The 57469-nt window shown below is 33.3% G+C and overlaps 5 protein-coding genes, 1 long non-coding RNA gene and 1 pseudogene across 7 annotated transcripts; 4 read left to right on the top strand and 3 right to left on the bottom strand.

Moving 5' to 3' along the window:
• Nucleotides 1-3658: 3658 nt before the first annotated feature.
• On the top strand, nucleotides 3659-5242 carry LOC142523184 (uncharacterized). The gene is made up of 3 exons (XR_012814595.1): nucleotides 3659-3785; nucleotides 3923-3973; nucleotides 4552-5242. It is a non-coding gene; the product is annotated as an uncharacterized LOC142523184 (long non-coding RNA).
• Nucleotides 5243-8291: 3049 nt separating this feature from the next.
• Nucleotides 8292-10084, bottom strand: LOC142522700 (putative WRKY transcription factor 65). Its single transcript, XM_075626238.1, has 3 exons — nucleotides 9744-10084; nucleotides 9124-9279; nucleotides 8292-9044 (listed from the first exon to the last, which is right to left on the bottom strand). The coding sequence occupies exons 1-3, from the start codon at nucleotides 9908-9910 to the stop codon at nucleotides 8459-8461; spliced, it is 909 nt and encodes a 302-aa protein (XP_075482353.1). The 5' UTR covers nucleotides 9911-10084; the 3' UTR covers nucleotides 8292-8458.
• Nucleotides 10085-21239: 11155 nt separating this feature from the next.
• Nucleotides 21240-24482, top strand: LOC142522878 (uncharacterized). Its single transcript, XM_075626452.1, has 10 exons — nucleotides 21240-21560; nucleotides 21692-21753; nucleotides 22080-22136; nucleotides 22464-22523; nucleotides 22626-22682; nucleotides 22943-22985; nucleotides 23304-23381; nucleotides 23483-23801; nucleotides 23884-24037; nucleotides 24136-24482. The coding sequence occupies exons 1-10, from the start codon at nucleotides 21548-21550 to the stop codon at nucleotides 24241-24243; spliced, it is 951 nt and encodes a 316-aa protein (XP_075482567.1). The 5' UTR covers nucleotides 21240-21547; the 3' UTR covers nucleotides 24244-24482.
• A 3253-nt stretch (nucleotides 24483-27735) lies between these two features.
• LOC142523094 (uncharacterized) lies at nucleotides 27736-29813 on the top strand. The gene is made up of 3 exons (XM_075626742.1): nucleotides 27736-27958; nucleotides 28522-28836; nucleotides 29317-29813. Exons 1-3 carry the CDS (start codon nucleotides 27859-27861, stop codon nucleotides 29688-29690), a joined length of 789 nt encoding a protein of 262 aa, XP_075482857.1. The 5' UTR covers nucleotides 27736-27858; the 3' UTR covers nucleotides 29691-29813.
• Nucleotides 29814-30669: 856 nt separating this feature from the next.
• On the bottom strand, nucleotides 30670-36211 carry LOC142523093 (shaggy-related protein kinase eta). 2 transcript variants are annotated; one of them, XM_075626741.1, is made up of 12 exons: nucleotides 35927-36211; nucleotides 35245-35342; nucleotides 34879-34938; nucleotides 34507-34779; nucleotides 34359-34433; nucleotides 34222-34278; nucleotides 33918-34058; nucleotides 33753-33803; nucleotides 33589-33684; nucleotides 32135-32218; nucleotides 31873-31974; nucleotides 30670-31219 (listed from the first exon to the last, which is right to left on the bottom strand). In XM_075626741.1, exons 2-12 carry the CDS (start codon nucleotides 35332-35334, stop codon nucleotides 31136-31138), a joined length of 1113 nt encoding a protein of 370 aa, XP_075482856.1. In that variant the 5' UTR covers nucleotides 35335-35342; nucleotides 35927-36211; the 3' UTR covers nucleotides 30670-31135. The 2 variants fall into 2 exon arrangements, with proteins under 2 accessions (XP_075482856.1, XP_075482855.1); XM_075626740.1 differs by having other exon boundaries at nucleotides 35245-35337; nucleotides 35927-36210.
• Nucleotides 36212-44257: 8046 nt separating this feature from the next.
• On the top strand, nucleotides 44258-47397 carry LOC142522059 (O-fucosyltransferase 8-like; annotated as a pseudogene).
• Nucleotides 47398-48570: 1173 nt separating this feature from the next.
• LOC142522733 (calmodulin-binding receptor kinase CaMRLK-like) lies at nucleotides 48571-51691 on the bottom strand. The gene is made up of 2 exons (XM_075626265.1): nucleotides 50103-51691; nucleotides 48571-49522 (listed from the first exon to the last, which is right to left on the bottom strand). The coding sequence occupies exons 1-2, from the start codon at nucleotides 51514-51516 to the stop codon at nucleotides 48897-48899; spliced, it is 2040 nt and encodes a 679-aa protein (XP_075482380.1). The 5' UTR covers nucleotides 51517-51691; the 3' UTR covers nucleotides 48571-48896.
• Between the last annotated feature and the right edge of the window lie 5778 nt (nucleotides 51692-57469).

The raw sequence follows: 57469 nt of genomic DNA, 5'->3' as shown, positions 1-57469 counted from the left end.
CCTCAGTGGAAAATCCAAAACGGGAAAAAGCCCATTGAAAGAGTCCAAGATCGAGATAGTCCATGATCATTACAATAAAACCTTGGAATTCATTAATGCCAACAACTTGGCTCTGGACCAGAAGCATTAACTACCCATCACGCAAGGCTAACCGAAGAGATGGATAAAAAAATATTCGTTTTCATTGACTTAAATTCTTCAATTTCATTTATATTGTAGGATTAAACCATTGTTTTATAATTAATTGTTGTTCCGTCAAAAGTTATAATTGAAGATAGTTGGTGTTGATGATATCAACTCCAATATTTTAAACCTTAAGACATGTTAAACATTATGTGTCGATAAGCTCTTGCATCCCAACACACACGCACACACATATATAATTTTGATATTTTTTCTACCAATCGTATCGACCAATGCGGTGACACTCATTTATTGAATATGTATCAAAATTATATTTTCAATAAGTATATATATATATATATATATATATATATATATATATAAGAAGTTCAAACCTTCACCCTGGATATTCCCTTAATTTTAACTTGACAAAAATGTGTTAACCAGCTTCACATATCAATTTCAGAGGGCCACTCAATAGAGCAGCACGCACAATCAACGCCTAAATCAAGTAGTGATATACGTGAATTGTCGGCAAGAAAGGGTGTTGGAGAGGTGATGGATGCCGGGGAAATCAACAACAGCTTGGTCCATGACTATTCATTTTGTTCACAAAAAAGGTGTCTGCCGAGGGACAAACTGTCTTTTGGGGACGTGCCAAAAGTGTTTTGTGTTCTATATTATGATGGTTACATCTTAACTACGTATATATCATCACATTTTGCGTACGTGTGTGGGAACGAGGTTCGGTGTTTTAACTAAGATTAATCCGATCAAGAAATTTATTTAGGGGGGTGTTTGTAACATCCGGACAAAAAAAGTTATTACGAATTTTCTTTCACAAGTTTTAGTGAAACAAAATCTATTTTCGAAGTTCTATACTGTAATGCGTGAAGTAAATATCACAAGTAGTTGATTTAGTAATATAAGATTACTGAATAATTAACGATTTTTAAATAGAGAAATATGACATATTTTGATCATATGAAGTATAAATGATTTGAAATTTGGATATAACATAGAAAACTGAAAGATATAGAAGTTCCATGTTTTGAGTTTTGGAAAATTTGATTGTTTGATTGGTCCAAAAGGATATACCGGTGTTAAAATATTAAATATTATATTATATTATTTTAATTTATTTTATTTTATTAATATAATATAATATAATATTAAAAAAAGATAAAGATGAAATCACGTGAGAAAGAATGAATCTTTCATTCGTACAGTAAGTTTACGAGAGGTGAGAGAAAAGAGTTGATACGATTTTTGATTTTTTTTTCGATCGTGCGACTTATCGGTTTATCCAATCGACGAATCGATTTTTAGTTCTGAGATCGTTGACACGAGGTCTTCGATTTGAGGTATAAATTTTATAGTTTTGGTGATGTTTGAAATTCGTCGATTTTTTGAATAAATCCGATAAATTGTTAAATCATACTGAAATTGAAGATTGTTGAGTAGTGTATGATTTTAACGAAGTGGAGAAGATTATAGTGGTGTTATTTGAATTATTCCTAATTTGTTTTAATTAGGGATTTTTAATCATTGGATTGAGATTAGAGAGTTGTTTGTCAGTTGTTATTAATTATAATTATATATTCGGAGTCTACGAAGTATATGCTACACGTTGATATAAAGTTTTCACAATTTGACGGATGTTGTAAAATAGCCTATTATTTGATGTTATATTAGTTTGGGTGTATTTGATGGTAGTATTGTGAATTAAATACACCAGAATATTAAATTGTTGAACAATACGAATTTATAATCGAGTTTTATATTTTGTTGAATTAATTGTTGTTGGGCTATTTGATGTTATATATTGAGGCTGTTATAACGGTGTTGATACGGTGACAATGATCTGATAATTATTGTTGAATTATTTAGATACATCACAAGGACTCAGGATCAAAGAAATAGTCAGATTGTATATATACTCGATTATCAGGTACGTGTTGACGTACGAGCATATGTTGTTATTGTTTAGTATTGATGAATACTATTGCATTGAACGATGATAAATCACCGGAATTGGGTGATTTGGTATTATATTTGTTGTTGTTTATTATTGTTGACTATCGTTGTTGGGAGACGTCTCGTTGATGTTGTCACATTGATGTTGTTCGTTCAACGATATTGCTGTCGCCGGAGTTGGGGTGCGACGTATCGTTGATGTTATTCGTTCGACGATATTGCTGTCGCCGGTGTTGGGGTGCGACGTATCGTCGATGTGTTGTTCGTTCGACGATATTGCTGTCGCCGGAGTTGGGGTGCGACGTATCGTCGATGTTATTGTTGCAGTGTGATGTTGTTGAGGTTGTTGATGGTTGATTGTCCAGAAACGGCAAATTGGGTATTTCTGTTATCATTTCAGTTATATCTTATGTTGTTGTTAATATAACTGTTATGTATTGCGATGATGATTGTTGTATATGCTCACCCTTTGAGGGCTGTTTCTATTGGGCAGGTTACAGGACTATGCGTGAGACAGGATAGTGGTGAAGGACTAGGTGTGTCTAGTCAAACAGTCTTGTAGTTGATAGTAGATAGAGACAGTATAGCTTATTGTCTTATTTGAGTTGTATGTGTGTATTTATTGAACTGTTTCTGCTACACTGACGTAGATAGTGTGGTGATGGCATTATTTTGTCGTATATACATTATATTATTACGTCGTCGAAAAGAAAATTTTTATGCATATGACGTCACATGTTGTATGATTACGTGGCGAGGTTTGGGGCGCCACATATACGAACCTCCATGGTGTTGATTTTTCCAAATGAGTTTATTTATCTAATTAGTAAGATGTGTAATTACAATTTATAAGTTTATACAATAATCCACCACTTGTTGATTTGGGCTGTATTTAGCCCAATTTATTGATTTGGGCTAAGTTTCCCTGTAAACAGGTCATTGTCATAACTGGGCCGACAAGACTATGCACCATTAGAGAATGGTGTAGATTGAGTGTAATTTATTGATAGTTGATGTATGACGTCATAACCTGAGGTAAGCCATGAAACTTGTTTCGATACAAGGTTTATGCGTTTTGCCTTAATACATGTTTCAAGACTTAACTATGATCAATCATACAACTATTTCTTGAAATAATGTAAGCGATGAGAATTAGTACAATTGGGTTGTACTAGTTCATTTTCTTGTTCTTTTCATATCTGGAAGCCCATCTATTCAATGCTGCAGGGTGTTTGGTATGTCGGAATAAAGTTGCCTGGGACATCTTAATTTCGATTGGTGTTTCCTTCTCCACTTCCAAATCCTTTTCTTCAACGTAAATTTCAATCTTTTGTTTTCCAACAAAAAGCACCATTACATTCCTTAAGAAGAACCTACAGAGGCTTCATTCGCTCAGAAGCTAGAAAGCAAGACTTGGACCTCCCCTCTCCTGCAAAGGTTCACCTTACTAAAAACTTTATTATTTTTCTTGTCTGACGTTATTAAATATGTAGTCTGTCACGATTAATTTGTAATTGAAGTTCTTCGAATTTCTGATTGACAAACTCTCTAGTCCTTCACCTAGAGAAGAAGTAAAAGCCAATGTACACTTCTGGAATCATACTGGTGACTGGAGATATACTGGTGGTGTCGGCAAAAGGGTGGTAAATCTCTTGCAGAGAAAAGGGTTACGAGTTCGAGCATTGGTAAGTTCTATTACTCGTGAATATCTACTTTCTGCTGTTATTTAAATTTGTTTGCTGGTAGAACACTTTTTATGCACGAAGAATTCTAATTTTTCGAATTGGTATATTTCATTACAATCTCATCGACAAGGTTTCAGGTCAGGAATGAAGAGAAAGCTAGGCGACTGCTGGGTCCGGATGTTGGCTTGGTGAGTTTGTTGCCTTTCTACCAAGTCTAAGAAGAAAATAGTTCTGACCATAATTTTAGTTACGAATTCTTGTTTCTTGATGGACGTATCTATACAATGGCTTTGGTGAGACATTTATGACATTTCCGATCTCATCTTTGATCAGGGAGACAGTATAATGGTATGGTTATGAAATGAAGTATACGAAAGTTCACTATGATCACGGATACCATTTATGACTTCATTTTGCTTAATACGATGTTTTGTATCTTTGCATGGGCAAGGTGAAATTTCAAGACAAGAGATTGCACGAATATGTATTGCTTCTCTAGAAAGCCCATACACATGTGATGACATTTGAGGTTATAGTTGAATTTGCTTTAGAGGACTTGTTTATATCTACCACTTTTTCCCCTTTAAGTTTTGCCGATTAAGCTTTGAACGTGAAAATGGAATTACATCTCTCCATGAGGAATAAAATCTGAACTCTCGAGACATCAAGATGGGTACTTAACAAGATTTAGGATGTCTATTTTACGTCTGTTCTTTCCTTCTTCAACAGAGTTTAATGCAGTTTATTTATTCTCTTTCTTTTACAGGTTAAGAGTGTTGTTCCATTCAGTGAACCATATATTGTGGATCCTGAAAATCCTCCAGCAGAAAAAGACTACGACGTGTACCTCCTGAATCTGAAATATGGTATTACGGGAAAAGAAAGCCTAGAACAAACTCCTGTTCCCGTCTAAAACCGTGCATGGTGGGTTGATTTAAGCAGTTTATCATCCGTTGGTGATTTGTCATATGTTGCAACCACCATTTATATAGAATATAAACAGATGAACCAGATGAATATAATATGGAATTATACTGAAATGAACCAAGAGATAAACTCTGTGCAAGAGGAAGGCTCCTCTCCCCTAGCCTAAGCTAGTAAATAAACCCTGTGCAAGAGGAAGGCCCCCCTCCCCTAGGTAGTAAATGTGAAAATATTGCTTCATTGTAGTCTATAAACCTTATTTGTTATCATTCGGAAAATAAACTAACATGAGCAATATGGCAGCAGTTTAAATTTATCGAGTATTCGGGGATGTCTGTATAAAATATGAAGTAGAAAGGTGTTATGTCCTTGAGCTCAATAAAATTTTAAATGGCCCCAAGATATGATTCCAAATGTCAATCCATTGATGAATCTAGAATCGTATGCCTAACCCTTTATATGCAAGGCATGATCGAGGGGTAAAATGAGATGCAGAAATTGGTAAGTTCTCTCTGTTTTCCTTCACAAATTATGGAGTTTGGCCTATTTGGCAAACTTGAATTTTCCGACTACCAATCTAATTCTTCACTACACTAAAATTTATTCCTTTAGTAAAATCTTAATCTCTGATATTACTGTATGCCGCAAAAATTGATTTAGATCATGTTTGGATGAAATGATTTTCGTGGAATAATTTACTTAAAATTCATGCTTCCAAATGACTCAATCTAATAAACAAACTATATATTCCAAATCAAATAATTTTAATCCATGATTCAAAATCTATTGTATGAGTTCTGGTACCTTTAAATTTGAAGGATTTCATATATATCCTTTCCTTTACATTTTAAGTTGTCATGATTCATACCAAATCCTCACAAATTAGAGAATTTGAAATCCAAACTTCAAATCATCTCCACACATACAAGTCGTTCGATTCAAACACAATATTAGTTTTTTTATTAATTTGGGTAGAGTCGTAATTTAAGTGGTATTGATATTTGTGTGCAATAATGCAAAATCACATGGCATATCAAAGAAGTGAGTTGGACAATCTTAGGATATCTTTAAATTTATCAATCGCATGTGTTTGTTCTTGCATCAAATAGTACTTGACTCCGAAAAAATAAGGATATCTTAAATCTTGAAAAGCCTGGAGAAATTAAGTAGCTGGCTGAACAAAACGGCTGTCCCTTTGTTTTTGCTTCTGTGCAGGAGGGGAGGACCCATTGAAATTTTTTTTTTTCGATTTTGTGTGCAAATTTTTTCCAATGCAAGTTTTCTCAGTCAACAAAATCCTGAATATGAAAAAAAGTTCACATGGACCTTGAACGAGCAATTTTTGCTCAAGTACTTGCGATTAAATCAACCACATGAACTTGAGTACAGAAGAGAAACAAGCTAACTTACATGTTTGCAACTTCTGTACAAGAACTGAGTATTAACTGTATCTCCATTGAATGTCAATTAGCTAGCCCACTGAAGTCATCCCTTCATTCTTCTAGTTTCTTTTTGGGGAGCACAAGCATGCCTGCAAGAACAAATATTTAGCATTAAACGTAATATAAAACTGCATGGCATGAACCCCCGACTTCTCTGTTTGAAATAAATAAATCTTGAGACCAAGAGAAGAGTTCGAACATCGTATGTTCTTGAAATTGATACATTTTCTCCTGCCTTTGGTCGTATGCTTAATTATTCACTCACATTGAAAGAAAACCTGTCTCTTCTTCTGCTATGTCTTTCCAGAGCGCTTCTGAGCTGCGAAGCCATGTCATGTTCCGTGAGAATACGTCCCGGAGAACTCAAGAACACGCTTCTTGGGATCGGAGGAGACCACAGCCCACTCTGCGAATAATCGAAGTTAAGTTCCGAGACATCAGAGAACTTGGTAAGTAATCTTTTTGATACAGATTTGGAAACCAATTGAATTCTCTGTGAGGAGGAAGTGAGAGGGACTAGCTGGGGTGAGGATGAGGTTTCTGAGATAGACATATGATAGAATTAACCTCGAAAATGGATGATCCGAAAGCGCTGGTAGTGTAAACACGACTAAAGGTTTTTTGAAAAAGAGACGACTGGTATGGCTGTATGCAATCATTGAGTGGACGTGGGATGCATCATTAAAACCAAACATTTGGTGATCTTAACTCTGTGCGCATGTCATATTTTCAGCTAAAATATGGTTGGGGTTTAAATTTTTTTTTTTGAAAAAAATAAATGGGATTTAAATTTTAGTACTATAAATTTCCACCATCATTTCAAGATTTCTTATTAAATTTTTTTGAACTTTGGAACTTGCTATGCTCCGAATAAATTCAAAGGGTCAACATAGTAGCTTGTAAACCACGTTGATCATGTAAGTTACATTGAACAAACTCTGTATGACAGATTCAAACTGAGAAGACGGAGAGGATTTCAAGATTCATTATTAATGTGTAATAGAGTAGATATTATATAGAACCCAAAACTTGGTGATCATTTTTTTACGAAGATTGAATTGTTACTTTTGAAGTGCATTGAGTAAATTTTCGGACTAATACAGATTAGTATTGATTAAATATTCATTTATTCAACCAATTCGGACAAAGAGACACTTTGTAGTCGATCGTAGGTGGTATATCAAATGGAAATACATGAAGATTAGTTACCCAACGTATTTCTTGATTTATGTCAATATATTTATATACACGTATGTGTGTTGTAAGGCACACAAGTCAAAGGTCGAGAAAAGTCGAATCATGTGATACCGATTTGAGCTTGGATAAATAAGCAGGCATCTTATTCATGTACCGACATGTTTTGGTTGACCATTCTTTAAATCCACTGATAATAATATGGACAAAATAAGAATATGTAATTTATTGGACTTAAACTTGGACTTGGTTGGTCCAAAAGTATGTTCATGGGCCTAATTGGGTTAGCACAAAAGCAAGTTATTTAAGCCTTAAAAACCCAACCCACGAACTAAAATGGCCCATTTAAGTGATTTTTTCGTTTCGTAAGTTTTTTTGGTTGTATTTGGATAATTAAATTTAAAGTCAAGGATTTCATATTTTCAAATCCACAATAACAATATCATTTATATTTTTGGGTAAAATTCATAATCAACTAGTTATTTTTAAAATTATTGAAACTCGATATGGAGTTATTTTACATTACCACGTACTAAAATTGAAATAAAAACACAAAACTGGTAAACTAAGACTATATAATAATCAAGAAAATGACAAAAAAATTAATTTCTCCTTCAAGCAATAAATCAATAGTTTAATATTATCACGAGTAAATGCATGGAAAGTATTTTTTTGTACACAAAATAAATAAAAAATTAATGCGTTACTGCATGTGTGTGCTTTTATTGCTAAAACTTGAGAAAAGGAAGCCTTATACCTATGTTGCCCTAATTACAAGAACACAAAACCTTGTCACATGATGTCACGAGTTAATTTTTTGACAAAAATTTTTATTACGTTCATTCATAAAAAAATATTGTATGCTATTGTAAATATGAATATTATTACCTCATTTTGCGGATATTTTCGTATTACAAGATGCCTACTGTTACAAGAAAAATTGTCATCCAACCCCCAATTAATTAACACATTTATTAATTATATTTCCTTGGCGCTAGCTCAAATCATAGGTGCAATTAATTAATGATTAACGTAATCTTCAATGAGATTATAATTATTAATATCCGATCACGACCGCCGACAAACGTGGGGGCAGGCCCCCACGTTGTCGTCTCATCCGTGCAGAACCGCCGTTTCTCCACCCCTCCCCCGGCCGAACACCATAGAACACTCCGGCAACTCACCAAGATCAGCGAAAAGCGACTCGTCTTCTTCTCGAACTTTAAAAATCGTCGACATTTCATTGTCGGTGGCGGCAATCCTCGATTCCTCTGCTAAAACTGGGCTATCTAGAATTGTACAAGATGACGTGGACTCGAAGTCAGTCAACCAACCGAATTCGCCGCCATTGCTCAAGGGCTCCTCGTACACGTTGCTAAATCTTTCCCCTAAAATGATTTCATGAGATTCAGTGGAAAGATTAATTACAGGTTTCTTGATCTCCTCTTCTTGGGGTGCAGGTTCTTCTTCTTGTTGTTCTTCCTCTCTTTCTGATGTAGAAGTCGTGACGTTTGCGGCGGCGCGGGATCTGTCGGTCGTACGGCGGTTGTTGGTGGTGTGATGACTACTTCGACAAGCCGGCGTAGGGTGGTTGTGTTCACGAGAATACGCCACCACCATCATTTTAGGATCCATTCTACACCTTTCAACTTGCTTTCTGGCCGGACAGCCCTTTGAGCTACTGCACTTGTAATAACCTCTACAGCATCGAAAAAGGAATGAATTTGATTGAATTAATATAATCAGTTGCTATTACAAAATAAGATTTGATTAACTACCTGGGGTAGGGGGAACCTTTGATGGGCTTTTGGCCGTACTTTCTCCATGTACAAGAATCCGACGGTGGAGCACTCACCTGATCAACTTTCTGCTTCAACCCTGCCGCTTCTCCGAGTGGAACCGAAATAATTCTCTTCTGTATGGCTCTTCTTCCACTATAAATTAGATCAAATTTTCTTGAAAATAATTTCTTCAACTAACCCTCATGCATGCGTATCATGTAATCTTCCAGAGAAAAATACTCTTCGGTTATATTAATCGATGGAAAATGAGACGATGCAAGAATATTGAATCTCAACCTTTATATCAAACAATGTCTAGTTCTTCCACATTACATTTATTATCCTAAACGTAGCTAACTAGCAAGCGATCGAGTGACATACAACCCCTTGTCTTCCTTTAGATCCAACCCGAAAGAACCATAACTCGCCAAAAATTTTCCATTTTTGGGTTATAAACTTTTTCAAAAAAATAATTTCAAATAAAAAAGTATATGTTACGTTTAAAGTAGTTCCATATGCACTAAATTTATGATTCTGCCCGCGAACAAATTACGTACAAATATAATGTGTATGTAAGCGAACATCAAACTAAACAAATAATCCAATTAATTAATAACCTTCTCCTATTGGAGGCGGAGGCGATCTTGAACTCATTGGACACAGCGGAGCCCCGCGTATCTCTGCTGTTCTCCGGCGAGTTCTCAGAATCTCGTATCCCACTAGCGAATCGGGTACTGTTGAATCCATCATCCATAGCCACCGCTCTCTCGACAGAAATAAGCATAAGGCGAGCTGAACAATTGACGAAAACAAGATATTAAATGATCGAAGGATGATAGATAGCTAGATGGTTGGTTTAGTTATTTAGAATTAGTGTCAATATAATCATGGGTTTGAATATAGATAATTAATTATGTGTGTGCATACAACTATGAAGGACGTGCAAGCAAATGTGGTCTTAATTATAGTTTATGTATTGTGAAAGGAACCCTTGCGTTGATTTCTGTGTTTATATGTGTATATATATGTGTGTGTATATATATATATATATGACATATTATTTCTCGAATTAATGTATATTACTACAGTCTGATTGAAGAACTTTTTATCAATTAACAATTACATATTCTATATATATTATGGGGAAAACTGCAATTTTGATTTTAAATATTTGTTATTTGGTCATCTATATATTGTCTAATTTTAGTTTTAGTGTTGTATTTTTCAAATTTTGTCATTTTTTTATCGGAAGTGCTGATGTGACATTGACAAGTCAAAGCCATGTAGGTGCCAAATGCGTGCCACGTTAACGTCACGTTGAAAAAAAACTAAATTTGCGAAAATAACAAATATGTTATACCAAAATTGAAATTTGATTACACAGAAGACTGAAGTCGCAAAAAGACGTACATATAAGACTAATATTGCAGTTTTCCTTATATTTTGCAAGCATAATTGATGATCTCTTTGGTATGCGTGAAATATATACGCAATAAAAGTCATGAACTTTGTAATTTCGTAAATATTTTGAATATTTGAAAGACAGTTTTGGATAATCTGTTGATTCAAGAATAAATAAGGCTTTCTGATTTGTTTTTTTTTTTAAATAAATTTATCGATTCATATAATTTTTTATTGAGATTATTTTTGGGCTAAACGATGTGAGTAAGTGCGACTCTTGTGAGTTCTGTTCTTTTTAGCCTTGAAATATTACCATTCAAATTCATAACAGGGAAAACATATTACATATATATACTTTAAAAAATTTAATTTTAACTGATAATTTATAGTTTATCTTATACCAATGTCTCTAGTTTGATGATCTTTTTCGTATGGTACGTTCAATAAGTTCATATGATTAATATTAATCATTAACTAATAATTCTTCTATCAGATTCCAATGTACAAATTATGATATTGTAGTTAATTATTATTCACGGAAGACCGATAATTAAGTTCATTGAACACGTAGATCAATTTTGTGACATAAAACTCATATCTGATCTGAACCATGAAAAATTATTACTTTTTACTCCAAATATAAAAGTAGGTTGACCCGTCTCGCGGATATAGATATATGAAAACCTACTCAAATATTAATGTTGTAAGACGACGCACTCGATCCAACTATTATTATAACCACAGAAGTCAAATTGGATAGAGATGATTAATATAAAGATTAATTTAATACAAATTTATTGCAATTACTCGGTAACTTCTCACTGATTATTATTAATCTTATCTCATTATTATCATAATGTCACCATTAGTTTAAGCAAGTAGGTATTTGGTCCATGGACTAAATTTGTGGACTCGAAAATTAATGTGAGATTTCTCTCATTATTTTATTTCCCAACTGTCGTGCAAATAACAAAGTACTGACATATTTATTAAAAATTATAAAAATTGTGTAAATGTATTTATATATAAGAATATTCCTCAGCAATAATTCACTATGCAATAAAATACATACAGTTTGCAATAAAATTGTTGATTAAGTTGGACTGCAACATATAAAATTAAATAATTCACACATAATAAAATACACATAGTTGGCAAGATATACCAACATATTATTTAACGATTGTTTGTAATCTTCCACAGTTTTTTTCTCCAATTTACGCTTCCGTACGCAAAGAAACAGGATATTTTATTTTAAGTTATTATTACAGTTCATATATCAATGATCGAGATAATTTATATTTTTTAATTTTTTGGTCAAAATTCGAAAGTCGTTTTTAATGGCAAGTATCATTATTAAATTGATCGGAAGAAACTTCGTGGGATCTTCCTTTTAATGGATGTTTTGATTTTTTATTTAATCAGCATTGGATAATATCAATTTATTTTATTGGGAATTACTCTAAAGCTTTTATTTATTTTTTTGCACTCGTTATATTTACAATGCCATATTGAAAGTTTTTGGTCCTCGATCGAACTTCAAAATTGAGCTATCAATTTTTCTGATGAATAATTTTTTGCTATTATTACATACAAAATTCAAAAGAAAATATAAAAATCAGATAAAATATATTGTAATGTAATATAAATAAATAAAAAATTACTAGCGATCAATTAAAGTGCTAACTAGGAAAAAATCGGGAGTTGAAAAATGCATACTGTCGAGAAATTTTGAGTAAATTTCTTTTTTTTTTTTTTACAAGAAATCTTGCAATTTTATTACTTCAGATTATCCATTACAAGCCTAGTACTCAACCAAGACGGAAACTGTCGAGAAATTTTGAGTATTGAAATTTGAAAGACAGCTGAAATATTGGAATAAGAGATGATTTTAGGTACAACAATATGGTTTCAAATGAAGTGGATGTGTGAACTAGGTAATTAATTTGGTGTTACTTTTCTTCTTTTTCGGTACTAAACATGAAAAGTTGTTCTTTCTTACAATGCAATTCGAACTAGAAAATGAGTTCCGGAGATATTCTTTTAGCCTTGAATATAAAGCCGCGTCGCTTTCTCTAAACTATTCAAACTTCAAAACGAAAGCGACATCAACACCAGCTAGCTAGGTGATTGAATATATAACAAATGATCATCTCCAGTCACTTAATAATTTGAAGTAACAGCCTTGAGCACAGCTTCATTCACCACTGTTTCATCTGTATCAGCAGAAGAAGCTTCAACAATGGCTTCCATCCCAAAAAAGTGTTTGCAGGTCACTCTTGCTTGAACAACGTTCATTTTCATCCCTTCCAAGGCTTCAAGAATGGATCCCAGTATTTCTTCACTTTTCTTGCATGTCACTCTCACACTGAAAAACCCCTGATCCAAATTTCTCTACTTTCACATCCTGTTCGTTCAACATATATAATCGGAAATTAATGAAATACTTAGAACGAGTAGTATTATTTATTTATTTATCTGGGTTTTTTTTTTAAAGAAAAATATATACTTGGATGTGATTGACTAGGTACTGATACTCTCTTTTGATAGCTTCCACTCGGAGCTGCAACTTGTGGATGTAGAGGAAAGCATCCATGATAATGCCGCTCTTCTTCACCTGAAATTAATCAGTACAAAAATAATATCTTTTCATATTGAATAAATACTTGTCAAATTGAGATAAATTAACTTACAGATTTGGAATTGGTGAGAGTTCTCAAAATGTGAAGCTTTCTCCGCAAAGCCATTCTCCTTTGCATTTTAGAATTGCCCATTTCTAATTTTAGCTGGTGTGTTATTTGATATATTGAGTTGTGAAGGAATATTACACAACCGCATATATATATATACATATATTGTGAAGGAATATTACACAACCGCATATATATATATATATATATATATATATATATATATATTGGCCTAAATGCAAATTAAAAGAATAGGTATAGGCGCATGAATTTTATAGGGACTGAAAAGGTAAAGGGATATGGGGTTTGGGGGGGTCACGGAATGTCAAGATAATACATGTAACTGACATGCTTGCTCTTGTCGCATTCGAAACATTGCGAGGAATAAATTAGAAAAGTACCACAATTTCTGTCTGAGATTAATTATTTTTGGCTGGATTTATTCATTATATAAATGATTGAGACCCATCGTGCAGAACCTTAAACCAACCAAATCTTCTAAGTGGAAATCACGAGATTTTAAAATTAGATTAAAGTAATTCATACATGGCATTTCCCAAAGTAAATGTTTCACGGGAATAATATTTTTTTTGTTCATTATACTTTTTTTATTTAAATTTTGATCATTTAAGTATTCAAATTTTTAATCTGATAAATTAATTTTTAATTTCTGACTATTTTGATCCGACGTGACACTGGACGTATCAATAATTTTTTGTGTCACTTTAGTATTTTTTTTGTGGTACGTACGTAGGCATTCCGTCGAATAATTAGGACTAAAAGCAAAAAAAAATCAAATTTACTACACCTAAACCAAAATTTAAATACTCGAAATGAAACAAATTAATGAACCAAAAAAATTATTTTCTCGTATTTTGCTGAAACTCGTACGTGCATAGTATAGTACTGTTTTAGTTTTTGAACCGAATGTATGAAATGCTACCTTTTGACTACTTTCCTTTTTATAAAATTTTAATCAAATAATAAAAATTTTGCAATATTATTGAAATAAATTAAGTTTTGAAGTATATATCACAAAAAAATACAAATCGAAAAACTAATTGTATATCCGAAAATTCATATATCTACTCATTGATAATATTGATGTGGCAAAAACATATATCATTAAACTTAAGATTAAGATAATATCTTTAAAAATAATCAAAATCAATCATGAAAAAGTATATTTGACGTATATTGAAGCCACTTGACCAATTAAGAGTCGAATCGAGTTAAATTTTGACCAAGTAATTAGAGTGGTAAATTGAATCTGACTCGACGTTCGAGATCCATTATCTTCTTCTTTTTGTTCTGACAATTAACTTTACAACTCAAAAAAAATTGAAATTTTAATTCTGTATTTAGATTATTTTAGATTTTAATTTTGTAATTTATCAAAATTTTGTCAACATTAGGTAAGTTGAATTTTTTTTGTCGACTTTTTTTTACCGAAAACCACTTATGTTAACATATTAAAATCCATTTAAGAAAAAATAATAAAAAAATATAAAACAAAATGACATTCAATATTTCAAAATGAGAGAAAAAAACATATTTTTCTTTTATATATTTTCTCTTGGTAAATTTTAATATATTTAATATTACATGTTTTGTTCTCGCTACGTTAGTCACATAAGAGAGCATTAGTGTTAAATAAGCTACATTAATGAGATTTCGCGATTTCAGATGAATAACCCAAAAATAATCTAAGTTACGGCCTGATGAAAATTGAATTTTGACAAGTTACGATATTAATTAAAATCCAAAACATATCAACTCATAAGACTAAACTCACAAATTTTCTTTAAAACTTTGAAAGATGCGTACATGAGAATCTAAGTTACGGCTTGATGAAAACTGAATTTTGTCAAGCATGATGAATTCCAAAAAACGAACTTCTTGAACATGTATAGACTCACTCACACATACACATATCATATGTGCGTGGGATGTTCCAAATCAACAAAGCAATGTCGCCTTGTCGAACAATGAGTACTACTGGCACATAAGCATTATCGAAGACGGTGAATGGGCGCCCCATTATAGAATCCTGCACTCCCTAATTAAGCGTCACTGTCATTCATTAGACGAGCAGAATACATACACGCAACACTGAAGGCCAAATGCAGACGACCAAAGCCCAAAACCAACACTAATACATGACCACTGCACACCATATCGCAGGGTAGAGCCTAGAATTTGCATGGAACACGATTCATGTTTATAAACAACGGAGTCAGATCATATGCAGAAGAGTCGTATATAGCTAAGCATAAATGTAATGTATTTACGTTATTTACTTTATTTTTACCGAGTAATGATCTGTATGTGTATCACGAGTTGCTCCCCACTAGTACCTCATCAGTTCTTTTTGTTGTGGAGTGGGTGGGTTTTTATTTTTTTTGTTTTTTGTTTTGCTTTGGCTTTCCCTCCCTTCACTGTAAATATGCATTCACATGTTCTGACAAATGTGTACGTACATGCACCACACCACCTATGTTATAATATTAATTATTATTATATATATATACACATCTGGTACAATGTGATTGAAATTTTATGTTACGTGACTGGCCGGTCAATACTGAAAATTTTCAAATTCGATTATTTTGTGCGTGTGGATTTCTCCATCTTTCTCCAAGAGAAGCACAGCTCCACAGACACGTATACACAGATAAATCATACAAAAAAAAAAAGAAAGAAAAAAAGATGCAATGTTTTCATAAATTATCGGATAAGTTAGTATTAACAAGGGAATCAATTAGACCAATGCAAGCGGTAAACAGAAGAGAAACAGTCATAGTAAGTAGCAAACAATTGATTTAAAAAAGGGCGAAATTAATTAAAGCACCGTACCAATTGGTTGGATGGGAATTTGACAAGACCTCTCAGTTGTTAATTTATGTCATCCTCCAGAGGCATGCATGAAAACGTATAGGCAGAAAGAAGAGCACAAACAAAAGGCAGTGCAGAGTAAGAGATTGGAATTTAGCAGTTATACATACCTCCTTAAATCACTCTTGTAGGCTTTGTTTTTGCGCAACGTACGATCGATGCCTTTCCTGCGAGGTTTCATTTTCTCTCTCATTTTTGTATATTTCAAGGTTGCAAAGCTAATTCCTCAATCCCTTTACATATTTGTCTTTATCTTCTTGACTTGTCCTCTTCTCTCTCTTGTCTACCTATTAAACGGCCGTTCATATATAAGCGAGTCTTTACGTGAGATAAATCATCAATTTTTTGACCATATATCAGCATTATGGTGAAAATCGATTATTAATTAATCAAAACACAAAATTACAGGATTAAAACACAATTTAACAAATTAGAAGACAAAACAAATATGAAAACTTTGATAACTAAATTGACTATTTTTTCTATTTAATTTACAATACATGTCGAATCGTTCCATTACAATAATCGAGATAAGATATATGGCCAAAATAACAGAGCTAGTCTATCGAGTCGTACGACTCGAGGATGTTTGGCTGGTTGGATCTTGCGACCACCATTTTGACTCGATAACGACTGAATTCACTCGACCGGACTGAAGTATGATTTCTAGAGTTGGTTTCCAACCATTTTGGCTGTTGGTCATTCAAATCATTTGTTTGTGAGATATCATCTAATTACTTCACTTCGCCATATTTTCACTTTGTCTTCAACGGAGTCCCAACTTGTCAAATCTCACAACATGATATCTCGCAACTACATACTTAAATAAATATGTTGTAAACACAACAAAAAATTTTGTTATCATCAAAATCAAGATTGCCAGTATTTTCACGGTTTGACAACAATGCAAAAATATATATTTAAAAAATCAAATTATTATTTTGTCTATCAAAATTTTAAAGAATAATAATTTTTTTTTAAAAAAAATAAAAATTCTTGTCGTTTATTAGATTAAAAAATTTTGATTAAAAATTTATTTGTTTTGAGATCATGTTAAAATATATTTATACTGATCTTATGATTAAGATATATAACAATAATGTCAATTTACGAACAATCTATATCCCAATCACGATGACATCTTCACTCAAAATTAGAAAATGTAATATTATGTAAAAAATTATATTTTATACAGTAGCGAGAAAGTAATATATAAAAGTAACATGAAATTTAAAACCGAATTCAAAATTAAATGAAATGATAATGCAAATATTCAAATGTAGTTTATATTTTCAAATACATCGGATTCAAACTTGAATTTTAAAAATAAACGGAAAAGACTTCATATATATATATATATATATTATTTGTTTGTAAATTTAGTAAAATCTCACCAAAATGCATTTTGGTGAGATTTGCATTTTGGTGAGATTTTACTAAATTTACAAACAACTCTACTTATAATATATATTATCATAAAAACATGGCAATTAAGCTAAGTATTTAATAAGTTTTTAAGAGTATCAATTTTAAATCAAATTTCAAGTCAAATTCTTTTACCGAAATAAAATCTCTATATTTTAGTTTCTCTTTACCTTTATATACGGGGCGGCGTCGGGGCCATGCTGCATGTATGGATGAAGCTTCTTTTCTTCATGCACGCACTTCCGTTTTGTTCCATGGATATGCTATTTTAATTTACGTGATCGTTCAAATATAATGCGCATTAATTCCATAATTAATTCGATCGATGTGAATTTAAGATAGGTGATGGCACTTAAACGGCCATGATCCTATTTTTTTATATACAACGAAAGGTAGGAGAATTCCTAAATCTAATATAATCTAATCGAATCTAATCTAAAAGATCTCACGCAGTCGACGGGTCTCGAATATATATATCTGTGTGTGCGCGCGCACAGGGGAAATGAATGGCATATGCTAAGACAATTCTCTCCGAGAATTTCTCTTTTAAATTGATGCCATACAATTCGATTTTTGTGAAAAACATAGACCTGGACCCATTCTGATTTCACTTTCCCAGTAGAGATGAACAAAGAAGCCACCTGCTCTTTTAATGCAATTTATTATTTTTATTTTTTTAAAACCCTTTTAATTTTTATTTTTAAAGACATAGCATTGGTATTTTATAAAATATAGAGTAGTTAGGTTAATTATCAGCCACTGTCTAATTAATTATGAGGCCCGAATTATATATTCCACCTATTCGAGCAGTATCGTGGAATCATCTTCCATATGATCTACGAAACAGACACAAACATAAATACTTATAAATTCTTAACTTTTCCGAATTGCCAAACGTGCCTATATAGACACACATACACACATGTACGTCAAATTAATGTTAATTAAATAAAATGTGATTAAATAGCAAGTATAGATGTGATTTTCATCACCCACATGTTACTTTTCTTTAATTCTTTAGATGTAAAGGATCACACTAATTAAATTCTACGCTTCTTGAACATTAAGCTCCATAACGAACCTGCGACATATATTGTAATGGAAGTAAATGATCAAGATTTCCCAGAAAGTATGACCATACAAAGTAGGATAATATTCACACACACACACGCAGAGACACACACACACACATGTATATAGCACAAAGAATTATTTTTCAAAATATACCGGTCGTTCGTACGTACGTATTAAAATACTTATAATTGATAGCTTCCAAGATAGATATTCGTATCGGTATGTACCAAAATGCTCGAACCTTCGAGTCGATTTTAAGCTATCGAACATGCTTATTGGATCATTCATCATTGGATGAACCAAACTCCAAGGTTTATTCCCAGTTCCCATATAATATACCTTTTGTACGAAAAAAAAGGTATAGTTCTTTTTGTTAGAAGAATATCTCACTCACATACTCGATCAAACATGGTAACCGAAGGTTTCCGGTAAAAATATGGCATTCAGACATGCAAGATTGGAATATTTGATGCTGTGAATTTGCCAGATTGATTCCCAATAACACTATATATACACTTGGGGCTTCAATTTTTTTTTATCGAGTCAGCCAGTTATCCGATGTAATCATGCATTTCTGGGCAATAACTCCTCTGGCAGAAGCTTAATATCTGTAAGCATTTTGGCTTATGATTTGTTAGCACATGGTTGCAGCAGATTAAACAATCTTTAATTTCCGCCAAAGGAGATTTGTCCCGTAATGCATCTGTACAAGCATATCAGCTGGAAAGATATATATTTATAGTGACTGTTAAGTAAGGTGGGATCCAATATTGGATTTAATGAAGGTGGGTGACATAAGAAATTTTGACGTGCGTTTGGGTGTTTTATTATGAACACTTATAATATTTCTTTCTCTTTTAAAATGTTTACAGTAATTCCGTGTACGTAGATTATATTGGATGAATCACATAAATCTTTGTGTTTTGTTGATTATTTTATTCCGCATTTTTGGTATTATATTATCATCATAATCGACATCGTTTCGGTGCAACCCCCGACAACTGGTATCAGAGTCTTGTTATAAAATTCATAGAATTTTGAGTATGCTTTGTGGTTGCAGCTTTGTTTGATCTTTCACATCAAAAAGATTTTTTGAGATTTTCTGTCAAAGCTAGATAAGCGATTGCCGCAGATAATGGATTGGGACCAGTAATCTACAAGTTAGACGGTACAGATTTCACGTTCTGCCAATTACATATTAGAAATTATATATATACTAAGAAGTTGCATCAACCTCTATCAGGAAAGAAGACAAAAAAGATGGAGAATGATTGCTTAGAGCTCCTTGACCGACATGTGTCAGGTGTAATACGATTGATCTTAACGAAAATCGTAGCACATAACATGGTGGAGACACAAACTTTGGAGAAGATGATATTGTTGAGATCTTTTATGGAAGAACTGGATCACAAGCTTGAGGGTAGCACTTACACCGTGACAGTCGGAATGCTATTCATTTAGCAAAAAGTCATGTTTATCATGCTAGAACGAAGCATATACAGGTTCGGTACCATTTCATCATATCAGTACTGGAAGATGGAGTCTTGATGCTTGAGAAGGTTTCTGGAAGTAAAAATCCAGCTGATATGCTCACGAGAGCTGTAACCATTGACAAACATAAGTTGTGTTGAAGTGCAAGTATAGAGATTTGAGCTGCTTGCTGTATAGATTATGTGAAGACATGATTGGAATCAAGTCTTCAAGTAAGAGAAATGTTAGGTAAGATGAGATCAACTGGATTTAATGACAATAGGCGGCAGAAGAAATTTTGATGTGTTGGAAACATCTTTTCACACCTATAAATAGGTAGCTTACCACTTCATTTCAATCATCCCAAATCCAAGAAATTTTAAAGCTTTCTAATTAAAAGAGAGCAAAGTGCTGTGAGGTTATCTTGTAAGAGTCAGAGAAAATATTTTTTTGGTTATACTCGAGAGGTGGGGCTTTTGAGAGTTTGAGTGTTTTGTTGTAAACACTTGTAATATTTATTCATGTTATAAAAGATTTGCAGTAGCTCCGTAGACACTATATTTGGTGAACCACATAAATGTTTGTGTTATTGTTGATTACTTTAATCTGTATTTTTTGTATTTCATTATCATAATGATCGTCATCGTTTCGATGTAATATACGACACTAACTAAGTCTGGTGCTCAATTTCATTCATAATATGTATAATATATAGAGGTAATATATACTAAAAACCACAACCACTGCCACATTTTTCATACCGTTTCTGCACTTCCATTTCCTATTTGGCTCAAGATCAACTTTCTATTCTACACATTCATTTCCATAATCATCAACAACTATGAAATATAATACCAATAACATAATCATTCTATTACCATTCCAATAAACATAACCATCTACAATAACCATTACCATACCTTACCGTAATGAACCATGAATATCTCATAACCGTATTTTTTAAACACCAAACCGTTCCGCTCGGCTGTTCCGTTCCGCTTCGCCGTTAAATCGCCGATAAAACGTCGAAGAACAAGGCTATAAAACAATCACCGATTTTTCCTGGAACTTTGGAATGACGGTCACCGTTCCCGTTCCGTTCCGGCCGCATAACGGCCAGTCCCGGCGAACCATGGTTTTACTGGTTTCGTCGACCTTTCTTCAGAGACTGATTTATATTCTGTATCACTATGAAGTATCTAATGGGCCCATATGATTTTTCATGGTTTCTTGCAACTTCAACCAGATGTAGGGCTTATTGTAATGAGATTGTGCACTGCAATTGGGAAATTTGCCTATTTTTTTCCCTGCACTTATAAAGGGCTATTGTTTAGGTCAAGGAATTTTTGAAGAATTTCATTGAGTTAATGTTTTTGTTAGTATAGGTTGAAAGAAAAATTTTAATTGATGATGTACATTTTAGAAGCTTCCTGATAAAGTTCACTATCTGTCACTTCATCTACATTATGAGTACTCGAGGTTACATTTCTTTATTGATCAACAATATTAAAAATATGTTTTGTTGACACAGTTTATGAGAAATATGTTTTGTTGGAATTGTAATGCAGCCTTCTCGTGATTGTGATTTTATGTCTGTGTTCCATTCGCAGGGAATGAAGATATCATCTATGTTTCTGCTGGCAATGAAGTCAAGTGTTTTGATCTGCATATGGTATGCTGTGTGCGTTGATTTGACCATGTTAAATTGTTTTTGCAATGTTTTCTCGAAATTTTAAAAAATAAACTGTGATTTCTTGAGCCATGTATCTTACTTCTGTTTGTGTTCTGGCTTGTTCATTAATATACTAAGATTTTTGCGCACATTCTCTTTTCCAAAGGTAATTTTTTAACTGTCCCTCATGCATTCTACTAATAATATGCATTTGATTTAAATATACTAGCTATGCGAATTGCGTATTTTGCTTTCTAAAACTTTTATATCTTGTCGCACACCAGATGCTAGCAATGGCACTAATTCATTGATTGTCGTCATTAAAGACAGATTCATTGAAGCAACTTGAATGCTACAACTATAACAAGGATGAGATAAATCAGGTATAAATTATGAATTTTTGTATTATTTGATTTTTTTTTCATGACATCGTTTGTTGGTGTGAAATTTTTCTGCACTTCTGTTAGGGGGATAAACTATATACTTGGTCTGAAGTGAAAGAGAAAAGAAAGAGTTGAATTTCATGATGGGGTTTTGTTGAGCTTTACTTTGATTCATGATTCGCTATATCTACGTAGTAAACCATCGGCTTTCTTATCTGAATTTTTATCTATCCATGTTGATGTAGACAATCTAGTTATTTTTCTAGTACATGAAACTAAATCATACGTGAACCTGTTGTTTTGGATGTGTCACTTGCGCAATTGAAGATTGCTTTCCATTCAAAGTCGCCGTTCCTTGCTGCGGCAGATGATACTGGAGATGTGAAGGTAGTTTTATTTGTCAGAGAGGTTTTAAGTCCATCACAGGAGTATGCCATCTGCAATGTTTAGGGAGCTGTGGCTGAGACAATAACTCTTGCTTTTTTGCAGATCATTGACATCCAACAACACTGCATGTTCAAAACTCTAAGATCTGGCCACAAGAGCGTATGCTTCTTTTCATAAGATATTTTTAAATGTATTTCTGTAAGAAGGTTTCAGTTTATTTGGTCTGTTTATCATGGGATTTTTATTTTCCCTTAAGACGATAGATGCAGTGTTCTGATCTCTTGATCTTATGGAAAGCTTGTTGACCCTTAACTTCTCTCAAGGTTGATGTCCCTTCGATGTTTATTATATCTTACTTAATGGTTTTAATTTTTTATTTTCAAATTTTTTGAGAACTTTTGTAACATTTCTGTCTTCAGATTTGCAGCACTGTTCAGTTTCTTCCTTGGAAGAATTGGGAAGGTAAATTTTGTTTATATGCATGAGCTGATGTATGGTGCATTTAACTATTTGTTCAACCTTCCCGACACCTACGCGCAGGCAGGACAAATCCTAGTCTTAAAGTATCTCACAATCATTTTTGTGTTGTATTTTCATTAGTATTCTATGTGTCTTATCTGTGCTGCAGCATTCTGGACATCTACTGTCTTGAGTATCATTTCAGTTAAATAATACGGTATTCTGGTTGCTAAACATTCATGTTTTAGTTGCTATGCAATGTCTAATACATCAGTGTTGTCTGTTATTTCATTTTATTTTGGTTTGTGGTTGTTGTTGCAGTCATATCTGGCGGTCTTGATTCGAAACTTGTGCTGTGGGACTTCTCCAAAGGACGACCGAATAAAATTATGGACATGGGTATATATTCTTCCTATGTGTTGTCCTCATCTGTTCTCCACGTTCTTTGGTTTTCTTCTTTGTTTCTTCATTAACATTTGTAATTTAAATACCTGATACAGGCAATAAAGGTGATGCAGGACAGTGTCTAAACCCAGCTTTTATCCATGGTCTAGCAGTTCCTGAAGTAGACATGGTGGATAAAGTTGGAAAGATCAGTGTAGTGGCTAAGGGTGACGGTGTCGTCAGTATACTCAATATTGATACAGAGCTTACGGCCCCGCTTAAATCCAAAATTTCAGTAAAGCCTAAGCTAGGAACTAAATCTAAGTCAACATCAAAAGATGCTGAAGCTTCTGGTTCCCAGGATCAAGATCGAATTGATAGAGGACTGCATTTAGACCACTCAATGGGCGGACACACTGCTGCTGTATCCTCCGTGTAAGCTATACTGTGGTGTTGTGCTTGTTTGTCGAAATCTAATTGTTGTAAAGGATCTTGTATTTTTAATTGAATCTATCAGGACCTTTTCTACGTTTGGAGAGAAGGGGAAGTTTATCATTTCAGGTGGGAATGATAAGTCTATAAAGCTGTGGGATTGGTCAAAAGCTTACGAGGATGGTCTGGGTAACCATGGGAACCAACTTCTTCGCTTGAACATTAATCTGAAAAAAAAGGTGGGTGAACACAATCTTCTCCTTGGTCATTTGATTGTCGAGGACTTGCTTTTTTCCGGTTATCGTGACATTGTTCTGATTGGTTTTCACTTGCCCAGGTCAATTGTCTGTGCACCAGTCCCTCTGATTCAGAGAACCTAGTTGTTTGCGACACATCCAGTGTAGTGAAGGTTTATACCATAAGGTGTATCAGTGCGGAGCCTTAAGAGTCTGTGAAACTGCTGGAAAGCCAAGCATTTTGAGTCTTGAGACGGGGCTTCTTGCTCATGAAACAATTTTCTATGCTGTGTTTGCTGATGTTTTAGTTTGCGGGTTTGAAATGAACTCTTTGAATTTGATGTCCGCTTTAATGTGTGTATTTTATGATCTCGAAGATCGTTGAAACAAAGGTTACTGGTCGACTCATTTCCACAAGATATTGATATTGTGAGATTGTGTTGTATTACTTTTGATGGTGTCACTGGTATTTGGTTTCTCACTTGTGCGAACGGTTTGTATTCGCAGCTAGGATCTGCATCTCTTAAATGGTACATAAATTGGAGATGAATATTTCAATGCGGAACTGCCACATTTTTTTTAACCTCGTCTCCACTTGGGCTGGAAACACAAATATAATTACGTCATGTGATTTTCCTGCAGCAAGTATTTCACTACTTGTAGGCATATATGGTTAGTAATCTCGCGTTTTATGTTGACGGAGTCTGAAATGTGCAGAAAGAATGCTAAAATACCTAGAAAGGAACCAAAATAGTCAAGTCTTCGAGCCCATGGCAAGAATTCCGGGAACACGATAAATTGTTTGAGTTTGATTGTAAAAATGTGAGCGATAGATTTGCTCAAAACTTTAGTCAGCCTTAGTTTCAGCTTTTATGTGTATTGTGGTTTGGTCTAAAGTGGGCTTAAACCTCAAGGATTGTTGGTTGGGTGAGTTGAGATGTAGCAAACCCAAACTGCAATTTTACTTCAAATTCCCGCAAATTTTCAAATCTTTCTGTCAAGAAAACCACCTTGCTTCCATCTTTCTCCATCTGGGTTTACAAATACATGACGCCAACACCTCAACCCAAATCTGATTCATTCATTTTCCATCGTTTGAATTCCATTACAAAGATAGCTCATACTTCTCACTGATTTCATATCAAGCAACAGGTTTGCTTTTTATCATACTTATAAAGTAGCAAAAAGAAGACTTTAGATTTCAAATATAGAGATTTTTGAAATTCACAGCAGGAGGTGAGAAGTGAAGATGATGGAGCCTGGGGTTCTTTCATGCAGCACTTGTGGTCAAAAACTGGGATTGAGTTCTAATGGCCAATTGCTTGTGGTTTGTCACGAATGCAATTATCCCATCTGTAGGCACTGTGTGGACTACGAAATCAAGGAAGGACGCAACACGTGCCTGCGGTGCGGCTCTCCTTATAATAATGGTACTAAATTTTGAACTTTATTTCTACGTCCTTAATTGTGTCTCCGACCTTCATGTCAAAGGGTTCTGATCAATACCTGCAGAAGCTCAATGTTCATTATAATGCTAACTTGTAACTTATCTTTGATTGCTGCAAAAATCTGCCCACTGCTTGGATCTCCAAAAAAAAAAAGATCCAACTTTTTCCAAGCTTGGAAGGGAGTTGGAGATCAATCAGAAACTACTTGATGAATCTCAGGTACTACCAACTTGAAAGTGTTTCATTTTCTGAGCACAAGGCTGCGGTGTCTGTCAGGTAGCATGCTATTTGATGTATGTTACAGGTACATGACTTTTCCTCCCTCGCAGTTTGTCTTCAGGATGTCATTGGTTGGTTCCAATGGGAAGGTGGCATGTTTCCGTTGAAGCTCACATCACTACATTCTGTGAGTACTTTGGGAATAAACATCATAATGCATTATGAAAAGAAGATTTTTAATGGAGAAAGATCCTTCCATCCCCTGTCCCCCTTTGCAATTCTCTGTCTTCGTATTGTTTATATTGAAATAAAGAGTAGTGCAGGACAATTACCACCAGTCTTTAAATGGAAGAAAGACACATAATTTTATTAGCATGTCATCATTTTGCATTATCTTGAAACTATGAAAGTTATATTTAATATCACATATTAATGTATATACTAATTTAGTCCTTCAGTTACTGTTTGGTTCAAGTACTTGTAAGTACTAATATAAATAGTCATATCATATCACTTGTTTTGTACAAGTATTATTTATTTCGATCAATCAAATTATTAATTATTTATTTCACATCAATCAAATTCGTAATAATTTATCTCACATCAATCAAATCAATAATATAAAATTACGATATTACCCTTAATAAATAATATTATTAATATTCTATTAATATTTTCAACAATGACAAAATGGTAATATCATATTATCTCAAATTTAATCAATCAAATCAATTAAATCAAACACTATATTAACTATCATTTTCTATTTATTTTATTATTACAAAATATTACTTATCTCCATACTATATATCTCATACCATGAACCAAACGGTACCTTAGAGTCCACAGGGTTTTTTCATTAAAAAAAAAATATTTTTTACATTTGGTAAATGAGATGTGAATAACCAACCTTCAAAAAGTTTCATAAAATTTTTACAAAAATATTATCAAAACACAAAATTTAAGTTTTTTCATTGATAAAACCCTAAAAACGTTTTTAAAGTACTTGTTCAAATAGAACTTCTGTTAGGAAAAATATTTTTTTAAAAGGTTTTTAGTGTTTTTTAAGTGCAAAACTTAAAATATGTGTTTGGATAAGATTTTTGTAAAGAAAATATTTTTTTAAAACAAATTGTTTTCCTAGTATAATTTATAAAAAATAATTGAGAGATATTTTTTAAAATAAAAAATTTGTGAGTTAAACGAGAATTAAAAGGTTTTATAGAATAATTCCAAACACGTTCTTAATTACTTTTAAATATAAAATCATTTTTTTAATAGTTGTTCATGCACATTTTCATATGTAAAAATATTTTTATAAAATAGTTGTCTAAATATATATTTATTTTTAAAAAACTTTTAAAACATTTTATAAAAAATCTATATAAAAAACATATATTATAAGTACTTGCCTAAATATTCTAAATGTTTTCATCTTCAAATTCATCAATTGTTTCTCTCACTCATATTCACATCGTTCCTCGAGTTCGGTCAGTCAATTTTTTTTAGCTTACGATGGTGGGAAGTTGTTATAATTAATTATATGTAATAATCAATATTGATAACTTTCACATGTTAGGCATCATTATAAGTGTAATCGGATTCATACTAATACCAAAAAGATGACATTGATTTGCATTAGCAGTAAATATCTATTTCGAGATGATGTAAATGTCTATAATAGCAATGACACGTTGACTTTATCCATAATTATTATGAATAATAATATTTTTAATATAAAAAATAATATTTTTTCATAACTGAGTCGGATCCAAAATTCATCTCATAAAATTGACATGTAAGCTCATCTCACATGAATTTTCGTGCTAATAAATATAAACTCGTGAACTACCTCAAAATATATCATCTCCAAAAAAATTTACTATTAGCCACAATAATTGATAATTATTGATGATCACTATCACTGTTACTATCACATTATCATTAAATTGTTAATAAAAACAATGGAAATGGTTAATTTTAAAGATTATAAAATACAATCTTAAGAAACATTATCATCTTTGACATGTCATGAGCTTTTAGAGTCCAAATTTCTGGATAGAAGATGTCAGATCTACCAATTTCATTTTGGATCTTATCTTGTTCTTGACACTTGACTCTCGCGTTATTCAGAAAGTATAAGGATAATAAAAAATTATGAGTGCAACTGTTTTGTACTCAAATTCTCTTCTTCGCTCACCATATTTTCCTATCTTGAACGGACAGAAATTGGGAAAGCCCTTCTTTTCCTTCAAAGGTACAATCTTGAATCTTCCATTGATTTTATTTGCTGTCAAAGGGTTTGAACCTTGTATTTCCCCCGATATTTGTGCGATTCGGTTGATGGGTCTATGTCCCTTACTGTGGAACTGAATAATTTTTCGTTTTCTGGGAAAAAGGCAGTTGACTTATTGCATGTGGGAGATACAAGAATATTGTGTTTATGCATTGGATCGTTTTGGATTTTAAAAGTTAAACTTGAAATCGTTCTGCGTTTTTCTTGGTGTATTGTATTTGGCGTTTGTTTTTTTTAGTTCTTTGTATTTTTTAAAAAATTTTGGGTTATAAGTGAATTCACTTTAGCATCCATTTTCAATTACCATAGTTTCTGGCTATGTTGATTATCTATAGGGGGCAGACCCATGGCAAGTACACAGTTACCGGATTGGGACGAAATTATGCCAAATAGTTTTTCAGAAAAATGTAGCTTCGTACTTTTCCTGCCTCTCTAAGCATTTGCGTACAAGCACTCGAAAACAAACCTTTTGTTTACATCAGGCTGAGGTAAAATTTCTTGATGCAGCTTGTTCAATTTGGCAGAAATAGCAGATAAACTTTCAGTTTCCAGCATACGAGCTGATGGAAACAAAGGAGAAAAGCCTCCTCAGAAGAATCCTTCCCCTGGAAAGGCCAATAAAGGAGGTGGAACAGGGGATAATTCGCAATCCGTTGACAATAAAAAGCCAGTGTCGCCCAACAAAGAAGAGATCCTAGCCGTTTTTAAGAGAATACAGTCCTCGATATCTAAAGGGGAGTCTCTGAACTCCAAGAAGAGCGCTTCAAAGTTAGATGAAGACAAGCCCTCTGCTGAAGCAATGTTGGAGGCTCTTTTCCAATCAAGGACTCCAGGGAAAGGTCAGACAGTCAAGTGTTGTGTTTACATTGATGCTGGCAGCTAAATTTTAATTGAAAACCTTACACAGGGTGAAGGGATTTGTCATTTCAAGACTTAAAGTTCAGGGAAACTAGTAAATTTGGCAGTCCTTGCAAACTTCAACTCCAAATATTAGTAATTTATTATGCATGGCGGCTTTTCAAACAGCAAAATATAAAAGTTGTGGGAGTTGTGACATTGCTTACATCTTTGGAAACCGACGACGACCCCATTTAAATGGCTTTCACTTCTTCTAAAGTTGGGAATGCCTTTGAGCTTAATACAACTCTATAATTTGTTGTGAAGTTGATTTGGAAAGTTGTACGGAATGTTCCCCTTCCTTGCTGCCGTAACTCTTTAATTTTGCATCTTAAGTTATGCACCTTTACTTGATAACTCCATCTTGATGGGAGGTTCTGTGTTTGGTCATTGTTTTGAATTTAGAATTAATTTTCTCATAGGGAAAACAGTAGGCAAGAAAGGGAGTAAATTTCCATCTCCCCAAAAAGATTCACAAAAGAACGAAGTAACAGCTGAAGATTCATCAACATTGAGCTTGGAATCACTTTCATTGCCGCTGCCGCCACCTTCAGAATTCTCTAGGCACCCATCAACTTTCGTGAGAAAGTCCCCGATACCATTTGTATCAAGCCCAAGAGAGACAGTTGAAGCTAAAAGTGAAACTTCGCTAGCAACAGACGGAAACATTGAGATATCCAAGAAATTCGAGGGAATGAATCTTACTCAATTGAAAGAAGTAGCAAAATCTAAAGGAATCAAGGGTTACTCAAAACTCAAGAAAAGTGAACTTGTTGAGCTCCTAATCAGATCTTAGAGTATTTTGTTTTCTTTTTCTTTTCTTTTTTTGGTTAACTTTGTTTTGTGGCTGCTGCATTAAGAATAAACGCATGCCTTGAATTGTTTCATTGTTTTATTGCAATTTTTGGTCGTTGACTTATGGGAATGCGTCTGAGTTTTCTGTTGTGACAAATCTTTTATTTTATATTATAATTGCAAGTAGGAGATTTTTATATTATAATTGTAAGATGTTGTCTCCTAATGGGTTAAAAGTATGTACAATGCTCATAACAATGCTAAACTTTATAGCAAAAAAGAATTAGGAAATTCAAATGCCCCTCGAATCATATATAATTCCTGATTTCATTTAATTAAAAAAAATTCAAAAAAAAATACTCTTGATAATATATTAGATAAATTATTAATGAAATAATTATCCTAGATATACGACAAAATAAGTCAATTGAATCTAATATAAGTTGATTTTTAATTGCTTATGGAAATACGTGTAAAAAAATCTGAATCGACATTTTTAAAATCAAATAACTAGATATTTGAGTTTTATAAATTTAAAGATATTATATATTTAATATATACGTTACGGGAGGGCGGCGAGCTCGAAAATCTGAAGGAAAGTAAATAACATCGAGTTGCTGTGTTGGCTGGCACTGCCATTGCTGCTTTGACTTTCTACTCTGCTTTCTTTTTATTGGAATGCGCGATGAATAAGGTTGGCGGTGGACCAGTCTGTCTAGTTTTATTATTTTTCAAACCCTATATTTAAAACTAAACAAGCTCAATGTTCTTCGGGAACAGCTTGAACAAAGCATCGTTCGAACACGGACGATGCAAGAACGAGATACCCAGTATATCACATATGAATCCTAAAATTCTCGCTCGGCCTTCCAATGAAAACTTCAGTCAGAACCCAAAAATCTAAAATGCAGCAGCCATGATGAGTTGTTGATTTTTGGGTGCAATTGCGAAGAAACACAAATATTATGCTGACAACTTGCTTGGCACAATAAAAACCAAATATATTTTCACAAGTTGAAGTCGGCAGTAACAAGTAGAAACCAAAGAGAAGCCTGATCAAAACAGACGGAAGAAAGGGGAAAAGAATAAAAACAACCCCGCCATTTTGGTTCCGGCTGCTCCTTCGGGGACATTAACTGTTTATATATATATTCATAGGACTCCATATTTCTGCAAGATTTTCTAATCAACCCAACCAAACATATACAAAACAGGATCTTTCCCTTTCCTCATAGCATGCTGCTCAAAGAACAGGTAGAAACAACTAGAAAACAGCACGTGTAGAGATATGAACTGGACTAATTAGCAAACTGCAGCCTTCGGTGCTTTGTCCTCAAATCTCAGGGGATGATGAAGCTTGTAGGATAAATCCTCGTCTTCAGAGGCATTTTTAACCCTTCAGATTAACTAACTCATCCATGGGCCAAACAATCTCACATCGTGCCCTCATACGATGAACTTCAAACCCATTTGTCTTTTCACATGGTCGGGTATCAGCTTGTTAACGAGGTCGGGTGAAGCACTAGACAGCTGCAGGAAGAAGGAAAACCATGATTCGTGGTGGGATCAACATAATGTTCCGACTGAATTAGCAGGAGAAAAGTAAATTTGGAGCGATTAGGCTAGAAAGACCAAATAAAATAAACATGTGTAGTTAAGAAATACTGCAAAATCTGAAACATATAATCTTAAATATTTGAAATAACGAATTCTAAATTTCATCGCAGAATTAAATATAACCAAGAAAATAAATTCTTGTCATCCAACTTCAATTTAATGGGTGTAAATTATATTTTAGATTTAGATTACAAATTTTATAGTGTATATGACTAGTATTCAAAGATATTTTATTCTTAAAATCTTCAATCAAATCAAGGCATTTCTAATAAAAAATTGTGATTTTTCTAGTATCTTGATCAAGTGTCTTGGGAAGAAAATAATAGATATTGACCTAATGGCTTTTTTGTTACGAAAACTTAGTAAAATGCATTTTCAGGTTAGATATTTTATTTCATGAATTTTTTGGATAAGAAAATTTGTAGAGTGCATTGTTCAGAAATCTTCCCATAAATGAACCATAGAGTAGCTGAATAAAATCATTTCGGGCTATCAAGCGAACATTGCTTTCATAACAATTCGGGTTGTTCATTTAATCAGCAACAGATATCAAGCTAAATACACACCTCTTGTTTGAAGTTGAACAAAGTTGGTAGGGGGCGACCATTTGGTAATCGAGTGTTGGGTTCTCGAAGCTCGTCAAAGAATGGATGTGCACATGCATCTAGCTGCGATACAAAGCATGATAGTAAAAATAATAGTAACAGTAAAGATACAAAAACATAAAAGCTATAATACAGTGGTCTGACTCCAATAATAGTAAAATCAAAGACTGCTGCCATCAAGTATCATTTTAAAATTGGAAAAAGGAAAGTAAAAGAAACTCACTGCATCGCAACGGAGATTTGGAGAGTACTGCAGCAACCTGGAGGCAAGGTCTATTGCTTCTGGAGGCATTCGTTTTTGAAAAACCTGATAGCATGGCAAAGATACTAAGACAGCTGATTTACAAAAACCATGGAAATGATATGAACGGTTTTATGATTCCATTCAAATAAATTTTCAAGACAAAAAACAGTATCTTGATGTATGGACTATGGACCAAATAAAATTACCATAAGCAACAGTATACTCCAAAAAGGACAAACACAACAGGGTAAATCGACTGTCACAATAATTTTTTTAGCAAATTTTTTCCATATATCCAGGGCTTGCTGACCCGGTGTGATTCACTATTATGTCGGTTTAAGCCACAATGAGGAGCAACCAGATGCCAGAACATTGATATCCAGCTCACTCTGGTCAGACATTGAGTAATTTTGCCACTATATTTGCATAAGAAATGCTTAAAACTGTGAAAAACAGATTTGGGTATTTGTCCTCCAACCTGGAATAAATATAGGTTGTGTGTCCAGGGTTGCAAATGAATCGAGCAGTTCGTGATCTTTTCAAGCCAGCTCAATAAATATTTGATTCGAACTTATTAAACTTGAACCGAACTCGAACATGTTCGAACTTTTTCGAGCCGAACTCGAGTTAAAATTATTTTGTTCGATAGTTAGCGAGCTTTAATATTTTATTAATATAATACTATTATATATAAAATATATATAGATTTTGAGAATTTCGAATGTTTCAAGCTTTCGAACCTTAATATCCGATCAATAATTCAAAAATCTCGCAAATAGGTTAAAAAATATCGAGCCGAATGCAGAACTCAAACTTCATTTCGAGCCAAAAAATTTAAATTTCTGAGTTTCAAATTGAGTTCAAACTTGAATATACTTAATTTGAACCGAATTCGAACCTTAATTTTTTACTAATATTCAGCTCAACTCATTCGTTTACACCTCTAGTTGTGCCCCAGTCCAAATATATCTTGTTGCCACAGAGCCAAATGATTACAGCTTAGTTTTGTTTTGTATTTGTAAATGTCACTCAGACAGCGAGAGATGAAAAATAACACCCTTGAGTGAAGATATGAGATAACTGTTCAGTTCTTCTGTTCCATACTCCATCTCTAAATGTGGCGGTCAATGTCCTGATTATTAATGCAAAATAAAGCCGGAGTGTTTCTAGATATCCACACAACAATCTCTCAAAATTGTGTTACCTACCGTCTTTCTTTTCAATCCCTCGCGATAACAAAGACTCGGAAATTAGTTATTCTTTTCTTTTCGTACAGGATTTTGGGAAATTCCCCAACACGAATGCCAGATAACACACTTTTTTCAAAAGTAAAAAACCTGGTAAAAATAAAAAGAGGATGAAATTCAAAGCAACAAGGCACAAAGACATAAACTTGCTCCAACATAATAAAAACTTTCAAAGGCAGAATATACCTTGTGCCAAGGGTGCGCCTTTATTTGTGGGAATCTAAAATCAGTATAATTTGGATTCATACAACGAACTTCCTCCCTTGTTGGAGTTCCAAGAACCTTGAAGATAAAAATAAAATACATAAGCCACAAGATAATACTTCAAATCACTTCCATATAAACTGTACCTTGATTATCTCCACAAGCTGATCCACAGCATTCTCCCCGGGAAACAAAGGCTAAATAATTCGAATGAATTAAGTCAGACCAGTGCAGATACCCAAAATTGAAAAAGGAAAAACAATAAAGCATCTCAACTGTTCAGTGATGGCAAAAATAAAAATGCAACTCACTTTGCCCAGAAGAAGCTCAGCGAGTACACAACCAGCTGACCAAATATCAATGGATGTACTGTATTCAGTAGCACCAAAAATTAGCTCAGGAGCACGGTAAAACCGTGAGCATATGTACGCTATATTTGCCTCGCCTGCCACCTGTTCAAAATAAAAGAAGGCTTAGTTGTCCGAAAAATTAGCTAGCTGGAAACTAGAAGCAAAACTAGAAAACGCTACAAAATTGGCCCACCCATTGTCACAAGAAGATCCAGAGGCGAAAAATAAACTTTAGGAATATTGACCTCAAAATAGTATCACTTACTAATGCTTTTGCACTTCCAAAATCGCATATTTTCACTTGCTGTGTTACAGGATCAACCTATACGCAAAGAAAATGAATCAAGATAAGAGCACAGCAGATCAAATACTTAGTCGAGAAACGATGCTCCTGATTTGTACCAGAACATTTTGTGGCTTCAAGTCTCTATGGCATACTCCGGCAACAGAATGCATATATGCCAACCCTCTAAAAATCTGTAAAAAGCTGTGTCATATTGAGTAAAGAACAATGACTCCTACACAACCCACAAGGAAATTCATTGCTTACTTGATAGGTGTAAAGCTTCACATATATAAGTGGCATTCTCTGATTCATGTTACTGTAATGCTTTATAACACTGAACATCGATTCCGGAACATATTCCATAACTAAATTGAGAAATAGCTCGTTTTTAATAGTGGTTGAATAGAAACAATGCTTCAGGGAAACAATATTAGGATGATCCATTGTCCTCATTAACTGTAATTCACGGTTCTTGTATCTTCTGTCTTGTAGAACCTTCTTTATAGCCACAGTCTCCCCAGTTTCAAGGCATTTTGCCTACAGAAATAGATAAATAAATAAATCTGCACAATATATTTAACAAAACAAAAAGAAATTAACAGTGAATAACACACTATGGCGAATAGATATGTGCACCTGAAATACAATTCCAAATGAACCTGTCCCCACAACTCGCTCTGCCATATAACTAACTGTCTGCAAATAAATTTCATAACAAAAATAAGATTTTAAAATTAGGTTCTCACTCCTTCCATTACTCAATGGTCAGATCACAAAATAACTCGAACTACCAATGGTCAATGGAAATATAACAACAGAGAAAGATAATAGCTTGTAACAATGAAAACATGGCTAATGACAATGGAAACACGGAGGCTGCTAAAGCTTAGCTTGATTAGTACTACAAACTTAGAAAGATGTTTCAGATAATGGATAAAATTATCATGTATGATCGCTTCCATCTGTTCGTCGACAAGAGTTTCAACAAATTAACAGCTTTACCCGCTTAGGTTCTCCATTCTTGCCACCAATGGTTGTGGAAATTATGTGGCCAGTGACGGAATCATTCCCACCCATTACAGGAGCAGACATCTCCTACACTTAGCAAAGTCACACTCAAAAGTCAAAACAAGAGCCAAAGAACAATGAATTACAATTGATTTGTTAAACAAATACGAATTAGCTCCGGAAGGAAAGATAATTTTAGGGTTCATCAGCAATTTCGCAAGTAAAGGATGAAAACACCTTTTGAAATAGGAATGTCATAATTTCATATACACAGATTAAAATAAAGAAAAAACAAAAAAGACCTACATTATGAGATTAATCCCACTTTCGTTAAAACAAAAATCACGTTTCTTGATCTAAAACCAGTCGGAAAGACCTAAACAACACAAAAATTCAAGTAGAGAACAAATGAAGACACTCTCTCCTAAACAGAAGATATCAACAATAATTCCTATCATTGAGTTTTAAAGCACCACACAATCAACAAATCAACCCACGATCCCAACTAAAACTAGATCTGCAATTTCTACTGCATTTTTCCCAAAAAAGAATTAATTAAAAACATAAAAACGACGAGATTAAAGTTTAACCACACCCTATCTTCAACAAACCTTTCTAGCAAACAAAACCCAAATTCCGATTATCAAAAACAAAACAAACAAATAAAAACACATACCTTATCGTCGGCCATAGCACGCACTACAACGAGACAATTCCTCCGACGAGGACCAGCAGAACAAGAAGGTACTTGACCAACAAAAAAAGAGAGAGAGTTTCTTCAAGGTTCAGAATTCATGATTGTCGGCAGGGGAAAAAACAAAGAGAGAAAAAAGAGAGAAAGAAGAAGAAAAAGGTGTGGGCAGTGGTGCAGGACCCATCCACCAAACAGCACTCCATGTGATTACAGCTATTTCCCCTTTTCCCTTCTCCCTCTCTCTAATTTTCTTTGATTTATTTTAATTTATTTTTCCCCTGTTCTATTGGGAAAGGGACCCTGGAGTTGTGCTTTAATTACCAAGTTGTGCCTCGGGGTCTTATGAAAACGCGTTTCAGTTTGTGAAGTTGCGGTAGCGAGTTATGGATGGAGGTGATAGTGGGCCTATAGAGTTTATGGGCTTGGGCTCCATTTTGTCACATTCACATCAATTTAATCCTTTTCCTTCTTTTTTTCCCCCACTAATTCACCTCGAGAGGAACGTTTTTGCATTATCTTTTGTGTCGCTCGGGTTTTATAATAATTTGAACTAAAAAATAGATATATTTGTTGGAATCTGTTTGATCTTTATTTAGTGTCATCAAATTCAACTATTTGAATCTATTATCTCAACGAGAATACATAATCTGATACTTGTGTGACTCTCAATGGTTCAAGAACATAGTTAGTCGTGAGTTCACAAATTAATGTGATTCATAATAACATTTATTCTTATTCGAACTTACCCTAATCAACTTCATTCTTTTCATCAACACCTTGATCAAGATTGTCAGAACTCAAGTATGATTGCACCCATCGAATCGTGGTAAAAACATTTAATAGCATCGCCACATGATCCCATAGGTATCACTGATAGTGCTTGCAAGAATCTTAAGTTATGATTAACGTATAGTACGATCCATTAAACTCGTATATCCCAATTGAATTTGCAACTATTGGTATATCGTGAGTTACATATGAATTCGATAAAGATTTGATGTATATTTGAGTAATAATAGTGACATCGTATATACACAACCAAGAAAACACTTTTCCCTAAAACACATTTCTTACTCTAGCCGGAGACTCCTTATATTATTAACTCATCAGATTACATAGGACATCTTCAGCCGTAGGCAAATAGTGAATCTCTCACTACAATGCATTTGCTATTATGTATTTTAAAACTACACCCAACCTCGCCACCTGATGACCTTCAATGGAGTCAGTAAATTGATCAAAGTATGTGCTAGTACGTAGAGCTGCTACGTTATCCCGGGTCAAAGGACTAATGATGTACCACCATAACCGTGAATTATTTCACTCGATAAGTGATAACCACTTAAACAGTTCGATGGAGGGTTGTTCAGTACATCATCAAATGATCACAATCTATATGAATGGAAATCTTCATGTCCTTACCAATAAAACATAGTATTTACATCACATATATAGTCTCAAATTCAAACGATCTTTATCAAATATTCCTTGTTAGATAAATAACCTTATCACACTCCCTTAACTGCTACAAATATTAAATTTATTGTAGCCAAAAAAATTAAAGAAATATTTACATGAATGCAATTTTAAAATCAAGAAATTAGGGCAAGTTCCAGATGTCAATTCATTTAGTTGTGTCATTGTTCATCCGTTATGGCAATTGGAACAAATTTCATTATATGAATTTCGTAGATAGACGAATGCAAAAAGGAATCCTTTTAAAAAAAATAGGCATTCTGATTGGAAATATTAGATTTGCTGCAGTATTTGAACAAAATATGTTTTTTTTATTTCATCTCGAGATGATTTGAAATATATTATAATGAGTCAAAAAGTAATTAGTTGATGATTTGAAATCACTTTGACAAAGTATTCATCCAAATAAACTAATTGCCTGCATCGATATATTCTGCTTTAAATTCATCCATTTCTTCGTTGCAATGGATGCATTAAACGTGAAAGTGCTGCAAAACTATCAATTAGTAGTACACAAATCATAAGATAAAAAATAAAAATAAAACACTCTTTCGTATTCTTACCAACAAAGTAAAATTTGGTATTTCTGTTAACTTAAGTTTTGATGATTGACAAAAATAACATCATCGAACTATTATATGATCCATCTGCTTATTGTTTGTGATTACAGATTTTTCCAACCGTTTGATCAAATCTAATTGTTGGGGTAATAATTGTCCATGCTGGTTAGAACAATCGAAGGGTGATATTTGAGCTGTTGTACGATTTAAAATATTTGAATTTCACTGTTATCACAAGTAATATTTTTTAATAAAGCAATGAGCGTTCAGTCATATACAGATAGATTATGACATGTTCGATTCTAGGTAATGGCAAGAAATGTATAATTGGTAGGGAGAGTGTTGAGTGCAATACGTGTCCGCTAGTTCGAACAATTGAAATGTGGTTGTTGAGTTGTTTTATAGTTTAAATTATTTGAGTTACACCCTTATCACAAATTAAATTTTTTTGGTAAACGACAAACGTTTAGTCTTACAATGACAATTGATAAAAGGGGAAAGCCGAAATGGAGAATTTTATTATATTTCACTGAACGAATATTCCAATAATAATAATAAAAAAAATTATCATTATTATTATTTTTACCATGTTCGTTGCGTTAATTTTCATCTATTTAAAATCAAACAATGTTGTAGTTTTGGTTATTATAATTCAATATTATAATCGATGGTATAAATTATGTATTAAAATTAACAAAATAAATTTCAAAATTTTAACTGCCAAATTAAAAAAATTTAAAATTTATGGCCTTGTAATTTTTTTTATTTCAAATCGTAAAATTTAGTAATCAGCAATTTAAAATTATTTCTACACAAATCGCCTTTATAAAAAAATATTGAAAAGGAAAATAAAAATTTGTTTATATAAATATGATTTGAACTTTGAATGGAGAGAGAAGACAAATATGTGTAGAAACATGATTTGAAAGGGGAGACAAAGTAGTGAGAGAGATAAACGAGTAATTAGAATTTCAATCAAATATATTTTTGACATTTTATTATTATACTTTATGTTTTTATGTCTGAATTTATTGATTTTCATCGAGTCATATAAAATCCATTGAAACTTTTAATATATCTATACTTTTATCAAGTTTTTAAATGTCGATATCGAGTATCAAATTCGTCTTTAAAATTCAATAAAAGTTTATTGAGTAGGTCTCTTGTGAGACGGTCTCACGAATCTTTATCTGTGAGACGGGTCAACACTACAGATATTCACAATAAAAAGTAATATTCTTAGCATAAAAAGTAATACTTTTTCATGGATGACCCAAATAAGAGATCCGTATCACAAAATACGACCCGTGAGACCGTCTCACACAAGTTTTTGTCAAGTTTATTTTGGATACTATTAGATTTTCATAAAGTTTATAAAAGTTTAAATTAAATAATTATTGGTTTTAAACCCTAGAGTCAAAAACTCTTTAAAAATTATTAATTCTCTTAAATTGAATACATAAAGGGAATTATTATTTTAGGTGACTTATTTTACGAATCAAGACTGTTAATTGATTTACAAAAAATAAGAAAAATCTATACATATATATTATATTTATATATATATATATTTATAAAAGTGTGAATCAAGGTCAAAGTTTTTCTATTGTGTATTGTCAACTTTGTCCTTAGTTTGTATATACAGGAAAAATTTAGTGATGATGTTTTTGTCAAATCAGTTATTATGATAAGGATAAAATTGTCAAACTATATTTATGTTAGATAATGATCAAGTTGTCAAAAAAGCTGAAACTTTAAAATTCTTTGATTTTTATTTTCTTGTAGATGAATTGAACAAACTTTTTTCACAAAAAATATTAATTTGAAAAGATTGAAACACCAAAATATATTGGTTTTATTTGCTCATAGATGAAGTGAAAAAGAATTTTTTCACAAAAAACTTAATTTGTAGATTTTTTCACAAAAAAGTTAATTTGTAGAAGATTAAAATAACAAAATTCTTTTGTATATTTTCTTGTAAATAAAGTGAAAATATATTTTCCACAAAAACTTAATTTGTATAACGATATGATGTTAAATATCTTTTATTTTATGTTCATTAAAATTAATTATTTTAAAATGAAGAATTAAACTAATGAAGCCAAATAATTAAACTAATTTTGTTTTTGTTTTAACAAAGTTGGTGTCATGAAGAAGGTTCGATATTTAATTACATTTACAAAATGATACAAGAATTATCAGGTATAAATATAGATAATCCTAATAAATATTTCGTCGATATTTATTTTATCTATATTTCTTTATAAAAAGAAAAGTCAACTAATATTGTTCAAAGCCTTGGTTTATTATGAAAATTTAACGATATAAGATTGAATAATATATTTGTATTAATTTTAACTATAATTTTATGAGAGATTCTTGCAATTAACGAATGGTTATTTTTATAAGAGATATATATTGACAAATCAGTTATAGTTTTTGTAACATTAAAAGATATATCTTTGAATGTAAATTTTTAAAATTATGATAAATAAATTTTTATAAAAATTATTCATTAGCAATACTCACTACTTATCCATAGACAAAGTCAAAGTTATTTGGTTTTTATTTACTTGTAGATGAAGTGAACAAATGTTTTTCACAAAAATATTTGTTTGAATGTGATTTATTTTATTTTGTAGATTTATAATCTTTTGAATGTTTTTATATATGCAAGAAGTTTATCTTTAATTTGGTGAGCAAGTTTTTGTAAAATCAATTATTATGATGATGTCAAGATTATCAATCTACGTATGCTAGGCAAGGGACAATGATCAAGTTGCCAAGAAGATTGAAACTCCAAAATTCTTTGGTTTTTATTTTCTTGTAGATGAATTGAACATATTTTTTTCCGCAAAATATTAATTTGAGAATATTGAAATACAAAAAATCATGGGTTTTATTTGTTTATATATAAACGAAAATAATTTTTTACCAAAAAATTAGTTTTTACAATATTGAAATACCAAAATTCTTTTGTTTTATTTGGTTGTAAATATAGTGAATTTTTTCCACAAAAAACATAATTTGTGTAAGGACATGATACTAAATATCCTCTATTTTGCATTAATTGAGAATAATTAATTTAAAACGACGAATTAAAATAATGAATTCAAATAATTAAATCATGTGGGTTGGTGTTACGAAGAAGGTTCGACGGTTAATTACATTTTACAAAAATGATACAAAGCATTATTGGATACAGAAGAAAGATGACCTTATAAATATTTCGTGAGTATTTGTTCTATCTATTTTTCTTTATAAAAAAATCCAACTAATATTTTTCAAAGCCTTAGTTTATTATTAAAATTTAACAATATATGATTGAATACATACAGTTTTACTAATTTTAACTATTTTTTGTCTTTGTAAAGATTAGAAACTATAACAATTATTTATTTGATGATCTTACAATTGACGAAGATGTATTTTTATAAAGGATTGATATAAGTAAATCAATTATAGATTTATGTAATTTGAAATGACATATCTTTGAAGGTAAATTTTTAAAATTATTATGAATAAATCTTTACAAAAATTATTCATTATTGCTCAATCTTTCTCCTTATGAGTTATGATTGATAATAAGAAAGGTCAAATTTATTTGTTTTTATTTGCTTGTAGATGAAGTGAACATATATTTTTAACAAAATATTAAATTGAATATGATTTGTTTTATTTTGTAAATCTATAATCTTTTGAATGAGTTATATATGCAATAAGTTTCTCAGAAAAAAATTAATATATACAAATTTAATACTTCCAATAATATAGTATGAAATATAAAAAAAATATGTTATCGTAATTTTGAATTTTTGTATTTAAATAACATATTGCATAAATATGTTATATCATTAAGAGTTGAACATTTTTTGATAAATATAATAAAATATTAATTAAATCATATTTTGTCAGTTGTCTAGAAGATAGAATAACCAAAATTCATTGATTTTATTTGCTTGTAGATTAAGTTAAAATATTTTTTACAAAAAATAAATATTTTGTAGAATACTGAAATAACAAAATTCTTTGGTTTTATTTGCTTAATGAAACAAATTTTTTTTTCTACAAAACACTTAATTTTTGTGGAGATTTGTAGAGGCATCAAATAGAGAAGAATATACATTTCTTCTCATAAGATTTGCTAATGAAGATGGCGAGAATATTGTTTTTCACAGAGAAGAAAAACTGATGACAAAAAAAAAATCGTGAAAGCAATATAAATTGAAAATATAAAAGAAGAAAACATTTGACGCAATAATTTAATTTAAGGTTTAGAATATATTGTCTATATTATATTTTTATTTTTCATAAATCAATAACACGTGGTAAAATAAGTGGTCAACGTTATGTATTATAGTTTTTTCTTCTCTCAAATTTAATTTTAATAACTATTGTGATATCAATTTTATATTATATTTTCTCCAATGTCTAATTTATACAAAATTATAATATTTAATACTAATATGTTTTTCAACAATTATTAATTTATTTAGATTGCGCTTGGATAAATTGATTTCAAATTTATGGATTAGAATTATAATTTTATTTTTAACAATGAAACAATATATCAAATCTTGAATCTACACATGACTTATTTACATATTATTATTTATATAAAGTAGAATAAATTTCAAATAACATTATTATTGGGTGGAATTGAAAAATATCATAATTAACATGAAATACTACTATATAAACATGAAATGAATGGATTTGAATTTTATGATGTTACTTCTCTAAATAACAAAAATACATTTGAATGTATTGAAATCCATGGATTTGAAATCCTTCCATTCAAGAATATCCTTAGATTTATAACACATAAAATTTTTAAACAAATATCTTTTGTACTAATTTTATAATACATGTAGTACAAATTATATTACATTGAATTTCCTACTGATAATGCTAAAGGTACAACCAATATATCGTACTGCGATATTTACAACAATTATATCGTGAGATTTTGTTATTATTTAATGAGATTTTATATTTAATTTATTATGAGATTTTGATAAATGAAATTTCTGTATTGATTTTTTTGAATTGTAAGAATTATTGTACAAATTTGGTTGCACATGTAGCATTACTCATTTTCTATCGACTAATATAGCATGAAATCATTAATATATAATTTTTTGTAAATTAATCTCTTCTGATCTCATTTATTTAACAACAATTATTAATAATAAAAATATATTTTCACACGTGTCTTTACCTAGTTAAATAAAAGGTGTTCTTATCTATTTATAGTACAAAAATAAAAGATAAAATATATTTAACAAAAAAGTGGAACTTGAATCACATGCTTCTTGATAATTGTTAAATAATAATTAAAATGATGACTTTACAAGTGTGCTATAAATTTTAAAATTAAAATTTTATGTTAATGTTTATATTAAATGAAATTATTTATTTATTTAAATAACAAATAATAATTAGTTAAGTTTCTGTATAAGTTCCATAATTTTGGGGTGAACGTCTCTTTTGATCGTGCAATGGTCAAAATCTTGTATATTCTTGATTTCCAAGAATCCGAAGAAACGAAATTAAAGAAAACAGCTGTGATGGTTGAGTAGGTTTGAAGTGGGCCTTGAAAACGAAGTCGCATCTTTCTGAAATACCCTTTCCCACCCATTACTGAATTCAAGTTGTAGGGTTTTCTTCTTTTCTTCCACTCGTCACTTGAATAGAACGAAAAGAATCCAGTTTGGTAGCGTAGTTATTGCCGATGTGAACCTTGGCCTATATTATTGCATTGTATGCACAACACAGAATGATCAGTCTTCAAATACAAGTTCTTGCATTTTTAAATGTGTTCTATTCATTTACTTGTACCGTTGTACGTGGATGCATGTTTTAGATTTCTTTAACTTTACTCTCAATCCAAACTTATTATTCTTTGATGTCTCCGGTTTATCTAATTTTGGGTGGCTATTTTCCTACCCAGCTTTTGATCTTTCCAAATTCCTACCTCATTTCCAAACATCCCTGCAAGGAACGCAGATTACACTTAATTACACTGCTGTTGGTTGTTAAACGATGGCTTTAATGCATAAAGTGTCCCGAGTCCACAGAATTTTTGTTCTACCACTGAGAGGTGCTTTTTTTGGAGTAAGGTGTAGTTATGTACAGAAAATAAGTGTCATGTTGGTGGTATAACGTGCTGTTCCTGAAATTTAAGAGAAGAGGCACGCACAAAGGTGTTAGATTCTGTAAGGAATTGAAGGACTCAGAATGCTACCCGTCCCGATGTTTTAACTTTGTTGTGTCTATGGGGATGGAGCACCAATTGAGATGGACTGAGATGTCACAAAATGGTGATCCGTCTTTAGGTAGAAGGTCGTTTGGAGGAGAGTATAATTGGGACAAACCTGGAACTGAAGACAAATGGTTTAAGAATGATAGAGTAAAGTATAGTGCTTGTAACTTGTAAGGGAGTTTTGGGGGGTAAAAGGCATATGAAGTGGCCACGAAGGCATATCAAGTCCATTGTGTTTACTTTTATGTTGACGGGTTTTCTTTTTCTTCTGGATTCGTTAATGTCATCCGTTTTTAATCCCACCCTTTTCAAGAATATGCAAGCTCCAAGAAAATCATATGATCAAGAGGTAAACCTCGATAAATTTACCTTGCAGGAAGTGTAATTGAAATATGATTCAAATATTATATCTTTCTGCAGCATACTTGCCACTCGATGTCCATTTGACAACAACATATAGTTTAATTCATGTCCGATCTCAATGAAGTTTTCACTTTCCTGAGTATTCCGATCATAACTTTTAATTTCAAAGTAATTTTTGTAGAACTTACAGTTTGGCGTTATTTATGATAATATCTGATATATGATCGCGATAGATCAGCATACATAACAGAGTCCAGAAGATGATGTTTTGTGCATTGTCTTGGGTCCAGGGGAGAACTACATACAATGACAGAGCAAAAAGTCCAGTTATGTATTTTCGGCTATTACATATGGCCTCTGTTTCGCTGGCAGAGGTGTGATTCTGGACCTGGGAAATATGACTTATAATGTCTCATGTACAAAGATTTTACTATCATGTTTAATGTTCATTCTACAGAGAGAGATTGAGCAAAAGGAGTCAAATTTTGGAAGGAACAATATCGTCAGGCTTCTTTGTGGAAACCTTGGGCTGATAAAGGGTCACAAGGTACATCTTCGTTACTAGATTTACTAAGATTCGACTTATTCCCTTGGATACAAGGCAACTTTTATGACTTTAACTACTTATAATAACCAGAGCTGTGACGCTCAGGAACCACACTGGTTACGTATTAGTTAGTGCAAATGGAGGTCTAAATCAACAGCGTGTTGCGGTTAGCCTTTCTGTTATCAAATTTTCTCTTGCTAATCGTGTTCCCTCTTCAAGATAGACGCTTGGCTCAACTTTTGTTGCCCTTGCTGAATTTTGATTATGAAGGATAAAATCATTCTTCGTGTCCTACTTATAGGTCTGTAATGCAGTTGCTGTAGCATCTCTCCTTAATGCAACTTTAGTAATTCCTCAATTTCTTTACAGCAATGTATGGCAGGATCCAAGGTAAATGACCCCTTCGAGACTATCGAGAATTCTTTTGAATATTTCTTGTCACCTCGGTTTCTTATCAGACACCTGATTCATTTATGTGCACTCCACTGTTACTGCAGCCAGTTTCGTGATATTTATCAAGAGGATACTTTTATGAATATGCTGAAGAATGATTTAAATATTTTGAAGGAGCTCCCTTCGAATCTGAAGTAAAAGATCTCAAGGCAATCGGTAGTCTCGTATGTGTCATAGATAATCTTTTTGAATCAAGAACAGAATTTCTGGGACAAAGTTGTAGTTTTCTGTTGCTGCTGTCAGGTAACAGATTCAGATCTTTCAAAGGAGGCAACACCTGAAGAATACGTCAAGAACATTCTCCCTATTTTAATTCGTAACCAAGTTGTTCACTTTCTTGGATTCGGTAATCGACTTGGGTTCAACTCAATGCCTTTTGATGTCCAGGTAAAAAAAAAGTAATCTTATTATTTAGTCCCTTTAAGATATATCTTTAAATTGATTTCTGAAGAGGATAAGAAAATATGAGTGTGCAAAAAGCCTTTTAGACAAAGAGCTTCTTGGAAAATACATCTCAAGTATCCCTTTAAGAAAGCAAGTTGCCATAACAAGCTCTTCCAAATACCTTGCATTGCATCTGCGGTTTGAAGTTGATATGGTGGCATATTCTATGTGTGATTTTGGAGGCGGTGAAGAGGAGAAAAGGGAGCTCCAGGCCTATAGAGAAGAACATTTTCCTATTCTCCTTCAGCGATTGAAGAAAATAAAGTATGGTATACGAGAAACACTTGAATGTTTGATTATTCTTTACATTAATATATCTAGAAAATACCCTTTTCAATTTAGTGGCTGCAGACAGATTTCTCCCACAGAATTAAGAATAATGGGAAGATGCCCATTAACACCAGAAGAAGCGGCATTGGTTCTTTCTGGGCTGGGATTTAACCGCAGAACTTACATCTATCTTGCTGGATCCAAAATGTATGGAAGAAAATCAAGGGTGAAATCTATTACTGACCTCTATCCGAACATGGTAACAAAGGAAGATCTCCTTTCTCCCAAAGAACTCGAACCTCTACAGAATTTTTCATCTCAGGTGAATAAGATGGATTAAGGCATATGTTTTCAGCTTTGCAAAATACTAATATATTATTAGCAGCAACGAATTGAAAAGTAGTTGTTAAGCTGTTGTTTATTTTTCTGGTGAAGCAACCGATATTCCGTTGGACATATTGTTACCATTAGCAGCCAAAGTTTTTTCGCAACGCGTAACATACATTTATTTATGTATATGATTAAACATTACCATGACATGTTCCTTGTATCGGATGCAGCTTGCAGCTTTGGATTTTATTGTTTGTGCTGCTTCTGATGTTTTCTCCATGACCGACTCGGGGAGCCAGCTATCATCCTTGGTGTCTGGTTTTCGTGAAATGCTCCCATCTTGAGGCCTATCAAGAAGAGTTTGCCAACTATCCTTCACGAAAATAACACAATGAGCTGGCACAGTTTTGAGAGCAGAATAGGAAGGATGATCGAGGCAGGCCAAAGAGTAGTGCATAACACGAGTTCTAGCAAAAGCATTTATCGTCATCCGAGATGTAACGAGTTCATGCGCCAGGATCAATAGGCCTGGCTCGTCTATTTCTTGTTTCTGGCGTGTTTTTCTAGCTCATTTTTGTAAGTATTTATCCCTTTTTCTGATAATATCAGATTATATTTGTGAGTATCTCCCATTTATTGAAATTCATAAAAAAAACTGCGTTAGGCACATGCAATATTGAACTACAGCACAGCATGTTGAACTACATCACAGAATTTAAGATTAATCTTCTCAATAAGCACGGGCATGCTAGTCTATATCAAATAATTGTGAAATTGTAATTTAATCATAGTTTGTTATGCATTTTAATTTTGTAACCTCTCAAATCTGAATTTTAATACATTGACTCAGATTTTTTTGGACCTATTTTTTCGTTGGGAGCCAATAGTCACTAAACTCACCAAATAATTTTTATTTGACAATAATGCTCTCTATTAGCAATAACGAAACATGCGTTACAAACATTAAATTCATCTAAAAAAATAAACATGAAAAATAAAGCAAAACGTCACACAAATTTCAAAATTGAGAGAAAAACTTGTTATTTTCTTTATTTTTGTTTAAATGATTTTAATGTGTGCAATATATGTTTTTATTGTTACCACATTAACTTTGTTGAATAACATTAATGTCAAATAAACAATATTTGATGAATTTGGTGGATTCCGAGGAAAAAATGAACCAATTTTTTTTTTACAAAGTACAGGTTAAAATCCAAAATAGTTTATTGAAATTTCAATTTTCTCATCAAGTATTAAGTTCTTGGATATCGTTATCAAAACTTCAACCTCATTATAATAGTTGACATAACAATAGTTCTATGTTTTAACGTATATATAAATGTATTTTGGGTTCTCATCTTACTCATAAATACACTCGATGAAAAATGAAAAAATTACCAAAAATTAAAAGATACATTAGCAAGAACATAGAAATAAAGAAACAAACACGTCGAACCAAAATTACAATTTTTCTCATAAAAAACATTGTGCACAACTGTAACCTATGATGAAAGAAAGAGAAAAAAGAAAACCTTGGGACAATTTTCCCACACGGCACGATGTCTAACTTGTTAATTTTCAACCATTGACACATTTAATGTCGCAGTCTCACTTTTCTTTCACTACGCGTACGTGTGGAAATCCATGCCGATTATACTATTGTAGTTTCAAATTCTACGTACATAAATCCAAAGAGTGGACCTGCCATGCATGCATATTCCATGTTTGTTGCTAAAGATTGTTGTTATGCACTTTAATGACAATGGAATATTGCTTTTATCAAGCTTTGACAATTACAGGGAATATGTTTTTTTAAAAGCTGGAGGGAGGAGCTGGAATAAAGATACAGATATATACAAAAAAGAACAAACAAACGAGCAAAAAAAAAAGAAAAAACTAAAGAAAGAAAAGAGATTGAATGTAAAATAACAGATGGTTTCGACATGCATGTTCGGAAGAGATGATTGATTATGGTGGGGGAATATCAATTTTTACACCATAAAGTACGTGTAACTTCAATCACAATTCACAACTCTTTCTTCTTCGTCCGCTTGGTGTAAATTTTAATAAATTTCCTCTAAAACAAATTACGTACTTGTAGGAACTAAAGAACTTTTTCTTTAAATTTGAAATAAATTCCTCCAATCTATTGTCGTAAATTTTACGGTCTACGGGCCAATCATGTGATACAAAAAGAAACGCACGAAGTCTAATAATTTGAGTGTTTTTACACGAGGGGTCAACTTAAATCAACTCTAGTGGGGAAGGATGCAAGTCTTTGAGCAAACCCAAGACTTGTTGCATCGTGGGCCTCTTCCCCGGTGCCTCCGCCGTACACAAGTACCCGAGGCCGAGACACTCAACCATCTTACCCACGGAATCGCCACCACGTCTTAGCCTCGGGTCGAGTGCATTCACCCCATGCCCATCCTTCACCAACCGTCTCACCCGATCAACAGTCTCGGCCGAACCCAACTTGCCGGTCAACAGCTCCACAAGCACGACTCCAAAATTATACACATCATCCTCGGCAGACCCATCGAGCCGAGATTTATCACCTAGAGCATAACCAGCGATTCTAGGCTCTAGATCGTCCGTCAATAAGATATTAGACGCCATGAGGTTTCCATGCACCACGGGCTTGGAACGGGCATTGTGGAGGTAGGCCAACCCACGAGCGATGCCTATGGCAATACGGTGGCGGGTGCGCCATTCCAGTTCATCCGGGGAAGTGTAGTGGGATCCAATGCGGATTTCCCACGTGTCGTTACTCCAATCTTCAACATTTGGTGCTCCATTGGGGAGTTCGTGCATCCACCTGTGTAGATCACCGTTGGCCATAAATTCGTATAATACCAACTTTTCATTACCTGCACAATAGGAAAGAACAATCCACGAACTAATGTTATCACCAAATTTAATGTTTCATTCTTTCATCAAGTCTGTCGACTAACATTTAACACGAATATATCTGTCTCTCATTAACGAAAGTAGGTGCGCTATCAAGATTCAGAAATTCCTCAATGCATGATAGAATTTTCTAACATATTGACTCATTGGTTTAATTACTTAAATTTGAATATATATATATATATATATATATTAAATTTTGTAATTTTTATATTAAACTCCACTACAAAATGTGGAAATGTATATTTCCTGGAATAAAAAAAACCCAAGTTGCCTAAAATCTCCATGTTTGATGACTTTCTTGATGACACCAAAAGCACTGAATCTTCTGTACGAAATTTTACAGAACTGAAAATTTGAATTTTGAACACTACCCACCTCCAATAAATTAATTAATCACGAAAACCTATTTCTGGTAATAATCGAATGCATCTATACTGTGCCAGTCTCTCAGAACCCAAATTTCACGTGAATCTATTAAATAAGATAGCTAAGAAAGTGTGAAATCAGGCAAAACAACAATTCGAACAGTACATATACCTGCAATGCAGTATCCAGATATGGGTAGAAGATTAGTGTGCTTGAGCTTAGAAAAGTCTTCAAAAATTGCCACAGCTTCATCATGGCTCAGGCTTCTGGCATTTTCGAGGACCTTAATTGCCACGTGGAGGTCTCCGGGCAGCACGGCCCCGTAAAGGGGCCCGCTTTCTCCCTCCGCCAGAAGGTATTCTTTGCCGAATTGCGAAGTCGAAACGATAAGGTCTTTGAAGGTGAGTTTCAGCAATGGCTTCTCGAACATCACCACTGGAGCTGAAGTGGGCTCTTTTAGATCAGCTATCCACGACGACCCGGATTCTGTTTCGAATGAGAACGGGCCCGATTTATCAAACCTGAATGGGATTTGGATTGGCTTTGAAATTGTCCATTTGGTTCGTCTAGAAGTTGTTCTCTTCTTGTATAGGCAGTACGTGAAAAAACTAACCAAGATTAGGAACAATGGTAGTAATATAGCTAAGATCAAGGTTTTTTTCGATTTATCTTTCGTGACGAGTTTGGGATTTTGGACTGTGTTCTTCTGCGGTGGTTTTTGCGGTGGCGGGGCTGCCGGGTGAGGTTTGATGTGTAATTCAGGCCTGGCGGTGGCGGCTGTGGTTCTGTTCCTAGTGATGAAATGTCCGGCGTGATTGAAGGCTGAAAGACCATACTTTTGGACAAATTTTGAGTCCAATTCACCGGTAAAGTTATTGGATGAGACATTCAAGTACTTAACGTTACCTAATGGTGGAAAATCAGCAGGGAAATTTCCAGTGAACCCGTTGTTGGAAACATCGAGATATTTCAAGAACTGAAGGTGGGAAATTGCCTTTACATCCCCAGAAAAATTGCCACCAGAAATGTCGAGATATTCTAGATTTGTTAAGTTGGTAAACCAAAAAGGCAACAACAAAGCTCTGAACCTATTATGCGAAAGATCAAGATACGTGAGATTCTTAAAATTCGAAACGTAACCAAAATCCTTAAACCTATTGAACGAAACATCAATCCGTCGCAACGACGAATTGAACTTCACCATGCCCGTCTTCGGCATCCCAAGTACACCTCCAAGCCGGTTGTTCGACACGTCGATTTCAACGAGATTCGGAAGAAACCATATCACAGGCGAAACAGGACCTGCCAAAGAATTGTTGGAGAGATCTATTATTTGCAGCTGCGTCATGTTGGCAAGAAATTTCCATGAAACCGTGCCGGTGAGATTCCTCGAGGGGAGTTTGATTTCAGATATGGGAAGATTTGAACAGTTGGTGAAGAAGAACCAAGAAATGTTGAACCCAGAAACAGAGGCGAACGCTTTGGAAAGCAGAGCTTGGTCTGCAGCGTCGTTGCTGCATGTTTGTATGGACTCTGCGACAAAGAAAAGGGGAACGATGAGGATTATTTTGAAAAGGGGATTCATGCTGGCCGGGGATGCAGCAATTCAAACTCTGCCACTTTCAGTGGTTTCCATATAAAGAGATGGATGGTGGAGAGAGATGCAGCTGCGCATTACAACTTCGCTTGGTCTTTCTTGTTGGCTAGTTCCCTTTTCAACTGCTCGATATCACCTAAGCCAATTTTTTAAACTTATATGATCCATATCAATCAAATATTTGAAATTATATATTCCTTTATGATATTTTAAATTTCATTATAAAATATATCAAGCTATTAAAATTCTTGTTCATGTCTCTCTCTATAATGTGTTGAGTTCAATCTATCTTCAAGGATATTGATCCAAATGCGTATCCAAGGATTCACGAGTCAATGATTTTTCTTCAATAAGTCACACACACATGCATGCCATGTAGCTTAATTATATGACAAAAATTTGTGTGAAGCGGTCTCACGAGTCATATTTTGTGAGACATATCTCTCATGTGGGTTATCCATGAAAAAATATTATTTTTTATTGTGAATATCGGTATGGTTCATGTAAAAAAAAATCGGGAGGATGGACCCGTTTCACAATAAAAATTCGTGAGACTGTAGAGACGTAGTTTAATTATATTGTAATTAACACATTTAATTGCATCATAGATATAGTTAACCATTTATTATGACTATTTAGGTCTTTTAATCTTCAATCATTGCACTTTCACAATTACACGTGACCTCCACGGAGAAATTCTTAGCAGTGGATGAAATAAATGAGATGAAAACAAAATGGATTAGCCCATGCTAGTGTTTTTGGTGTTTACTTCTTGTCGTTGCCTCCTCGAGGTTTAGGTTTTCCACCATCTAATTTTTTTATCTTTCAAATTTCCCAAGATCATGAATGGATGGTTGGGTGGTGGGGTCTCAACTTATATGTAAATAATAAATAAAAAGAATTTATATATATAGTCAAGAAAAATTCATAAGAATCCTAACCAACACATTATAAAAAGGGTTGGTCCGAATGTTTTGTGACTTAGGTAAGTATATATAACAAATTTCATGTAAAATACCTAACATATTTAGGTGTGAGGAATTAAAGTGATTCATCTATTTTTTGTATATAAAAATATATACATTTAAAAATTTTAAACAGCACCACCCTAAAAAAGAAAAAGAAAAGGAAAAAAAAAAACTATTTATATTAGCTAATCTAAATATGTGTTCTTTTTTTCTTTTGTTGCACTTTGTGCCTAGGAGTGGATAAACTATCACAGATATTTGTAATGAGTAGGTCTTTTATGAGACGGTCTCACGAATCTTTATCTATGAGATGGGTTAACCCTACATATATTCACAATAAAAAGTAATATTTTTTTATGGATGACCCAAATAAGAGATTCGTCTCACAAAATACGACCCGTGAGACCGTCTCACACTAGTTTTTATCTTTTGTAATATATATATTTTTTTAAAAAAAGTTGCATAAAGATGTTAATAATTGGTTAATTATGCAAAATGCATTGCTTTATTGATTAATTTATTCATTTTTTATATCGGCCCTTTAGTGAATGAGAAGGTTTTTGCAGCGAAAAGTGACGTGCTTTAAGCGATTTCCTCGAGAGGACAAAACATTGATTCAAAGAGTATTCATATTCGTAGAATATTGCTTCAATAAATATATTTATATATATATTTTCACAAACAAAATTTAAAAATCATTTGAAAAACAAATTTACGGTCAAAACTTTTATTTTATTAATTCAAAAAATTATTGAATATTTCTCAAAATTTAGTTAATAAAAATATATTAGTAAAACTAAGAAGATATAAAACTAAATATAGAAAGTATACAATATATTCGAGACAAACAAAAAGTAATATATGATAATTATTTTATAATAAATATTTTTAGACTAAGTAATAATAAGGGGAAGTTGGTGAAAAATCTCCCATCAAAATATTTTTTTGGGTTCACTCCCTACCCACAAAATTGTAGTACTATGCCATACAAAATATGGTACACTTCATGTGAAAATGTGGTATACTTCATGTGGTATTAAAAAAATACCCAGGGACTGAACACAAAAAAAATCGACGGCCGGGGACTGAAGATTAATTTCCCGTAATAATAACTAAAAAACAGAGAGGAGACTAGACTAGGTGGGTAGTCAATGAATTTGGAAGCTAGCAGGCGACTCGCTCCATATGGACCATGACACGTGATTATCGTCTTAATTAATCCGTCTTAGCGAATAACTAAATGAATTTTGGAATGTAATTTCCACCTAATCCCCATCCAATTCCGAGTGGAGTGATGTGAATATTTGCCAACTGACTTTTCAAATTTGCATAATGTTCCTCATCCCGTTTGGACAAGCCATATAGTTATTTATATATTTAAACAAAAATAAAATCTTATTAACATTTAATTTTCAACCCAAAAAAGTTTTAACGAAACTTATATGTTCCCACTCGAAACTCTTTCACGCTTATAAAACTAATTATCAATCAAAAAATTAAAAGATTTAACTACAAACAAACAATAAAAAGCTTCACACCATCAAAAATCATGTTGTAGTTACTAGTATTAAGTATTTTCATATGATAATTAGGAATTTTCCAATAATATATGAATTGGAATCATATATGTGTTGGAAGTAGAGACGACGACCGGTTCGGGTTGGGGTAAGTTTGGCCAAACGTGAGATACGTCATGTCCCTCCCCGTGAACTTGGTTGGTCCAATTCGGGTTGTATCTGTTGGGATGTCCATATATAATTTATTTAATAAAAATTTAAAAATTAACAAATCATAAAATTTATATGTCCAAATTTATGTTAATAATATTCAGAGAAAAAATATTATCACAGATTAAAATATATCGACTTATGTTCAATTGATAACCAAAAAATTGTAATTATATACTTATTAGCTGAAATGGCGGAAGCCATGGAAGAAAGCTAAGAAGATATTAGCTCAAAATGAAAATTAAATTGAGTTACAAGATCGCAGGGCTTATGTAGGACTAAGCTTATATACCTCTATGACTTGTGCTTACGTGTCAAGTGTGAGTGGGTACATGTGTATTATTTATGTGTATCCTAATACTCCCCCTCAAGATGAGGAGTGAATGTTGTGAACTCCCATCTTGGGCAGCAAGGCACGAAATCGAACAGGCAACATGGATTTTGTGAGCAAATCTGCTAGTTGAAGTTGTGAAGAAACATGCAGTAGCTTGATTGTTCCATCTTGCAGTTTCTCTCGCACAAAATGACAATCCAACTCAATGTGCTTTGTCCGTTCATGAAAAACCGGATTAGAAGCAATATGAATAGCAGCCTGGCTGTCGCAAAATAAGGTGGCTGGGGAAGAACAAGATATGCCCAATTCCTTGAGGACAGCATCCATATGTGAAGAACGTGGCTGAGACACAAACTGACTCAACCGATTGACAGCATAAGAAAGATCAGGGCGAGTTAGAGTAAGATACAATAATCTCCCAATTAAGCGCCTATATGAAAATGGATCAGCGAGTGGTTCACCATCCTTCCATTAAGTTTCACATTAATATCCTTAGGAGTAGACCGAGGTTTACAGCCAAGTAATCCTGTATCAGTCAGTAATTGGATGGCATAGTGACGTTGGCAAATAGAAATTCCATGGGAGGAACGAGCAACCTCGATACCAAGAAAGTAGCGTAGGTTTCCCAGATCTTTTAACCCAAAACGATCATGGAGGAGAATTTTCAATGCTTCTGCTTCAGCCACATTATTTGTTGCAATGACGATGTCGTCCACGTATACTAATAACGCAAAAAATGTCAGCACCACGATTGCGAAAAAACAGTGAGCTATCTGCCCGAGATTGAATGAAACCATCATTCAATAAAGTTGATGAAAACTTGGCAAACCATTGACTGAGAAGCTTGCTTGAGCCCATAAAGAGATTTGTGGAGTTTACAAACTGGATTTGAAGGCAAAGACTCCCCCTTGCTATGATAACCCGGGGGCAATGACATGTAAACTTCTTCCGACAAATCGCCATGTAAAAAAGCGTTGTTCACATCAAGTTGAAGAAGAGACCAGTCGTAAATCGCACTCAAAGCCAACAAAAGTTTCACTGTCACTTGCTTAACAACAGGAGAAAAAGTGTCAAAAAAATCCACACCTTCTTGTTGTGTATAACCTTTCGCCACTAGTCGTGCTTTGTAGCGATGCAATGTCCCATCAGCCAAAAACTTGGCTTTATACACCCATTTGCAACCCACGGGTGACTTGCCCGAAGGCAAAGATACAACTGACCATGTGTCGTTTCTTTCCAATGCCTGCAGCTCATCTGCCATAGCCTGTTGCCATTCAGGAAGGGCAGCAGCTTGAGAGTAGGTTTGTGGTTCAAATACAGAAGAAATATTCCCAACAAAGGCGCGATAAGAAGGAGACAATTTGTTGGAATCAAGGACCAAAGCAAGAGGATGAGCAGTTGAAGATTTGGGAGAAGAAGCGATACTGTAGCAGTGGTAGTCGAGTAAATGAGTCGGTGTTTTGTGAATACGCTGAGACCTAGTTGAAATGGAAGGATGACCATGGGCTTGGCGAGGGGATAAACTCCGATGTGTTGGCAAAACAGAATCGGCAAAAAACTCGGTGTCACAGGAAGGAAGAGGATGATCTTTGAAAGGAAAAACAGCCTCATGAAACACTACATCACGAGAGATGTATACCTCATTGGTGGTAAGATTTAGTAATTTATATCCTTTGTAACCTGAAGGGTAACCAAGAAGAATAGAACGAATGGCTCGGGGAGAAAACTTTGTTCGAGAACTAGGCAACGTAGAACCATAACAAAGACACCCAAAAATCTTTAAATGAGAATAGGTTGGTGGTTGCTTGAAAAGTAACTCAAATGGTGTTTTATGCAAAAGGAGGGGTGAGGGTGTGCGATTGATCAAGTAGACGGCTGTTAAAATACAGTCCGGCCAATATAAGAGAGGCATATTGGATTGAAATGAAAGAGCACGAGCAACATTGAGAATGTGTTGGTGTTTACGCTCCACAACAGAGTTTTGTTCAGGACGCTCAACACAAGAATGATACGCAACAATTCCCATGGAATTGAAAAATTCAGTAAATCTCAATTCAGGAGCGTTATCAGAACGAACATCTTTAATGGTGGTTCCAAATTGTGTCCGAACCATGGTACAAAAAATTGGAAAGTACTTGGTAACCTCAGATTTAGTTCTCAACAAATACACCCATGTGTAACGTGTTCGATCATCCACAATGGTGAAGAAATACTTGAATCCCTCAACACTGATATGAGAAAAAGGACCCCAAACATCCAAGTGCAAAAGATCAAAAGCATGAGCTGAAATATGTGAATTAGAAACAAAAGGTAGGTGTTTCTGTTTAGACAAATGACAAGTTGTACAATGCACATAACTATTACGTACAGGATTAAAATGTAGAACATCATTTATGACGGAGAGCTTCGTAAACGAAGGATGAACTAACCTAGAATGCCACAACTCAGTTTTGAGAGAAGAAAGAGTACATATTTTGGATTGAGACAGTTCATCAATTGTGGTGGAAGCAATGAGAATATAGAGGTTGCCTAAGCGTTTACCCATCCCAATCCTCTTGCTCCGAGTGCAGTCCTGGATTTCACAAGAAGAAGAATTGAACATGACAGAACACAGAATGGTCTTAGTGAGCGAACTAATGGAAAAAATGTTAAACTGGAAATGAGGAATAAAAAAAACATCATGAAGAATCAAATCAGCAGATAATCTTACTACACCAGTGTGCGTAACAGGTACAGTAAGGTTATTTGGTAACTTGACAGAAGATGAAGACGGTGTGTATGAAAGAAACAAAGACAAGGAACAACATATGTGATTTGTAGCCTCTGTGTCGAGAATCCAGTGATGTTTGGAGACAGAAAATGGTGCTGAATAAGAAGAGAAAATACCGTGGAAACAAGAGACGGAGGGTTCT

The sequence above is a fragment of the Primulina tabacum genome, chromosome 13, assembly GCF_025594145.1.
Source record: "Primulina tabacum isolate GXHZ01 chromosome 13, ASM2559414v2, whole genome shotgun sequence".
Lineage (NCBI taxonomy): Eukaryota > Viridiplantae > Streptophyta > Magnoliopsida > Lamiales > Gesneriaceae > Primulina > Primulina tabacum.
This window is presented reverse-complemented; position numbering and strand designations above follow the sequence as displayed.

Excerpts from the sequence above, each read along its gene's own strand:
- LOC142522700 (XM_075626238.1), bottom strand. The coding sequence starts at position 9,910 with ATGCTTATTTCTGTCGAGAGAGCGGTGGCTATGGATGATGGATTCAAC. Across the intron at positions 9,280-9,743 it reads TCCGCCTCCAATAGGAGAAG|TGGAAGAAGAGCCATACAGA; the intron begins GTTATTAATTAA and ends TCTAATTTATAG. Across the intron at positions 9,045-9,123 it reads AAAGGTTCCCCCTACCCCAG|AGGTTATTACAAGTGCAGTA; the intron begins GTAGTTAATCAA and ends TCGATGCTGTAG.
- LOC142522878 (XM_075626452.1), top strand. Across the intron at positions 21,754-22,079 it reads AGTGTTTTGATCTGCATATG|ACAGATTCATTGAAGCAACT; the intron begins GTATGCTGTGTG and ends TCGTCATTAAAG. Across the intron at positions 23,382-23,482 it reads GAATAAAATTATGGACATGG|GCAATAAAGGTGATGCAGGA; the intron begins GTATATATTCTT and ends TACCTGATACAG.
- LOC142523094 (XM_075626742.1), top strand. The coding sequence starts at position 27,859 with ATGAGTGCAACTGTTTTGTACTCAAATTCTCTTCTTCGCTCACCATAT. Across the intron at positions 27,959-28,521 it reads GCCCTTCTTTTCCTTCAAAG|AAATAGCAGATAAACTTTCA; the intron begins GTACAATCTTGA and ends TCAATTTGGCAG. Across the intron at positions 28,837-29,316 it reads ATCAAGGACTCCAGGGAAAG|GGAAAACAGTAGGCAAGAAA; the intron begins GTCAGACAGTCA and ends ATTTTCTCATAG.
- LOC142523093 (XM_075626740.1), bottom strand. Across the intron at positions 34,434-34,506 it reads TGAAGCTTTACACCTATCAA|ATTTTTAGAGGGTTGGCATA; the intron begins GTAAGCAATGAA and ends AGCTTTTTACAG. Across the intron at positions 34,279-34,358 it reads TGAAGCCACAAAATGTTCTG|GTTGATCCTGTAACACAGCA; the intron begins GTACAAATCAGG and ends CTTTGCGTATAG.
- LOC142522733 (XM_075626265.1), bottom strand. The coding sequence starts at position 51,516 with ATGAATCCCCTTTTCAAAATAATCCTCATCGTTCCCCTTTTCTTTGTC. Across the intron at positions 49,523-50,102 it reads ATCTGGATACTGCATTGCAG|GTAATGAAAAGTTGGTATTA; the intron begins GTATATGTACTG and ends CCTATTGTGCAG.